Source organism: Pinus tabuliformis, chromosome 8 (assembly GCF_031772625.1).
Source record: "Pinus tabuliformis cultivar Carrire ecotype Pingquan chromosome 8, CPIR1, whole genome shotgun sequence".
Classification (NCBI taxonomy): Eukaryota; Viridiplantae; Streptophyta; class Pinopsida; order Pinales; family Pinaceae; genus Pinus; species Pinus tabuliformis.
In genome coordinates, this window is record NC_142294.1 from 137,034,062 (window position 1) to 137,106,150 (window position 72,089).

Below are 72,089 nucleotides of genomic sequence, written 5' to 3' on the forward strand. Positions count from 1 at the left end.
GGCCGGGTGTATCTGCCCCTTCTTTCTTATATGTTTTTGCATGTATCTGTATATGGTACAGTCTCGTCAAGTATTGACATGTCTCTGTCGAGCTTTTTTTGAACATCTGGTCTTGTAGATGTATAGTATATGTCACTTCTCTCTTTTCTGTGTGTTTAGATCTGGTCTATCTGACATCTATTTTTTGCTAAGGATGATAGGCATATATTGCCTCTATGGATTATCTATATGCTTTTTATGAAAGGGAGACTGGGCATTTCTATGCCTCATCAGTATCTCGAATTATGTATTTATGATCTTTATATACTCTTAATATAAAACTATGTTGATTTTTTTTCTCTGAAAAAAATAGATTTACATAAAAGCTCTTTTTCTAGTAAAATATCCAGGGGTATCACTACGTTTTTCGCCTATCAATTTGAAGTATTCATATGATGAAGCGCCATTAGCACTAACAACACTAATTATTGGCATACCTCTACATATTTTTGTTTCAAGGATCCCAAAACTAACCCAACTAATAAATCCTAAATTTTGAAAGCCATAGGTTTTTATAAATGTCCCTTAATCTCTTAACTTTTATTACAACCGCTATTTCATCTTATAACATAGTTTCATTCGTAGTTTGGATGTTATATGGGTAAAAAAATTTCCCTTCAATCACTAGACTTTTATTATTTTATCGTATAATATAATTTAATTAGTAGTTTGAACATATTACTCTTCTTTTCAAAATGTTTATGAATTAATTCATTGTAATTAAATATTTTAATGTATTCTTTCTTATCAAAGTGCGTAAAATATTGTGAATTTATTAATATGAAAAGTCATATTTTTATATAACTCGAGTGTTAGGTTTTAGAGAGGGCGCTTTACCGACAAAATACCTAGGTATTCAGTTAGATAGTAATTCTCGGCGTATAAACAATTGGCAAAATTTGATTGAGAGGATACAGCAAAGATTACATAACTGGTCGTTTAGATTGTTGAATCTAGCAAGTAGAGTGGTTCTCTTAAAATCAGTGCTACTATCCATTCCTATATACCCATTGTCAATCATGCCTGCCCCTAAGGGAGTGTTCTGTAAATTACGACAAATCCTTGGTAAATTTCTCTGGGGGGGGCCAACACAGCAAAGAAAATGGACTTTAGTTTCATGGCAGCAGGTAATCCGGCGGAAAGAGGAAGGAGGCCTGGGTGTTCGAGATTTGGAAATAGTGAATAAGGCTTTAGGGGCGAAGCTATGGTGGAGATGGGTGCAAGGGGGTGAGGATATATGGAAACGTATCTGGAATCAAAAATACAACATGCCAGGCTCGGTGGAAGGCCGCGTCCGGGTACAAGAAACTCCAAGAGGATCCCAAATCTGGGAGCTCGCAAGAAGCAACAAAGATATAGTTCGGGAGTATGCGTTCTGGGAAATTCGGGAAGGTAATCTAGCAAGGTTTTGGACGGATGGATGGCAACAACGTGAGAAGCTGCAAAGTAATCCACATTTACAGGACCTTCAAGTAGGTGCGCAACGGGCGGGACTTGAATATGTTCAGGATTACTGGAGAATGGCTAATCCGAATGAGCTGTGGAGGATATGGAAACACCCGACGGAATGGCAGCAGAGAATCAGTCCTGAGACTCAAATATTATTCATCAGAGAATTGGACTCCAGGAAAATCAAGATCCGCCCAGGTGGTGATATTCTTCGTTGGGGTAAGGCCATGCAAGGTATGTTCACAGTTAAAGAAGCTTATTATTGGCTCACAAGAGAGGATCGACAGGAGGACCAAGTGGAGTGGAACAAACTGTGGGAAGGTAAATGGTGGCCCAAAGTAACTATGTTTGCGTGGTTAGTGTGTAGAGAAAGGATATTGACGTGGGATCATTTGCAGAAACGCGGGATGATTGGTCCATCGCGGTGTTATCTTTGTAATAATGATATTGAGAACCAGGAGCACTTGCTAAATAGCTGTTTGTATACACAAAGTTTGTGGGAAGAGGTGCGGGTTCTCTTCGGGCAGGTCAATAGGGATCCTCATAGTCTAAGAAATACCATTTTACAATGGGGAACAGGTCATTTCCATAGCAAACTGGTGAGGAGGATATGGAGTTTGGCGCTGGGTTTCGTAATTTGGGAGGTGTGGAAGGAACGTAATCGACGCATTTTTAAAGACCGCAGCTGCCATGTAGCCAGCATATGGGACGTGGTTTGCCGTTCGATTAAAGAGACGATCTTGTCTGAACCATGGCGGGAGGAGGATTGGCAATTAAACTTGGATGAGCAACGAATTTTACGCCAATTGAGCCTAGACTATACAATGTTGTATCCTAATACTGATAAGCGTAGTCGAGTTACTATCCAGAGCCCAAATCGTTTTAGGTTCCCAATAGACAACTGTATTAAATTATCCTTTGACGGTGCATCAAAGGGCAATCCTGGGGATGCAGGATGGGGTGGTATTTTCCGAGATAGTGGCGGTATCTCGCGCTGGGTATATGCTGAATGGGGTGGTGAAATGTCCAATAATGAAGCGGAACTCTGGGGAATTTTTCATGGTATTCGAATTGCTGCGAGGAATGGTTATCGCAACCTGGATATTGAAGGTGACTCCCAAATTGTCATTGACATGTTGCGGAAATTACAGGGGGGCAAAGCCTGGGACCATGTAGCCAAGAGCTGGCGGACGGCTGCAATTATTCAGGATATTGCAGACCAAATGCGGAGGATTGACTATATTACAATCACCCATGTTCTGCGAAGAGGTAATAGAGCGGCTGATTATTTGGCAAATTGGGCATGTGGCGGTTCACATTGTGTATTGGATGGAAGCTGGGTGGCATTACAGGAGGACATGAGATGGCATGATCATGAGGCGAGAGGGGAGGATAGGACCGCCTAAAATGCCTTCTTCTGATGATTTCAAACGAATATGACAACTGTATTTATGGTGACATACGAAGCCCCATTAATAGATATATTGAAAATTTAAAAGGAATCATGAGGCGAGAGGGGAGGATAGGACCGCATAAATGCCTTCTCCTCATGCTTTCGAATGAATATGATAACTGCATTTATGGCGACATACGCAGCCTAAGGAATATCTGTATTGAAAATTTAAATGGGCGGCATCCATATATCCAGGCATGCGAAGGCCTGCTCATCCCAAGGCTGACGGCAGGGCAGGTACTGAGGTGGGAGCGCGGTGGCGTCAGGAGGGCAGGGAGCGCATCACATCAGGATTTGGGCTATGAAACGTGTAATAATGAGACGGTCTGGAGAATAATTATTCAGAACGTGGGAAGGTGGTCGAGCGAGGTTCTTATGCTGCATGATCTCTTTAGGCGATGGTATGATAATAGCTGCAGCGACGCAAATTTCTTTCCTGAAGCTAGGCGAGCGAAGGTAAGGGTTTTAGTTGTCCTGTTTACAAGCTCAGAGTGGGAATTGCTGTCACTGAGGAAGTCGTGGGAGACTTGTATACAAAGGATAATTGCCTGGTTGAGTTACATTGTTTTGTTTACGAGTCCAGAGTGTAAAGGTGGTTGTTTGGTGTGGAATCAGTGGGGGGATACTATGGACATTAATCTAAACCGACCTGAAGGTAGGCGAACTCGCAGTCAGGGAGCTACGATGGCAGAGAAAGGGAAGCAGGTGGTGGATGAATCCCTCCCTCCCATTTACTTAGATACCCCTGAAGATTCGGACGAGTTGGAAGTAGATATTCGGGAGTTTCTTGCAGAGGATACTCCACGCCCGTCTTCCGGTGGAAAAGTTGGTCGGTGGATAAGGCATTCAGTTCCAGAGGAGGCCAAGGAAGATACGGAGATAGATTCTGAGAATGATGACGAGGAGGATGAAGGAAGGAGCAGGCGAGGTCGCGGGAGAAGGGGCCGCGGAGGCGTTAGGGGCAGAGGGAGGTATGTAGCGCGAGAAGAGAATCGTGGTTCTGAGGAGGGCTCCGGACGTGGTGTCCGCGGTCGGGCCAAGAAGGATATGCGACAGAAGTTACAGGATGCTGAGGCCGCTTATACCAAGGACACTAATTACAAAATTCGCAGGATAATAGATAAGTTAGAAGAAGAAGCCCTGCAAGATCAATATGATCCAGAGATGGCTGATTGGGAGACCTTCTTACCTGACCCTGGACATACAAGAGGACGGATGTCCCTCTATAAGCAGTCCCTGCACGTATATTGGGGAATGAAGCGTTTACTTGCTAAGGCCCTGGAGCAAGTAGCAGTAGAAATGGTGGAGCTTGCACAGGGCATGCCAATGTTTAAAAGAGAATTGAAAAATATACAAATGACCCTTCTAATGCAGGACAGGAAAATGGATCAGCTCATAAAGCTGTTGAAAGAGAATGGAATAGCTGTGAAGACAGAAAATGCAGCAAATGCAGTAAGGAATGATGCCATGCATCCGTAGCCAAAGCAGTTGAAGACACTAACAGGTTTCTACATGGAGATTTTTGTGCCTTTTCCAGATAGTAGTAGTTTATAGTAGTCTAATGGTAGCAGTGCTGAACAGTATGGATCTATCTCTAGTGTTGAATAGTATGTTTTTGGATAGATTAGCGGGTTATTTAGGCTGGTTTGAGAAACTGAACTTCTATTTCTTTTGGATGGCGGTTATATATTTTTAGGAGTTCACCCGGTTTCCCTGTTGGGCGGGTGGCGATATGTATATGTACATAGTTTTCATTTTTATTAATAGAATTTTACCTTAGCTTACAAAAAAAAAAAGTTTATATATATGAAAGTTTAGTTTTTAAAACATATTTTAATTTTCTTTAGCAATGAAAACTTCTCATAGTTAAATATATATTTATAAAAATAAAAATATATGATTAGAAATTATTTTACAATTAAATGAATGATTTTTACATGGATTATTGTTTTATATGTTTGATAATTTAGTTAAGAGAATAAGTTTATTTTGAGTTTTGGAAAAAAATTATACATTTTAGTTTTTCAATTTTTTATAAATTAATATAGATTTATTTTAATTTTTCATCTATCAAGTGTAGAGATCAATTTTTTCTCAATATGTAAATCTTTTTCTGAATGCAAAACTTGTAAAAAGTTTGCACTTGATTGATTTGATTCTTATCAGAGTTGAAAGCAAAACTTGATAAAAAATTTGCACTTGATTGATTTGATTCCTATCAAAGCTTGGTATAAACATAGTCTGAAGATTCTTAGTAATATTATTTATATTTACATAAATTTCATCTTATTTTTAATTTTCTTAAAACCTTGATGATATAAATAGTTACACATATATGAGCTTGGAATTTTTTTTACATGTTTCATTATTATTAATATTATTTTTAATGTGATTTGCATAGTATTGATTTTATATATAAGGAGATATAGCTTAAATAAATAATGTATTATAAGTAGTAAATTTTTATATGTTTATTTATTAAATTTAAATATGAAATTCTAAAATATCATAGTTACAAATATGACTCATTATTTTAATTTAATGGTAAAATGGATCTATATCTATATCTATATCTATACACACACACACACACACACATATATGATTTCTAATTATACATTCATTAATTATATTTATTAATTTTTTATGGGTTTATTAATTATATGTTCTGAAATAGGTTCAGTCTTGTGGAAGGTCACCTTTCTATACCTTAGATTTTGGCTACTCTTCTAGCAGCAACAAGAAACCTATTGATATTGAAGCAAGTCAAAATGAAGGTTTTCTTTATGTTTATTTCACTTGAAACTACATACTCTCTCTTGTTTGGCACTCATTCTTCTGCCTCAATACTATTTATGGTCTTTTACATTGTTTTTGGCCTCAATGGCCTTGATTTAGTTTTAATTTCTGTATATAGATTCCATATGGAGAATATAAATGTTCTCATCCTTAAGAGTGTAAGAGCCTAGATTTGCCTCAGGCTGAAAAGACAAGGTTCTAGGTCCACATCGAACCATGCTTAGCCTCGTAGCTAGCCCTAGGAGGACAGGAGAGGGCTCTCTCCGGGTCAATCTCAGCGAAAGATAATCAATGGGGCTTGAGATGACTGCAATACAAACTAATTTTAAGCTAGGTATGAAGTGCAAAGATTTGATTTGAGTTTTTTGGGGGTTTTTGTTGGAAAAAGGGACAGGCAAATTTTGGGTCCAGGGATGAGGCCTAGTTTTTGCAGAGTTCTGATTGGGGCAAGGAAGGAAATCGTTTTGATGCTTTGGATTTGAATGAATGGATGGATTAGACCAATGAGGGGCTAAGGAGGGCAAGAATGTCTCAAGAGTCCTCCTCAAACAGGTGAAAACATGTAAAATTAAGCAAAATTTCAAGGCAGAGCAGAGCAATCCAATGAATTCTACCTCAATCACTCATTTGTTTAATTGCAGAAGAAAAGAGAAGGGAAAGTGATACACATAAACATCAATGAACTTACAAATACATAGAGATAAACACCATCAAAACATAGAGCCACATGGATCCCAACAAGTGCTGCAAAACCCTGGTCTTTCCTTTGCCAAAATTGCAGAAATGAAATGTACAATAGAGTGTTAAGCAATCCCAAGTATCCAACCCTGAAAATGACTGAGAAATTACATAATATAGACAAGCCTAACTCCTTCCCATGCCTCTAGGGGTCAAGCTCACCATTCTAGGAGCTTTTTGAACCAATTCTAAACAAGGAACTAAAATCTAGGTAGTCAAACAACTTACCCCTATATGCTAGGAAACTGATTCATTCATTTAATTTTCACTTTTTAGTGAATGAATCCTCTAGAACAAGTAAAAATGTGCCAATATTACATCATGGTTATCAAATTACATCATTAAAGGTCAAGAATAACATCAAGAAGCAAAACTAGTCAAAAATGGGTGAATATATGAGCTGAACAGTGAAAAATAGGCAAAAATCCTCTATGCACCACGCCTGATTCTATATGCATTGCGCCATTTTGGAGCTGATTTTGAGGCACTTCCTGAAGTCCAAATTGAGCCCAAGTGTGCTTGTTGGAAAGCCCTGCCTGTCTACTTTCCAACCCAAGTGTAATTTCTGAATTTGGATGTCATTTGCCCCTCCAAAACTTCAATCTCCCAAGACTGCTTCCTGTGTGTCAAAATAGGGGCAGTGAGTTCATTTTTTGAGTGTTTTTGGCATCCTGAGGACTCAAAATTTGCCCAAATTTCTTGGCCATGCACCAACAACCATGATTTTTCATGAAAAATCTAAAAATGCAAAGTTTTTGTAATTTGGAGCTCCCTAGCAAAAGCGCGCGCCACGTGGCGCAACGCATAGGGAGGAAAACCCTATTTTTTAGTGCAAAAAGTTTCAAAATGTCAAAAATTGCTCCAAATTTCTTGAAATTTGGGCTGGACCTTCTCCATTAAGTGTCATGCTGGGCTAAAGAGGCTCCGGCCAATATCCGAAGACGATCATGCTCCTTTTGCCTCTTTTTCTTCCTTATTGCATTCTTTAATTTTGCCTTTGGATTCCTTATTCCTGCCTTGCAAACCTTGTTCCATGCCATGTAGTGGAAAGCCATGTGTCTCAGCAATGCTTTGTCTCTGTCGGCCTTGTCTAGCAGTCCCTCTAAATGAATGTTGACTCTCTCGAGCCAAGAATCCCAATCATCATTAATCTCTTGCTCCAATGAAGAGAGTTCAATCCTCCTCCTTTGGGCAGCTTGACGATTCTCCCTGATGCTTTGTAATTCCATAATCGACTGCTGATATTCAAGCTGCTTATTCCTCTGCTCCAAGTATTTTATATTCCACTTAGCCCTCTCCAAGTCGAGGGACAAGGCTTTGATCTCTGTCTGCTGCTCCTTGATGATATCTCTAAGTTTGGAACTTTCCGGGCCCATATATGTATCATCATCATGAATGAGAATGAAGTCGGTCTCTCGTTCACCTGAAGGCCCCTCGTCCTGCATTGGCCTCTTGCCTTTGTCCTATACCTGTGGTACTGATGTCGGAGGCGAAGCCCCTTCCACACCGGGTGGAGATATCACTCGCTTTGTTGCTGTAAACAAATGTCTAGTTGCCCTCTGATATGTGATGAATACCGGCACATTAACGGTCTCATGGCGCTCATACTGATGAGAAGGTCCACCTGTCTCATGCCCAACCTCTGAAAGCCCCTGTCAAGCTTTGAAGAAATCACGGGAGATGAAATCATCCCAAGTGATGCCCTGTAATCCAAGCTGATGAACCACCAAAATCTTAATAAGAGCAAAATGATAAACAATGTTAAGTTGCTACTGAGGGGTTTTGTGTTGCACAAGGGTGGTCATCCTCTCTATGTTCTGCCAAATGAAATACGGAATGTTCATCATTCGTACTTGGGTTAAATGCATGAGCAACCTGATGTGATAAGCATATAAATGAGAGAACCGTCCCTCACAGCTGAAATACTTCATGATTAATTTCATTAGTAGAGCATATTCATATTTAAGATATCGGAATGGAAACACTCTCTTGAGCTGCCTCAAGAAATCGGTTTTAATATATGGCTCATAATGCTGCTGGTCAATCTTCTTCCTCTTGTTCCATGATTCTCCAATGTTGGGTATGCCAGTTTCCTGTGAGATAGATTTTGGTGTAAGTGTGAAGGTGACACCAGCCAAAGTAACCTGATCTCCATGTAAATGCAGTACAAATAGACGAGCCAACTGATGATGAAATTGAACATTAGCCACCTTCTCACAAAACTCATAACATGACTGATGCTGAAAACAGAAAATGGCTAGAGGGCAGGCCTGTAATTCAGTGAGGGTGATTGGTTCTTCTCTGATATGTCTGCCTCCTCTATGAGGTCTTCAGGGTGTATCTTCTTCCATGGGTGAATCACTTTGAGTTTCCATTCCATAATTAGATGAATGACCGGATGACATGACTGTTGTAAAAAATGCCTTGGAGAAAATTGATTGCTGATGTATGAAAACTGTGTTGGATTGTTCTTTTAGTGATGTGCCTAAACTCTGCCACCAAGGGGAAAATAGTGAAACAGGGAGTGTTAGGAAGGGGAAAAAATAGTAAGGGATTAGGGACTATTGGGACAAATTTTGTTAGGGAAATGTAGGAGGGTTTGAGGGGTTTTATGTATAGGGTTAGGAGAGTTTTTGTAGGGTTAGGGTTTGGGGTTTGGAATTTGAGAATTTGGGACAGAGAATTTGGGATAGGGGTTTGATGATTTTAGGGAGTAGGGAAACTTAGGAATGATGAAAATAAGGGAGAGATGGGATGGGGGAATGAATTTGGTGACAAACAATAAATTTGAAACCCTAAACAACAATCTTCATGTGAGGATTTTGACATGGTAGGGTTTGAGTTTTTTTTTAGGCATTCACCACATCAAACCACATAATATACACCTTAAACTTGGATGGATGAACAGCAAAAGTGGAGCTCAACCTACTTGAAATCAAGAGAATGCATGCGGTTTTGGCAATTGGAGACTATTCTGGAACTTTTTGGGCCACTCAGCTGTATGCGCCGCGCAGCTCGCCCAACGCGCGATGCCTTCCCAGTGGGTCGCGCCCATTCAAAAATGCACTGCTCAATTTCTCCCAGTGCGCCGCCCCCACGGTGCGCCGCGCCTTCTACCCAGTGTGTCGCGCCTCCCTGGTGCGCCACACCTTCTACCCAGTGCGCCGCGCCGGCAAGTTGCAGTGATTTTTTGCCCAATTTCTCACTCGTTCACCAAAATGACTTTGAGTTGCCTCCTCTTTGTTCTTGGCATGCAAATGAATTTTCAAAACTTGGAGACATGCTTTATACATTGGCTTTTCAAATTAATTTTGTCAAAAACCCATTTTTGCAATGTTTTGCAGATGACCTTTATTTCAACCTCTGTTTTGGACTTTTTCACTACCTTTTCACTTTGTAATGAGCGAAATGGCCCGAGCTTGGCTTGTTTTTGCAGGTTAGGGAGCTTCTTAGGCTCAGGAAAAGAACTAGGGTGCAAGTGAAGAAATTTACAATGAAGAGAACAAGATTTACATGATTTTGTACAAATAAAGCTAAATACTCTGTTTTTTCCTCAAAAAAAAACAAATTTCGAACACTTTTTTAACAAAATTTATTGGCGATAGAACATCCTCATGGCCTGCTGGTGATTATTGGACACTCTGAAGCATTTATTGACAAAACCCTAATACCTACTTGACACTAAAACCCTAAGACAACTTTTGCAACTTTGATGAAAAGACTGTTAAATGAAGAGCCAGCAGGCAGATAACATGAGGGGAATGAGTGACAAGACCCTTCCGTCAGATTATGGCATGCCCCTAGCGAAATGCAGCTGAGTGAATCAAGCGAGACACCTAAAAATGAAATGCAATAAGAGAAATGATCTTTGACAGAGGAATGACTAGACCGACTCTAACAAAGAGACTATTCATTCTCAACCAAAATGCTCCCATCCTCAAGGGGCTATTCAACAATACTCAAAGCCATTACATTAAATTTTAATCCTTGATCTGTGAATACTACTACTAATATTTCAACATAATCCATAGAGGTTAAATCTCTACCATCTACTAATAATTACTAATAATTAAATTATAGCCTTTGAAAGCATATTCTGAAATAAACATACCTATCAACATAATACAAAAACATAAAAAAATAAATAAATTAAAAGATATATATAATTAAAATAATGTCTATAAAAACCTACCTCTCATGTAAATATAAAAGTCATAAATAAAAGTTTCTCCAATCCATCAGATAAAGTATAACACTTATGTAAATACCAAATTCATAAACAAAAATTTCTTCAATCCACTAGATAAGGTCATCTCTCCTTCCAGCATAAAACCACAAAAATTATAAAATTGATAATCAAAGATGTTAGAGTTATTCAACATTTGATATATTTAATTTCACAAAAAAAACTTAAAATAAATAAGATAAAAAGAAAACTTAATTGTAGACCCATGTAATTATACATAAAAATGAAAATCAGCAAAAAGATTATCTAAGATAATTTGTTTTTACTGTAACTAAAAGGGGTATTATGCTATCAATACAAGGATAAGTGTTCACAAGGTCTCAATAAAAGAACTTGTAGACATTATGTAGAAAATAATGTTTCATAAATTTAGACAAATTCAATGTTAAGGATTCTATGGTAGTTGACTTTATGACAATGTTAGTAGGTATATATATGCGTTTTTAGGTTATTCAAGAGATATGTAGATATTATTTCTAAATTATGAGTTAATAAACAAAGTATTTTTAGTTTAGCCTTGTAATTAATTATTTTATAAACATTCATCTTCATTAGCAATTCCTAGAAACTCAAAAGTGAAGGCTTAGATGTTTGGTGAAGTTAAAGAAATAGATATATGGAAACAATTTATACATCATTTTATACTTTATAAACCTGATCTATGATTGATTATTGTGCAATGCAAGGGCCTTGACACAACTTGTACATTAATGAGTTAACTAAAGTTTATAGTTTTGAATAAGCAATCTCATAAGTTTCAAGAGTGCTTTTAAGTGGCATCACTTAGTTTTGTCAAGGGCAATGATTACTAGACTGTAAGATGTTTCCTTTATGTGATAGGGTGGTGAAATGGGAAAAGGAATATTAAATGGGTTTTATAGTTGCTAGCTATTGTTTCAATCATCACTAGATAGACTAGAATGTTACCCTTTTCAAGGAATTCTACTCAAAATGGATCTACCTTTCTAAGGGTGCTCTCTCTGTGCAGGAAGAATCATTGGTGGTGCAAGTATTTAGGGGGAAGAGCTCTCTTTCCAATACTTAATCTTTTGATTGGGTATACAATGCTAACTCTAAAGCAATGAATTGTTGAGAATTATTCCATGTGTTAATATGGGTCTTTTTGTTCTAAAAAATTGAGACATGAGGTCCTACATATGTATCTACCTTATTTCCTGGGTGATTGTAATAAGTAGAAGTTAGGTAGGTTGTAGAATTTCTGAGGTTTAGACGATCTACGACATATTATACTAATGTATATTTTGATTTCTAATTTTAAATATAAAATTTAAAACTATTTGTTCATGGACAGAACAAAAAAAAATATAGAATGTTACCCCCTCACTATAAGCTAAATATTTTCAATAATTTTATCATAATATACAAAAAGTCATTTTTGAACTTTTGTTAAAGAAACTACATTGCACATCATTTTTTTTATAATATGTCATCCAGCTTTGAAAAGAGATTGAAATGGATGTGGTGATTTTAGACATTATAAATCTTTCCTATGTTATTTTGAATTATTTGGATAATGTCAAAAAACTCATTATGTTATTTCCACAATACTTATGTTAAGCATGTGTATGTCAACATGAATTGTAATATTCCAACCATTCAACACCTTGTTGTCAATTGCAAACTTGTCCCATATTGTCTATCATATAATATTTTATCGACTTGGGAGTAACATCTCATAAATGACTACAAATAGTTGAGGTAATGACTCTCTTTACACTTTGAACTATGAAACTTATCTGAAATATTAATTCCCAACCTTTGATTGAATTGCAGTAAAATTGCCCCAATACATAACAACAAGGGCCTTAATTTCCTTATACTCTAATAGTTCTTGGGATATTAAAAACACTAAATGAGTTTGATTTTGTGATGAATGGGCATGTCACTACCTTTAAAATCAAATCCTCCCATCATGTGTCGACCCATATTTACCCTTGCTAGAAAACCTTTTAAAGTATTCATCTTCCATTTAAAAACAATATCCTTGATATTTGAACAATATAATCATCCTAATTCACTTGGATATTCTCTTTTCCCACTTTAAGAATATGCTAGTTTTAATTTTGATAAGACAAGATGTATAATAATTGGATAATTAATTATTAATTCAAATCATTTCTAGAAAGCTACTTTTAGATACTATAATCATGATATTTTAAAAAAATCATACACGTAAATATCTTTAAAAACAATTAATTTTAGATGGTACTAAAAAAGAATTCTTAGTCTATATAAAATCTATTTAATAATGAAAAATACTTGAAATGCCACCAAGATATATGAAGCATTTATTCCCTCTACCTCCCTGTAAACAAAATTGTTCATGGTATAAGAGTATGCTTAAGTGGAGAGCACATCATGAAAAGCAAGATGAGCAGGCCGTTATATTGCCACCATTATAGATTTCCTTTTGATTGTGTAGAGCATCGCCAGTGCCACCAAATCAGAAAGTTGTTAAGGGGCAGTGAGTGGCTGCAGTTGCCATTTGCGGAGTTATAACGTTGGCAGCAATCGAGAACCGCATCAAGATTTTCTGTCGAGTCGTTAGTGAGAATCGCTTAATTGGCCAGTTGGTGTACGAATTTTTTGGTTGATTGGATCGGTGTCATCCTTATCAATAGTTTTTTTCCCTCGAAGGTTTGCAACTTCATAGAAGTAATTATTTTGAAGTGCTTAATAATAGAAAGCTATGAAGTAATTATTTTGAAGTGCTTAATAATAGAAAGCTAGAGCATATAATCCAATAAAACGGTTTTTTCAATAGGAGAGTTTTCTCTTTGGGATGCAACTTCATAGAAGTAATTATTTTGAAGTGCTTAATAATAGAAAGCTATAGCATATAATCCAATAAAACGGTTTTTTCAATAGGAGAGTTTTCTCTTTGGGATGGGGGAGCTCCTATTGAGAAGAGTATTTTAAAAAAGAAGAAGTTAAAAACCTTATATATTTAAAGTGATTTCTTTTTAATTTAGGATTAAAAAAAAAGGTCATTAATTATAAAAAAGGAGAGAGCGTTGAGTACTTAATTTTAAAAAAGGAAATGGTGAAGTGGAGATTAGAATTGGCCACCTCCTCCCTCAGTGTCCACGGAGATATGTTGTTAGGCATAAAAATAAGAATATATTGGAGAAAAAAGCTGGTGATTCAATTGCAAGTGAATATATGGAACATACTCTCAATGTTGACCCTATCAGGGGTTCTTTAAATCCTAAATCTCAGCTCTCTCCAAATAAATGTCCGTCCAAGGATAGATCTTCCGGCCACTTGCGTTCATGTTCGTTATCTGCAGGACCGCATGGGCGGGTTATTGGACCTAATGAATGATGTCCCCGGTCTGCTTTTACGCCCAATCATTCTCCTCGGCCTTTCATTGATCCGCCCTCACCTCTGTTGGGGTTCACATTACCTCCCCCTCCTCCCGGACCTTCCCCTGATGTTGTCATTCCCCTCCCCCAGCTGATCGACAAATCGTCCACGGCTGGTCCATCCCTTTCCATTCAATATATATCATCATCTCCTCAGTCCCCTGTTGTTAATCCCTCCCTCCCCATTGGGACTCCTTCTCCTGTCCGGACCCTGAGAGCTGATTCAAAAGGGAAGGCTGTGTGTGAGTCTCTCACCCCATATAACTCCCCGGGATCCTCTGATATAAATTCTTTTGACTGTGATATAGATCTGCTGCTAAAAAAGGCATCTTTAAATCTGAAACCCCTCACCATTCATAAACCTGACCGCTCCCCTTCCCCTGTTATTAGCCGAAATTCGACAGGAAACATTACAGTTCGCCACAAAGAAAAGCGAGGAAGTAGACACTTCCACGGGAGAAAGGGTAGAAAGGACATGTCTTCCAGGGATCTAAATCTGATTGATATTCCTATATCAGAAATTGCTTCGGATGATTTCTCTGCAAAAGGGCCTCTTAGAGCATGCCGACCATCTGATGTTCGCAATGAATAACATCTTGTCTATGAACATACGGGGCCTTGGAGCGGACCCAAAGTTTATGGCTCTGAAGGACCTCTTTCGATCCACAAAGTCCAGATTGCTCTTGATTCAGGAAACAATGCATGACTGTACACAAACCATCTCATATTTCAAAAGGACTTTCCCTACTTGGCACATGGTGGCTACCGATGTTGTAGGATTATCTGGAGGTTTAGCTGTATTATGGGACCCTAAATGGATTAAAGCGATGGCCTTTCAATGTTTTGCAGGCATTCTCATTTTAGCCTATTTTCGTGATTTTCCTGATCCTGTGCACATTTTAAATATATACGCCCCATATAGACATCATTATCCCTTTTGGGAAAAATTTCTATCATCTGAATTCCTTGATATTGATTCCTTAATGATTGGGGGCGATTTTAATAGCACATTGTGTAATGATGAGATTTGGGGCAATGGCAGGAAAATTGACCTGATTGGCTGCATGATCCGGAATGCCATCATCCAAAATAATTTCATAGACATATAGTCGGATTGTCGAGGGCCCACTTGGGACAATGGGCGGTCAAATGACTCATTCTTGGCCAAAAGACTAGACAGATATATCCTCCATGGAAAGCTGATCGATAGATTTGGTCTCCCTTTGATGAAAATTATTCCTGCGTATATATCATATCACCGCCCAATTTATATTCAATGGAATCAAATTGGATGCAAAGTCGGTTACCCTTTCAAATTCAACCGAACGTTGCTCTCTGATGAACATTTCAATTAGTTCATAAAGGAGACGTGGCAGTAATATACAGGTCTGGTTCAACATTAGACACAGGATTTTATTAACCGTATGGAATATCTAAGCAACAAAGTTAAAAAATGGCAGCGGGAGAAAACAAAATTCAATAGAAAAGAGCTGAAAGAAATAGACAAAGAATTTCCATTCTGATCCACACATTTCAAAAGTGATTCCATATCTTCATATATTCGGAAACAAATATGGGACCTTGAAAAAAAGAAGCAGAAGATTTTAACAGAGGAATCCACTTGGCATCTCAAGAGTCGTGTCATATGGCTCAAGCAAGGAGACAAAAACACCAAGTTTTTTCATAGATTTGCTAACAGGCAGAGGCAGTTAAACACGATTTGGGAAATAAAGGATGAAGTTGGTAAATCTTTTTTTACCCAAGAAGATATATCCCATGAAGTTGTTAAATTCTTCCAAAAGGCCTACAGTAGAGATATCGGTAGTCACATTGAAGATATCCTATGGGGCATTGATCTGTACCCTACTATGTTTGATGAAAATCAAAACACTGCCCTTTTCTCTGAAGTCACTGTGGATGAATTATTGGCGATGATGAAATCCTTCCAAAAAGACAAATGCCCGGGCCCGGATGGTTGGTCTATTGACTTCTTTGTCCATTTTTTTGACTTGTTCAAGGATGACATTCTAAATATGGTCAAGGAATCAAGATTAAATGGTTATATCAATCATTGAATAACCTCCACATATATTGCTCTAATTCCTAAAAAGAAACTTTCTACATCCTTTTCTGATTATCAACCAATTTCTTTATGCAATGTACTATACAAGACGATCTCAAAAATCATTGCTATTCAAGTGAGGAAAGTGTTATCTCTGCATCTTTCCCCTGAACAACATGGCTTTCTCAAGGATAGGAATATCATGGACATTGTGGCCCTCACTCAAGAATCTCTACATTCTATACATTCTAGGAAATTGGATGCTGCTTTATTAAAAATTGATCTAAAAAAGGCGTATGACAGTGTGGACTGGGGCTTTATCCGATGTCTTCTAGCCAGGATTGGTCTTAATTACAGGTGTTCCAGGTGGATCATGGCGTGTGTGGAGGAGGTAAATTATGTTGTATTGATCAACGGATATCCCACTCCTTTTTTTAAAGCAGCCAGGGGGCTTAGGCAAGGATGCTCCTTGTCTCCACTCCTATTCATTCTAGTAATGGATTCTCTCAGCCACCATATCAAGAGGGCGATTCAACAAAATTTCTGCTAGCCCCTTCCAATATGTAGAGGGATATACATATCCCACAACTTTTTCGTCGATGACATTCTCATAACTGCAATCTTGTGCAGAGCATCCTGGATTTGCTTATATGAGATATTGGGAAGATTCCAATGTGCTACAGGCATGATTGTTAATGAAGGGAAATCATCCTTTCATGTTGAAGACATAAATGGGAATCTGATCCAATTCCTTACTCAGCTATTCAACATCCAAGCTATTCCACTCCGGAATGGGCTCAAATATTTGGGATTTAATCTGAAATCAGTAGGTTATCAGGTGGCAGATTGGACTTGGATTACAGATCGCTTTTACAAGAAAATTACAGCATGGGAGTATTTGTGCTTATCTAAAGGAAGACGCATGATCCTGACTCAAGTTGTTCTTGTTCAAACAATGATCTATTGGGCGCACCTGTTCTATATCCCATCTACTATAATTAAAAATTTGAATAGGATGATTGCCAATTTTATCTCGGGATGCGACAAAGACCAATATAAATTCCACCTACCCAAACTATCTGTGCTGGCGTGCCCAAAACATATGGGAGGATGGGGCATATTAGATTTATCGCATTTCAGGAAAGCACTTTTGTGCAAATCTATGTACAAGGCAATTATGGGCGACTCGTTGTGGAGCTCAGTGATTCGCGCTAATGACATGGACAACATGGACTTGTCTTACTGGATCAGGGAAAATCACATTGGGTCCTCACTTGGATCTGCTATCTGGAGAGGCTTCAGGAAATTGGAACCATATTTCAGACAAAATCTTATTTGGAAATTTCAGACGGGAGCAAAGATTATGATAGGAAGGGACGAATTTGCTGGAGGGGCTGGGAAAATTCATGTATCCCCTCGGCTGATGAGAGCGCTCCACAACAGGGGGATCTTCTTCTGGGCCAGCGCCATTCGAAAATGGGAAGGAGCCATTCCCATATGGAAAACAACGACCGAATTGCAGCTCCGAGATGACATGGAGGTTCAATGGAATTCTATTTTATCCTCGTTGCGCGCCCACGGAATTTTTCGCTCTGCGGATAAAGACTTTCTCATATGGAAGGGTCTGGATGGCTCCTCGACAGTGAAGGTAAAACATATGTATATATATATATATATATATATATATATATATATATATATATATATATATATATATATATATATATAGATAGATAGATATAGATATGCAGTTTCTAATTTCTGAGGCAGGTAATTCTGGAGATATATTTCCTCCTACTTTTTGGAAATCAGGATGCCCCACAAAGATCATTATCTTCGCATGGCTGGTATTTCACAATAGGAATCTCACTTGGGAAAATTTACAAAAACGGAATTGGCACGGGCCTGCCATCTGTCCACTTTGCAGGAAAAACTCTGAATATAATTTACATCTATTCCTCACTTGCCCACAGGTGCAACCCATCTGGCAGAATCTTGCTGCACACTATGGTTTCACCCTTTGTTCCTTCCCATCCATTTCTGAAGCTTTCAAAAGATGGAGTTTCATGAACAAAGAATGGAGGGCCATCCCCTTATTGGCCATTTGGGCCATTTGGAAATGGAGAAATGGCAAGATCTTCAGTTCTAAAGCGGAAACAAGCTCTTATGTAGTTGCGTCTATAATATCTCTATACAGTGCCCTCGAATTGTCCGGGAAGAACAGGAATAGGTATGGAAGGAATCATATGACAACAATGAACAAGAATAGGAATGGAAGAAGACCCTCGGTATTGACGACCACGGTTTCTCCATGTGCTTATTTCGATGGAGCTACTCAACATGGTATATGTGCATGTGGTGTATACATCAGAACAACAAATGATCAGGCTATTGAGATCTATTGGAATGCTAGTCCGGGGTCCAACAATAGAGCTGAAGCAGTGGCTTTAGCGAGTCTTCTTTCCTTTTGTATCTTTCTTGACATTCTGAATTTGCAAATCTATGGAGACTTGAGGGTAATAACCGATAATGTTTTATCAAAGCACTACATAAAAAACATTCATCTTGCTGGATGGTTGGACAGGATTGCAGGTTTATGGAACAACAGGAGGGACTATTCTATTTCTCACATTGACAGGAACAAAAAAAAAAGCTGATGCATTATCTAAAATGGGTCTAACTTCTCCCCAAGGTATATGGAGGATGCAGATCAAAACGAACAGCAACAACTTCCAGATCCAGGACTTTTGTCTTTTGGATATATAAATCTTAAATTATGGTAAATATTCTAGTATGTTTTTCTTTACATTGCCCATACAATGGCATATCTCACAGTGAAGGTATGCACATACATATTTTGCAGTCAGGGAAATCCACTTGCCTTCTATAATTGTTGACCCCAGATTCAGAACCGCAAATGCTTCATATTTTGTATATTGTATATGCGGCTATGCTTTTTGGGCCATATTAGCTGAATGTTGGATTTATGATGTTTGATGTTTGGATGGGTATGAGTTTTTCACATGCCCTGTATATTGTTTGTACCTGATATGGAATTTTGTTAACACCTCATATGTATTTTGTCCCCATTATGAATATATATACCGTTTTTTTCTTGCTGAAAAAGAAGTGGAGGTTTAGATTAACAGGCCTTTGGTTATATTGAAGAATTTCTTTTAAAATATAAGCGATTACTTTAAATAAAAATAGCTACGAAGATTTAAAGAGATAGTTTTTGTTTAGTATATGAGATTTTTTAATCGTTTTTGTAAGTAATTTTCTGTAGATTTAGGAATCAATTTTTATTTTTTTTAAGAATTATGAGTTTTGGTTCATAAGAATGAAGAGCTTTTTGCAATTACAAGAATTTTGGGAAGCAGTTGTGAATGACTTTACAAAGACAAAACAAGCAACTCTGCATGGCATGTCCAATAATCAGAAAAATAAAATTGAAGAAGTGTAGAAAAAAAAAGAACATGGTCAAGTTTCTTCAATCCAAAGTATAATAGATGACTCAATTTTTCCCAAGATATTGGGAGTATCCTATGCAAATTAATCTTGAGATATCTTGACATTAGCACATCATGGTAATGACAAAGTGAAAATTGTGAAGCTTCAAACCCTTAAGAGAGAGTTTGAAACATTGCAAATGAAGGAGACAAAGAATATTGAACATTGCATGACCAAAGTGATGGGATTTGTGAACTAGCTCAAGACTCATGGAAAGATGACTAAGAATAAAAAATTGTGGAGAAATTTCTTAGGAGGCTACCTAAAAAGTTTGAGATAGATGTTATTTCTATAAAGGAGTCCAAAGATCTGTTCAAACTGACAGTAGATGAATCGATGTGATCTCTCTTGTCCCATGAATTAAGAATCAACATGGAAGAGGAGTCCTTAGAACATGCATCAAGTCTCAGACATCCATTGATAGAGGCAAAGGAAGAGGAAGCAGAGGTATAGGTCAAGGAGGTCAAGATAATAATCAATTAGAAAGAATATCTACACTAGAGAAGTTAGGAAAACAAATTAACCCATACACTCTCAGAATCAAATGGGGAGAGGCAAAACATGGACACACAAGTTCAAGGTACAATGTTATTACTACAAGAAATATGGTCATTATGAAAGTGAATATAGAAAGAAGTAATCGAATATAAACAAAGGGTAGAGCAGATGTCTCCCACACTAAAAAGGGGACATCTGAATCAATTTTTATCTAATGTCAAATAATTGAAGAAGACCAAAATTAGGATCTTTGGTTGCTAGATAGTGACTATAGTAATCACATGACAGTAGCAAAAAGTTATTTTCTGGTATTGATAATTATGTTCAATCCAAAATTACTCTAGGAGATGATCATCATGTGAAGGTCGTAGGAAAATGTGTTATGTTTTTCCTAACTAAGAGAAATGAGAGGAAAGATATTCGTGATTTTTTTATGTACCAAATCTCAAATATAACTTGTTAAGTATTAACCAATTGAGTCAACATGGTTATGATGTCATATTTAAAGTCTTTGTGTGCCCAATATTATCACCTAATGTTGAAAATAGAAACAAAAAAGGTTAAAAATAGAATCCAAAAATTCCAATTTAATTTGTCCTTGAATTAATTTGTGGATTAAAATTGTAATTCTTTTCTCATAACAACTTTTAAATAGTTAATTAAGTTTAATTAACTTAATTAGCTTAGATATTTCGAGTTTGAAGTCTTTATGTAGTCATGTAACAACTCTCCCTAAATTTTAGGTGTCCAGTATGAGTTTAAATTGAGTTGTAATTAGATTAACTCAGTTTATTGAGTTATGGTGAGTTAAATTAGTTCTAATTGTTTGTGGAACTAATAGAGGACTAATAGTCAGTTGGTGCACTAGTGCATCCACAAGTTTTACTCCAGTTAACTAAAGATTCCCTCATGAGAAACTCATGCATGTCAGTTCAAAGAAAGACCCAGTTGAGACTAGAGTGCAACAACAATGTACTATTAGTTGTACAATTTATTGAGTTGTAAATATCATGCATGAAATCAGAGAAGGACCTATGTTTGGATTGCGCAGTTTTGGAATCATGAATTCCCTTTAAATACAAGCTATTCATCCTAAGGTTTGTGCAAGGAAATAGGAGCTTGACAAGCAGTGGAAATTGGCTAAGTGTTGGCTAAGAGTGGGCTTATGACATAGAGAGTTGAGCATACTTGTGTAGAATTGTTCTAGTGAGAACAAGCTTTGTATCTTCGCTCATATTTCTGATTAATGAAAATACAGATAGGCAGGGTTTTGAGTAGTGGATTTCCCCATGAAAACTTATTGTGTTATGTGCCACTGATTTGTCTTCTTCTTGTTCATATTGTTTTCATCTATCTATTGCCTTTCACCGGTTGAAAGTAGAAGTAGATTCTTGTCCTGTGCTTTAGTACATTGCATGAGCTTGTGAATCTACAGGAAAATCTACATGGTATTAGAGCTAGATTTGCAGAAATTCTACATGGTATCAGAGCTAAAGACAATATAGAAGAGAATAATTTGAATTAGCCTTTGTAGATTGTTGGAGCTCTAGTTCAGGGCAGATCCAGAAGACCCTATGTGTAGCGTTCCTAATGGAGCTAAAAGGTTGCTAGTGGGCAGATTGAGGAGCATGAATTTTTTTGGGTGGTGAGTTTGCAGAGAAGATCTGAAAATTTTTGTTGAAAATTTTTAAAAACAAATTGGAGATCTGGATTCCTTGCGAAAAATAACCAAATTCAAAAAAACAAATCGTTTGAATCGAAGTTCAAATGAGGGAGATATTGCCAATCTAAAATCAGCTCTTTTTCAGAAAATTTCGTGATGGTGGGACAAATGAAACATATTGGTGTGCGAGCCAAGAACCTGTATGAACTTAAGGTACAAGATGCATTGAAAGCCTTGAGGAGCAAGACAAAGGTTAGAAACTTGGTGGTTGAGAGGGGGAGTGCATTAGCACTCAACATGTAGCCCCAGAAGAAGCCTCAGAAGCAGCTTCGGGAAGTTGTGGAGAAACCACAACTAGAGAAGCTAAGAGGAGACCGAGTGGATAGATCCACTCAAGCAGAGAAGAAGCAGTCTCAGAAGTAGTCTCAAACAATTGTGGAGCAGCCACAATTGGAAAAGCAGAGAGGAGACCGAGTGGAGGAATCCAATCATGCAGAGACCTCCAGTAGGGGGAAATTTCGAGCCAAGTGGGCAGAGAGAGCACATGCAACCATACCTCCAGGTGTGAGGTGGGGTGATGTGAAGTGATAGTCCCAAGATGGCTGAAACTGGGCAGGGTCCATTGAAAGGTTTGTCTCATGGATCTTACCTTGCTACGAGAGCCCAAAGTACATAGTAGTGGGAGGAGTCAGTAGTGATTGATGCAGTCAGATATCAGAGTGACAGAACCTAGAGCAGTCAAATACTGAAGAGCACAAAGAAGGGTTAACAACAATGAAAAAAGGAAGAGACAGCAGAAACACATTTTTTTCAGTTGACAGGGACAGTACCAGTTAAAGATTTTGATGATAGATGCATCACACAAATTGAGGTTGGATGTTTTTCTTAGTTTCAGGAGTTGTTGTAGCAACAACACCAGAGATAAGTGTTGCATCCAAAACATTCCAAAGGTCATGACTGGGATTGAGTTAAATTCCTTTCTTGTTGAGAGGGAGTGTTGAAAATAACAACAAGAAATGTTAAAAATAGAATCCATAAATTTCAATTTAATTTGTCCTTGAATTAAATTATGGATTAAAATTGTAATTCTTTTCTCATAGCAGCTTGTAAATAGTTAATTAAGTTTAATAAACTTAGTTAGCTTAGGAATTTTAAGTTAGAATTGTTTCTGTAGTCATGTAAGGGTTCTCCCTAAATTTGAGGAGTCCAGTATGACTTTAAATTGAGTTGTAATTAGATTAACTCAGTTTACTGAGTTATGGTGAGTTAAATTAGTTCTAATTGTTTGTGGAACTAATAGAGGACTAATAGTCGGTTGATGTATTGGTGCATCCATAAGTGTTACTCCAGATAACTGAAGATTCCCTCATGAGAAACTCATGCATGTTAGCTCATAGAAAGACCCACTTGAGACTAGAATGCAAGGACAATGTACTATCAGTTGTATGATTTACTGAGTTGTAAATATCATGTACAAAATTAGAGAAGGACCTATGTTTGGATCGCATGGTTTTGGAAGATGAATTCCCTTTAAATACGGGTTATTCGTCCTAGGAATTGTGCAAGGAAATAGGGGCATAGCAGGCAATGGAAATTGGCTAAGTGTTGGCTAAGAGTGGGCTTGTGAGGTAGAGAGTTGAGCATACTTGTGCGGAATTGTTCTAGTGAGAACAATATTTGTATCTTCAATCATATTTCTGATTAATGCAATATAGATAGGCGAGGTTTGAGCAGCAGCTTTCCTCAGGAAAAATTATTTTGTTATGTGCCATTGATTTGTCTTCTTCTTGTTCATATTGTTTTCATCGATCTATTGGCTTCCGCTGGTTGAAAGTATATGTAGATTCTTGTCTCGTGGTTTAGTATGTTGCGTGAGCTTGTGAGTCTATAGGAAAATATACACCTAATATAAGACTTGTTGCAATGGTACAAATGACCAAGAATAGAATGTTCTCATTTAATTTGATAAGTGTAAACATGTCTAAACCATATGCACAAAATGTATCAATAATATATGAGACTTGGTTGTGGCATCTTAGGTATGGTCACATACCTTTCATGAGTCTTATTCTTTTGCAAAAAAAATCAATGGTTGAGGGATTACCGATATTGGATGAGTAAAGTAGCACTTGCGAAAGTTATATTCTTGGGAATGATCAAAGAGACAACTTTCTAGAAACTTCATATAGAGCCAAGGAGCCTATATAATTTATTCACATAGATCTATGTGAACCCATGCAAACTCAATCTATTGGTGGAAGCTTTTATTTAATAACATTTATTGATGATTTTAGCAAGAAAGTTTGGCTATATTGTCTCAAAAAGAAAAAAAAGATTGTTCAAGAAGTTCAAAGAGTTTAAAGAATTTTCCAAAAAGAAAAGTGGAAAATATGTCAAAGTATTCATATCATATGAAGAAGGAGAGTATGACTCAAAGAAGTTTGCAAATTTTTGCAGACAACAGGGATTTAAAATGCTTTTCATTACCAAATATACTCCATAGGAGAATATAGTTGTTGAACGAAACTATCGAACCATTATGAACATGGCAAGGAGCACACACAAATCTAGAAATTTGCCTAACGATTTTTGGGCTGAAGCTATTGCTTGTTCAATATACATATTGAATAAATCCCCAACAAATAACATGAAAAATAAAGTACCTCAAGCAACATGGAGTGGCACAAAGTGAAGTGTTTCTCATTTTAGATTTTTTGGTTATATTTCTTATGCACGTGTTCCAAAAGAACTAAGGAGAAATCTTGACAATAAGAGTGAAAAATGCATTTTAATTGGACATAGTGAACAGTCCAAAGCCTATAGTCTATATAATCTAGTCACTAAGAAAATTTTGGTGAGTAAAGATGTATAATTCTTGGAGGATAAATATTCGAGAGATTAAGAGAATGAAGTAGTGGATAGAGGATATCCATTTTCCTAATAGTTGAAGAAGTGGAAAGTTTAAGATAACAAGTCCCTCCAACAGGAAAAATTTTAGGGGCTAATATTTTCAAGTGGGCTAATTTTCCATGTTTTTTTCTAAAAAAAGATTCGCCAATCATTTTCTCTAAAAATGATTCGACCACATTTTATAGCATACATTTTTTTACCCAAAAAAAGGCCAAAATTTTATATAGACTAATATAAAATCATTAGAACTATAAATATTTTCACAAAAATATTGCCAAAAATTTTACAATTTGCATATGAGGGACTAGTAAGATCTGCAAAGGTTTCTAAAATAGATTTGACAATTAAATTAAAATATATTTACCTTTTCACTAATTTAAATCATTAATAATTATCCCCACATTAGATTTGACAATTAAATTAAAATATATTTACTTTCTCATTATTTAATATATATATATATATATATATATATATATATATATATATATATATATAAAATTAAAAAATATATAATTATGGAAATAATATTCCCAATAAATTATTGATTTTTTCATAATACTATTTACATTAAATTAAAATTAAATTTTAATTTTGTTATAAAATTTAATATTATTTTAATTAATTAAAAACTCTTTTTCTTTAAAGGTTGAGAAATAAATTAATAGTTTAAACCCTAAAACATTTTTAAAAGTACAACTTTGTCCTATTACAAACCTTACGAAACATCCACCAATAAATTATTTCACATAATACATAAAATAACGCGTGATTATATTCGAATAATAATGATTATTGATAGTAACGATTTTACAAAGCTGAAAAACCATCGATCAAAAAATTATTTGAAATAATACGTAAAATAACGCGTGATTATATTTGAATAACCATAATTAGTGATGATAACGATTTTAAAATATAAAGTAATCTTAATTAACAAATTATTTAGTTTTAGAAACCATTGACCAGCACAAAGGAAAGAGATTCCTTTGTGCTGGTATTTACTTAATGTAAATAGTATTATGCAAAAATCAATAATTTATTGGGAACATTATCCATAATTATATATTTTTTAATTATATATATATATATATATATATATATATATATATATATATATATATAATGAGAAAGTAAATATATTTTAATTTAATTATCAAATTTAATGTGGAATAATTATTAATGATTTAAATTAGTGAAAAAGTAAATATATTTTAATTTAATTGTCAAATCTATTGTGGGAATAATCATTAATAATTTAAATTAATAAATGTAATTGATTCAATCCATAAATCTTAGTATACGTTTAACTTATTTTTTTAAATCCTAAAAAAATAAAATACTTAACTAAATATAAACAATTTTAAAAAATATTTATATTCATAAACATATATATATATAATTTTAATAAACAAAATTAAAATTTATTAAACTTCTTAAATAATCAAAGTCAAATAATTCTTAAATGATTTTGGAAACTTAAATATCCTATCACAACCACTCAAATCACATGTCACTAATACAATCCCGTCAAGAATCACATAAACTAAGCAACAAAAGAATTTACACAATTTAAAGCCTAAAATATTTTTTATAATTCATTTTAAAATAAGGATGCAGGGCCACGCCAACTTCGAATCAAACTCGAGATACACGCGCTTTGAAATTTATATCAAGGAAGCTGCGGTGAGTTTCATTTCTCTGCAAAAAAATCGTCTGAATTTCAATTTTATCAGTCGTGTGGATTAAGAATGAAGAGCAGACGATTAAAGCTGGTGAACTGTTCCAATGACCCAGTTGCGAATGGCGGAAGTTTTAACATGATCGTCGCGGGAAACTCTGAGAATCTGAGTTTTTCTTCCCCATTTTCTGCTATGAGATTGGCTGATAACAGCAATAACTCTTCCGATAAAGAGCATGATCCATATAGCGGATTGAACGCTAGTGTCAGCCCAGCCGTGTCGAATATTCTCTACGTGATGTTGGGCGTGTTTTTATTACTGGGGTGTTTCGCTATCTGCTTCCGCAAACGCGACCGCGAGGACGAAAGCCGTAGACTTTCAAGACGAACAGTGTGGGTGGCCCGTGCACAGGTCTGGAGGGAGGATGAGGGCAACCGTGGTCTCGACAGAGCCGAGGTCTGGAGGGAGGACGAGGGCAACCGTGGTCTCGACAGAAACGTCATCGAAAGCTTCCCGGTGTTCACCTACGATCTCGTAAAGGGCCTCAAGACGCAGACCAAAGAAGCGCTCGAGTGCGCGGTCTGTCTCAACGAATTCGAAGACGATGAGCAGCTCCGGTTGCTGCCCAAGTGCAGCCACGCCTTTCATCCCGAGTGCATCGACATGTGGCTCTACTCGCACACAACGTGCCCTGTTTGCCGAACAAGTCTGGTGCCCACCGACGACGCGAATCCGACGGGCACTGGCTACGGAGTCATCGAGCCCCTCGAGGTTACGTCACCCTACGAGGTACCCGTTGTGGTCGATGAAACGACGAACGGGAGCGTTTGCAGGGACAACGATGTCAAGACGAACGGGAGCGTTTGCAGGGACAACGATGTCAAGACCCCCACGGCGCCGGAGGGCGCCGATTCCCAAGAATCATTGCCCGTGCTGGGCCTGGATCCGGGCAAGAAATTCCGTCGCTCATACTCGACGGGGAATTCTCTGGTGAGGCTGCGCAATGAGTCCCATCAGTTGGCCACGGAATGGTATATTTGCACGACAGAAGGGCTAAAACCAGGTGTGCAAAGGGATTGTAGCTTCACTGCGCGCTCTCAAGGCCCGTCTACCTCAGAAACCCGCCCCGGTCCCACAAAGCAGGCTTCAATGGGCTGTACTGCCTCGTGCAGCGGAGACACTGGTGGATCAGGGCGTCATTGGTATGAACGTGGTTTGAGATCAGGACCATTGACCATATCATCGAGATCAGGGCCATTGACCAGATCATCCATTTATCCCTCTTCCTCTCTAACGTCGTATTCTGATAAAAGGACGCCCGCTTATTCCAAGAATCAAGAATCCTCTTCCAGTTCTCAACGGGAGCTCAAGGTACATTTTGAATCTCTGAAGCACACACTGAAGAGGCTTAGTAGCAGAGACAAAGAATGCGCAGATATTTCGCAAAGCCGGCAGGGATCATTCAGGATGGGGGCTGCAGATAACTCGCAGAGCGGCGGGGGGTCTTTCAGGAGGGTTGTGGAGGAAAGCTGTTGTCCTGTTACCACATGAAAAACCAATAGGCCGCGGGGCTCAAGATAGCCAGACTTCTGTATTGGGTCCTACAGACACATGAGCTATGTTTTATACACGCCTAGGGTGCGTTTTATAATAATTTCGTCTAGGATTCGACAGTCTTCTTTATTTTTAGAAAAAACACATTGTGGGGTGGGTTTCCACTGTCTATTTTTAAAGAATAAAAAAGAATTCTTCCCATTCTAAGGTGGGTTTCCATAGTCATAGGATTAGGAAAAAATATTTGCAGTTCTTGATGACCAGCTGATATTGGCCTCCCTCAGGCCTTGTCTCTTTTTTGGGATAACTTTAAGATCGCACTTGTTCAAGGAGGCATGAAACGCGTTGAGACTGATGACATGTGGTGTGGTCTTTATCTCACTCTCATTCTAGAGCGATTGTAAATGATATCTACTCTGATCTCATATCCAAAAAAATTATGCCTGCTAGACAGATTTTTCCGGTGTTCTGGTGGAAACTTGGCTGCCCCCTCAAAGTGATTATCTTCTCTTGGTTAGTCTTTTACAATAAGAATTTAACTTGGGAAAACTTGAGGAAGCGGTCTTGGCACGGTCCCAGCAGATGCGTGTTATGCAAAGCGGAGGAGGAAAGAAACTATCATTTGTTCTTCAAATGCACGGTCTCCCAACAAATCTGGTATGCATTAGCTTCTTATTTTTCTTTTCCTCACCTCAATTTCATTTCTGTTAATGCTGCTTTTGCCTGGTGGGGAAGACAAGAAGCTTCCAAGCACCCAATCCTTCCCATCACAATATGGTGTCTTTGGAAGTGGAGGAATTCAAAAATCTTTGAAGATGCAAACAGTTCCTTCAAATATGTTCTGTTTACTTTCTCAGCACTCTATCTTTCCATCCGAAGATAGGTCGAAGGCTGCGGTATGTCTGGCGCTCAAGTTTTGTTTTTGTGCCCTGGATAGATCTCTGCCTGCTTTAGGGGGCTTCCATCCGGATGCTATGGGATCCCCTCTTTGTACTTGTGGTTTCTTTTTGTCTTTTGCCATATCTGTAGTACATTATGGCAATGTTGGTGCTAATGGTTTTCATCTTTTGATCCTATGTGGTGCTCCATGTTTTTATTTTGTATGCCTCTCAGCTATTTGTCTTCTTATATCTGTTCTCAGATGTGGTCTCTTTTCATGAGATCCATTCCTCTTTCTGTTCTCACAGAACATGTTGTATATATTGCCTCAATATAATATATTGCTTTTCTTTCTTAAAAAAAAAAAAAAAAAACTATCGTGCAATGTCATCATTCAATGAACCGTTTGCAGCACTCATCATTACTCTTGCAGCTAATGCGCGTTTATCAGCATCTAACGTATCAACTGCTGTGAGTGCCACAAAGTGAGCACAAAGCTTCCTTATCCAGGAAAGCTATATTTACCTCGATAAATATGCTTTATGAACAAGTATGCGTCATGGTTATCAATTAAATCTTGTCCGATATTGACATCCATAGGTATTTTCTATTGGAGTAGTCTACCTAGGCGGTAGAATGGCCCGTTTTCCGTCATCGACCGGAAAATCGTCCGGCTCCGGCCACCGGGAATGTCTCCGCCCTCCGCCACCCTCCCCTAGCTCCGCCACCCTCCTTCTCCGCTTCTCCGCCACCCTTCCCTGGCAATCATGACATTCCCTGCCAGGGCCTGACAAAAAATCGGATTCGGATTGCAGGCCTGACATCCCCTAACAGACTACTCCGATTGGGGATGAGCTATTGCAGCCGCGGTGTATTGTTCCGGGGAGCTCCTTATTCCGGTTCCAATTCGAATTGTCACCCGCGCGCTGCAATGCATAATTTTCAATCGACACAGATAATTCGCATTGCGTTATATGAGAACTCTCCAAAAAAACACAGAGAGTTCTCCAATCCCATATGAATGGCAACTCATATAACTACCATCTTTTTGAGTTGGGATTGGAATTCTTTTTTCACATTGGTTGAACTCACACTTGGTACAACAATCATGAAAATGACTTGCTTGATCGCAGATTCATTATGTGTTTCCATAATCCAATAACCAAGTCCAACTAAAAGTTCCTTTTTTTAATATAATATTATTTGGGAAACCTTTAATACTAAGATCAATCTCAACATATCCTTGCACTCATTGCCTCTATGGATATTGTGGGTCTCACTTGATGTCCTTCATAGGTTAACTTGCCAATATTGCAACCAATGAGTTTATCATAGGTACCATTCTCAAAATGAGAGGAAATACCAAGGATTTTTGGATATCTTTAAAAACTAAGAGATGACATAAATGTAATGGAAAATTTAATAAGTGTATAAAAACTAGTATTTTTGTGACGGTGAAAGTGGATGGGTGACATGAAAACCTGCTCAAACCCAAAACAAAGGACCTCCTTTAAAAATTTATGAATCTTCATGATATGTACCCTAAACATAAAAATTCTTTAGAACATAGATATACCCCATGGTTCATTGTCCAATTCAAGTGAACCTACGTAACATATATATTAGGAAAGAGTGGCCTAGTTGAAAAAGAAGGATTCCTTTTGATGGCAAAACTCATGAATGAAAATCTTGAAGGTTAAAGACACTCCATGGCCCGCTATTCCACACAAACACGACACCAAGAAAAAGGTTGAATCATTGATTATGGTTGTATTTAAGAAAAAAGCCAACAGTTGGTCCTAATTTGTTACCCTCATATATATTGGATGTTGTTAATCCACATGGATCCTTGGTGAGAACTCCAACTTTTATTTTCACTCTGCCACATAATCAAGGGGGTTTGTGCCGGAGTGATGTTCTCTCAATAAGTGATATAATCATGATTTGAAAGGCATTTCTTTAAACATTAAGCAAACAAACACTTGGCATGCACCCTTTGGTACTATGATCACCAAATCTGAGTACTGACAAAGCCTTACGGATAAACAAATTCAATATGATTTAATCCCCTCAATAGATACTAATGACCCCTCATCACAAGCATTTTCACGTGGGAATAAAATCACATTCCCTAGTGTGGGCATCCACCATTCAATTTTGTGGATACCTTATCATAATGAAAATTTTCTGGTTAATATTAGCAAATGAAGAAAAATTATTCAATGTCGAAGAGTTAAGCGAGAAAAAATTAAATAAAAAATTTAGGTTCATGTATCTTCTCCAAACACACTTAGTCTATCATTTACAAACACACTTAGTCTATCATTTACCTATTCAATTTTACAAACACGCTTAGTCTATCATTCACCTATTCAATGGTATTTCCCTCTTACAAGGTGTCTTAGTTTTTCTTCATTCGATTTTACAAACACACTTAGTCTATCATTCACCTATTCTATAGTATTTCCCTCTTACAAAGTGTCTTAGTTTTTCTTCATTAACATAATGACTAAAATTCCTCATTGCATCTCTGAAAGGTCTACTGTATCCTAACAATTATATATAAAAAAAATATCTCAACCTTATTGTTACAGGGAAAAGTGTCTATTTAGAACTGCTCTATCCCACTAAGGTGTGACAGCTGCCTTAGAAACAAACAGAGAAAAGCTACTTTTGTATTTCCTTTATGAATTATAGATAGAGAGGAATAGAAAGAACCAACCTCTGTCTTGCGCTAATCCTTTGATTCAATCCCTCTCTTCTTTGATAGTCTCCAACTATCTGCTCCCTTGCACGCCCAGCTTCACAAAGTACCTGTAAGATCACAGAAGCATAGCACTATACAAAGACATGGATCTATATTCATAAACAACTTAGGATCAGATTTAAATTGACCATACAAATGTAACAAGCATCAATGATACAAAAGCATGGAGGAAAACTCAAATAGCTTTTATTGATAAACAAGAAAAGATCCAGGAGGAGTTACAACTAGTGGTTCCGACCCAACATCAACCTCCCAGCAAAGAAGCCCCTCTTCACCTCAAACAAAGCTTAGATCACCCAACAATCTGATGTTTGTCTCTAGAAACCAACAGCAATTCCTTACAATATGCAAAATTCTAGCCTCTGGATCTCTGGGATGAGGGATCCATATATAGATATTTGTAAGGAGGATGAGTCAGCTTGTGATTTGATTAGTGTCTTCTCTCTGTCAGTTCTTGCTTCCACTTGGAGACTGAAGGCCTCTTACTCATCCTTGGTCGAATTCAGTGAGGCAAGTGTCACAGGAGAAGATTCTGGAAGCTTCCAGTGCCTCTCCACCTCGCGGAATGACACTGCCATTTGTCATTTCTCACCCATCGCACCCCACATAAGGGACTTTTGCAATGCAACACACCCTCACAGTGTATTTGGGTGAGATGCAACGCACCTAGCCAGTGGAGCAGCTACAATGATCCTGTTTTGACCAATTTTGAGTAGTTTTTCATGGAGAACTTCTGGGAGAAGCTGTAATCTGTCGACCTTGTTCCTTTAGGGGTTAGAACAACACTTTTAGGGACTTAGGAGCCCTTGGTTTATGGACATTTCATGCTTGGTGTTGCAGGGCACAAAAATGTCTATAACAGTTGCCCCCTAAAGTATGAGGCCGTTAACCTTTTGGTGTCGGGTGAAATGCTTTATTATGAGGATCCAAAGTTCTTTCAATGCTGGGAGGAGACCTGTAATAAGATACAATACAATACATTATCTTCATAATATTTTCATGATCTAGCTGAGGCGGGCATTCCCATGCTCAGCTTTATAAATTCATTTTCATGTACATAGGACAGATAATCGTCTAAGTGTAGACTGATGATTCTGGTAGAGCCATCATCCTTTTGATAGGATGATTATCTGTGATGCAATGATGTACATTTAATGTCTTTATTTCCCTGAATATATATCGCAGCCCGAATGGATGAAACTAGATCCGGGGTCTTCAATCTCGTCCGATCTTCACTCGAAGTACAAGTCGATCCATGTGAGAAATGTTCTGAAGTCGAACATGGAAAGACGTCGCTTGATTACCAGTCAATGATGTAAACTGTTAACAAGTGCGAGAGGAATCACCGATAATGATAATGACCCTCAAGGTACTGCAGTACAATTCACATGGTGTGAATAAAGGACTTGGTGTCAAACACCACGCAAAATCTTTCGGTCGAAGGCCATTGATGTAAACCTGTCGCCGGAAGTGAGAAACTTGCCATTGAGGCATGCAAGCTTCAAAGTACTGAATGGGGTGTTCCTAGATCAACTTCTTGGATAATGAGCTGATGTCGACAAGAAGTGATCCGTCACAGGAGGGCCTTAATGAATCCCACATCAATGACACGGAACGGAGAAAATGATTTTGATGGAAGTGAAAACGATCTGGTGATATAAGGTTCAGGGTGGCGGTCATGAAAGAATGGAGTATAATGTATGGTGGTGGGTGAGACACAGGTGACTTCTCTGGATGACTTCTCTTGAACATATCGGTGACACTGATGTGATGGATTGGTAGCATTAACCCCAAATGTGGATGGTATGGCATGACCATGGTGATGTGACCGGTGAATGAAACAACCCAACCCGACTCGGACACGGAGCGGAAGTTTCATGTTCAAGAGCGACTTGCTACCAAGAAAGTTTCTTTGAGTTTTCTTCCCAATTTTTCCCCAGTCATTGTTGACCAATACCTCTTTATTTTTGTCAAGCTTGAGGAGGATAACATATGCTTGTTCTATAGTTTGCCCTTCGGGCAAACCCATCGCTATGTTTTAACGAGCCTAGCGATAGTGAAACTCGTTCTCGTCTAAAGACAAGTTTGTCGCTATTAATCTTTTTAACGAGTTTAACGACAAAGATAACTCGGTCCTTTTCAATTTTAGAGAGTCTGAAAAGGAACGTAAAGGTAACTCCAAAATTCCTTTTTCGTCATCTAATCCCTTAAGTCTGAAAAAGTATAAAACAATACAGAAGGGATGAATTTTCGATAGTTTTAACGAGCCGAACAAAACAAGTGCTCAATCTTTTTGTGTAATAATCCCTCAGGTCCAAAAAGATTAAAATCTAGATGAGGGATAGCACTTCCTGTCCCTTTAACGAGCTGGAGAGGCCAATGGCTCGGCAATCTTTTCATATTTTACGAGTCAGTTGAAAATAGCTTAAAGGAGACTCGTCTTTTGAGGAACGAGTGATAAAACGGGTAGCAGCTGATTCCAGGTAAGGTTTGGAATTTTCCAATCACGGTAGCGTCACAAGGATGGCTAGTGAAATCACTCTTCGCAGCTGTTCCTCAAAATGGGTAAACAATCAAATGGAGGTGAATGATCGGCCAATGAAAAAGTGGAGGTGATGGTGCAAACACGACCAAGGCTTTAACGGCTGAAGTACTACATTCACGATGGTTATTTACCGGGGAATAGTTCATTTTTTAACGAGCTTAAACGCGGGTGGAAACATTTGTTCATGTCTTATGTTTATTTTTTAACGAGCTTGAACTATGTGCTAAAACTGCTCGATTAATCCAGTCGTGTGATAAGAATGTCTCATATGAAACGGAAACTTTTAGAGTTTTGCCCCACATCCTTTCTTTATGCAAGTTAGGAGACGACCAATCCTACGAGTTTAAAGGGTTAGAGGTCCTAAAAATTAAAAAAAATAAATAGTCGCTCTTCGCTTGCACTCCAAAAGGTTTGCATGCCCCCAGGTATAAAACAGAGTTTCAAGGTTACCCCTTCTTTAGTCCGTTAAAACATTTGTTTTACCGAGAGAGGCCTACCTCTTACAAGTTACCCAAAGATTGTTCTATTCACAGCGCAAACAAAACACTTCTTCGGTGATGTCTACCGAGATAAACAAAGGTGAGCGGCGATGCCCGCCAACTCACATAACTTTGACAAGAGAATCTTGTTCCAGTCCAACTCCCCTTTCCAATCACGGACAGGAGTACGGAGGTCATATTCTCTCGTGGAAACCTACCCTATACCTGAAGTTTTCCTGCCGAAGCAGACCAGGGTGCATGCCCCCTGGGTTTCAGTCATGTTCTCCCGAATCACTCTTGCTCATCAGGAGGACAGACTGGAGATTGAGACATTTCTTGCGTGAAAAGACCATTCAGGGATGGTATATGACTATTTGCTATGCGTGATCCGGGAAATGAAAGCTGGTCTACGAGCTTGACCACTCTTCCTTCGTGCGGAAAACACATCACTCTAAAGAGTGATGAGACAATGGCTCTCATGCAATAAATATAGTCTCGTCCAAGGAGTAGATTGTAATCTAGGGGTCCTTGAACTACCATTACGTTCATGTGAACGGTTTTCCCTCTCAATGTTATGGGCACATTGGGAAGGATCCCTAATGGTCCACTGGTTCCTTTATCAAAGCCTCTTAGATTTCTCATCTCAGGCAAAAGCGATGGCGAGCCAAGCGCTTTCCAAGCAGTTGAGGAAATGATACTCACAGAAGCCCCTTCATCTATGATGGTACCAGCCATAACCATTCTATATATTTGAACAGTAATCCGGAATGGTATACTGGCCGGTAAACGGGGTCTGCCTAGTTGATTCCAGTCAAAGGAGACAACTAGGTTGCTTGGAGGTGGGACCGAATAGACGGTCGGGTACGACTCTGATGAACTTCCTTCCTACGGTAAAGGAACGGGTAAATTTCCCCCATGTTCGTTGGAGTCTGTGCTTATGAAAAGAATTTGGACGGTGTCATCCTTGTTCTCTTCAATGACTGTATCATCTGAAGATGGAACCTCTGAAGGCAAGACCGGGTCAACTGCCGCCTCAACCTTTTGACTTTCGTCTGGTATGGATTCAGATGGTTTATCTTCAATGACAGATGCTTCGGCCGACCACTTGAGCGGGCCAGCCGGATTCTCAACTAGTGACGGACTCGGCAAGAGTTTTTTATATCCAAGAGGAAGTCGTAACGGTGAAACCGAACGATCATCCAAAACTCTTTTAATTCGTCTAAGAAGGGACAACGGTGGACGGCATGATCACCTTCGCACAGTTTACAAGGAAATCTATATTTTCCTTTTTGTCCTGGGGCTTCACTTTCACTAGTTGACGGTGTGTTTTCAACATGATCATCAGAGGTTGACGACACCGGGTTGTGAAAACGAGGAGACTAGTCCCTTAAGATCCGAGGGATGCAAGGACAATCTCTGTGATAGTGGTCTACCTTGCAAATGACACATGGCAATTTAGGCCTGGTCGGTGCAGTGTGTGGATTTTCGTTAGACGACACTCGTTTGCCCCCATTCGCTTTTAGCTCCTTTTTCTTCTTCTCTTTCTTCTTCTTTTCCTTCTTCTCCTTAGGTACTTGACTTTTGGCTTTACCAGCCCCATCAAGCGAAGAGGAAGGAGGAGAGGAAGAATTAGAGGAAGTAGAAGGTTGGTGGGTAACTCTGGACTCGTCTAATTGCTGATTCGATTGTTCAGGAATTGTGGTGTTCTGAACGACAGAGGTTGAGAAGAGCCATACAGGCAAACCAACTGTCATTCCTGGAAGCAACAATGTGGCCATATGGGGTGCACCAACATCTCCCCAAGAGGAGAAGGGACTAGGATTTCCTCCAAGGGGAATTCCTTGGTTGGTGGATTCCATTTTCTCAACCCAAGATCAACGTAGGAAAGGGGTAATGAATATTCCGTTTAAAATAAATTTTAGACGCTTTGACACAACTTGTTTTTTCAGTTTTTAAGAGTCAAGAAAAAACAAAAGATGACTCTAGTCGCCTTCGATTTTTAATGAGCCTGAAGTGACAAGTGCTCAGATGGACCTTTTCCGTTAAGGAGTCTGAAAAGGAACGAAAGGGACTACTCTAGAAGTCTAGGTAGAGGGAGTACCAAACCAATCGCAAAACTGCAGAATACTTTTTACGGTACGGTAGTCAATCTTCCTGAATGCTGTGTTCAGTGCATTGTGATCGATAGGGCGGCAGACACGGCTTCCTATGGATAAAGGATTTAAGCCTATAGGGGTCTCCCAAAATATACTCGACGGTACGTGGAAGTAGAAGTCCGTACTAGCACTTATCGTCTCAAAGTGGAGGAATCACCCAACCATCAGTGAGGACAACAGTTACCAGGCTTTACGACGCCGGAATACGTCTCTAGCCTAGACCTCTAAATGTTGTGCTTTAAGTTCCAAAGCGTTGTTAGATTCATTGAATTTATTTTAAGTTGATCTTGCTTATGAAGTTTTCCTTTCGGGTTCACCACGAGATGTAGATGTAATTCCTAAAATGCAATCTAAAGATGATATACAAACTTTTTATCTCTTTTGTGCAATGAAAATCCTAGCTACTAGGGAAAAGAAAGACAAAATCTTTTCACAAAGAGCAAAGAGCACACTCTAAATGCACTTTCCTAAATCAAGCCAAACAGACTGTCTATATGCAAATGCACATGCATGTATTTGTTTTTTTGACTTTCTTAATATATAGATGCTAAAAAGAAAGTTGATGTACAAATCCGAATTTCTTTTCAAGCGACAAATATAAACAAGCTTTTTTTCGAAATCAAAAATAGAGACAATTGCGACACCTTACGATTTTGAAATGACTGCTTGTTTTTGACACCAGAAAATTACAAATTTAGACCAAAAGCAATAGTAACAGGATAATCGACTATCAACAACAATCAAACTTTCTCCTACGATTGAAATCGACACTTGCGACAGATTCAAATCAAAGGACGACAGTACGACTACGCTACTTTTGCAAAGGAAAACTGTAAATGACTCAACAAACACACAAAAACATCTACAGTTCTTTTGTACAAAGGAGGCGGAATAACACAAGGAAAAGGAGTTTCAAACAGACATATACTGATCACAGGCAGCAAAATTCAGGAATAGAACTGGAAAGGATGATCCACAAAAGCCACAACTGCACAGAGCTAGTCTGATCAGCGCACCTGTAACATAGAGAATCTGAAATGCAGCGCAGGTTGTCCCTTCGGGAAGTGCGCTGAAATTCAGAGTCTCTGAACAGTACCTGCGCCGGGCCAGAAACGTGACTCTGCTCGAGTTCCGGGTCAGAGTTTGCAGTTCAGTTCTTGGTTTTTGGCCGAGTAAAAAGCAGTCAGTAATGCAACAATCAGGGGTAGATCTAAGGAGGATCTAAGAGCTATCACAAGGGCAATCAGATAGTTTGTGAATCAGTTGTTTAAATCATAAACAGATCCAGTGGATGGATTGAAGCAACAGTTATCTACTTTGCATTTGTTATGGCAAATGCAGTTCGAATGCTACTTATAAGTTTATGAAACAAACAACAAAGAATGATAAACAAACAAACTAATTATCTCCCCAGCGGAGTCGCCATTTTGTTACAGGGAAAAGTGTTATGAAACCAGCTCAAGAAAAGATAGAAAAGAAAGATCAACGCCTTAGAATTCAGCCTCTTCGAGGGGGCAACCTCCTTTACATCACATAAATGAACAATTCTTGGATGATACAAATGACAAAACCTCCTTTCTATATATAGGAGTCTAAGGAGTCACAATATAATCCAGCCGACCTAACAATAATAATATAAATCCACAAAAATAACAATAGAGGGATTCTATGGGGCACAGAAATAACAATATGGGGGTAATAGGGGCACAACAATATAAATAAGGGGTATAACTACAATAGTAATGGGTAATCACTAGTATTATAGGGACCCAACATGCCCCTCTCCTTCAAAAAAAGTGTTGTCCTCAACGCTTGAGCAGTTCTGGATACTTCTGCATAAAATTCTCATCCTCCCATGTGGAATCTTCAGCGGATAAGTTCTTCCACTTGATAAGATACTCTGAAATTGATCGATTTCGTAGCTGTCGAGTTCTTGTTTCTGTGACTGCTTCCGGTTCCAACATAATTTTTCCTTCCTCGTCAAGTTCTGGCAATATTGTTTGAACTAGGAGCTTGTCGCCTATAACCTTCTTTAAACATGAAACATGGAAAACTGGGTGCAATCAAGAAGCTGCAGGAAGCTCCAATTTGTATGTCATAGTACCAATCTTTTCAACACCTTGTACGGACCATAATACTTTGGTGATAATTTATTATCCTTCTTAGCTTGCTTTAGGGACATTTGCTTATATGGTTGTAGCCGTAGGAATACCCAATCACCTACATCAAAACTTCTTTCACTGCGATGTTGATCTGCCTGTTGTTTCATTCTATTTTGTGCCAACACGAGGTTATCCTTTAAGAGTTGGAGGACTTGTTGTTGATGTTCGATGTGATGTTCCATTGCCTGAACCTTAGAATTTTCTCTTAAATATGATGTGATTGATGGTGGTTGGTACCCATAAAGTGCCATAAATGGGGTCATTTTTGTTGTGTATGGAAGGAAGTGTTATACCACCATTCAGCCAGAGGCAACCATTTGACCCATTGTGTCTGTTTATCAGATACAAAGCAACGAAGATATCCTTCCAAACATTTGTTTACTATCTCAGTTTGCCCATCAGATTGAGGATGATAAGATGAGCTATGAGCTAACTGAGTACCAAGACAAGAAAATAATTCTGTCCAAAAATTTCTAGTGAAAATGGGATCTCTGTCACTTACAATAATCTTTGGATTTCCATGTAGCTTTTGAACTGTTTCCATAAATGCAGTAGAAACTGTACTGGCTTTAAATGGATGTGATAATGCACAAAAGTGTGCATACTTGGTAAGTCTGTCAACTACCACCATGATGACACTCTTTCCCTCAGACTTGGGTAAACCTGTGATAAAATCCATTGAAACCTCCTCCCAACGTTGGCTTGGAATGGATAAAGGTTGTAATAGACCCGGTGTCTTAATTGTTTCAACTTTATTCTTTTGGCAAACCAAACATTCCGCCACAAACTTTTGAATATCTGATTTAAGGCCATCCCAAAAAAATTCCTTCTTAACCCTGTGGTAAGTTTTTAAAAATCCTGGGTGCCCTCCTAAGGGAGAAGTGTGCAATTCCATAAGAATCTTTTGTTTTAGCTGGGAATTCTTACAGAGGTATAAGCGATCTTTGTACCATAACGAATCATTTTTCCAGCTAAATGTATCAGAAGTACTGGAATCTTGTTGTAGCTTTCGAATAAGTGCCCACACTTCTTCGTCATTCTTCCATTCCTCCTTTGCTTCGTTTATCCAATCTGGTTGGATAATAGAAATGGCACACAACAATGCTTCCATATCCTCATCCTTTCTTGAGAGTGCATCTGCCACCACATTTTGCTTCCCTTTTTTGTAGATGATTTCAAAGTCATAACCCAACATCTTTGTGACCCACTTTTGTTGCTCTTCAGAGGATAATCTTTGTTCTAAAAAGTATTTAAGGCTATCATGATCCGTTTTTACTTTGAAGTGTCTTCCCATTAGGTAGGGTTGCCATTTCTTAAGTGCATGGAGTATTGCCAACATTTCCTTCTCATAAATAGCTTTGCTTAAAAACTTTCCCTTGATTGGACGACTTTCAAAAGCAATGGGTCTTTCATCTTGCATTAGAACATCACCAATTCCATTTCTTGAAGCATCACATTCCACAATAAAGGTTTTTGTGAAGTCCGGTGTAGCTAAGACCGGTGCTTGGCACATTGCCTCTTTAAGATGTTTAAAGGCCTTTGTTGCTTCCGGAGTCCATGAAAATGAATCTTTCTTCAATAATGTTGTTAGAGGTGCTGCTATTCTCCCATAATTCTTAACGAACTTGCGATAATACCCTGTCAACCCAAGAAATCCTCGCAGATGCTTTATGGATGTGGGGATTTTCCATTCCTTAATGGCTTTAATTTTTCTAGGGTCTACCTTAACTCCTTCATGAGATACAATATGACCCAAATATTCCACCTCCTGGACTCCAAAGAAACATTTGGATCTTTTTGCATATAATTGTTTCTCCTCCAATAGTTGTAGCACCTTGTCAACATGTTCAACATGATCCTTCCAAGACTTGCTGTAGATTAGTATATCATCAAAAAATACCAACACAAATTTTCTAAGGAATGGTTTGAAAATTGAATTCATCAAACCTTGAAATGTTGAAGGTGCATTGGTAAGGCCAAAAGGCATGACCAAAAATTCATAATGACCCTCATGAGTTCTAAATGCCGTTTTCGGAATGTCTTCAATCTTCATTCTGATTTGATGATATCCCGAATGAAGATCCAACTTGGTGAAGTAAATTGATCCATGCAATTCATCCAGTAATTCATCAATGACAGGAATGGGGAACTTATCTTTAATAGTGAGCTTGTTGAGCTCCCTATAATCTGGACACATGCGCCATGATCCATCCTTCTTGTGCACCAATACTACTGGAGCTGAGAAAGAACTTTGACTCGGTTGAATTATACCAGCCTCTAGCATTTCTGCAACCATACGTTCAATTTCACTTTTTTGGACATATGGATATCTGTACGGCCTGATGTTTGGAGGAACACTTCCTGGAATCAGATGAATAGCATGATCATGATCATGCATAGGTGGGAGACCTTTGGGAGTCTCAAATACCTTGGAATGATTGTCCAGGACTTTTTGGAGATCTAGAGAAATAGATGATTCCAATGTGGAAACATCTAGCGAACATAATTGTGCAATTACACCTCTTTGCTCCTTTTTTAGAAGCTTTGTCATGCCATTAGAGCTGATTATCTTTCCTGGTTTCCCTGCAATACCCCTTAATTCAACTTCCTTTCCTTCCACAGAAAATTTCATGAAAAGTTCTTGAAAATTAAAAGCTATCGTACCCAAGGATTGTAGCCATTGGACTCCTAGTACAACATCAGCACCTCCCATTGGAATGGAAAGCATTGGGCTAGTCAATACATATTCTCCCATGGATAGCTTGATATTATGGCACTTTCCAGAACAATTTATTGTTCCTCCATTTGCAATCATCACTTGACACTCTGGTGCTGGATATAAGAAGCAATTCAATTCTTTTGCTACCCTACAATGAATAAAATTGTGGGTGCTTCCTGAATCAATCAACACTATTACCTTTTTCTTCTTGATTTGTCCTTCTATCTTGATGGTTTGAGGAGTGGTAATTCCCACCAATGCATTACAAGATATGGTCGGATTTATTTGTTCTTCATCTAGGCTTTGTTCCTGGAATATATCCTCTTCTTTTGACCTTTCTTGCTCCTTTTCTTCTTCCTCTTCACAATCTATGTAGAATAATTTCTTCTCAGCACACTTATGACCTTTTGTGTATTTGCTATCACAATTGTAACAAAGCCCTTTTGCTCTTTTTTCTTCCAATTGTTGTGGTGTCAACCTTGTAGGTTGTGGAAGACTATGGGCAACAACACTTCCGTCTTTATAGTTGTGAATTGTGTGGTATGCTTCCTAGTTGCCATAATTTTGATTTCCATTTTTCTTGCTAACCTGAATGCCTTCTCTAATGAATCAGGTTCCCAAAGGTGCACATCATGTTGGATATTATCCTTTAAAGACCCTATGAACACATCAATCCTATGCTCCTCTGGAATATCTTTTACCCTTATGTTCAATTTTTGGAACTCCTCAATGTGCTCCATTATTGAACCCTTTTGTTTGAGACTTATCAATTGGCTAAAAAAAGTGTTGCTTTTTGTATCCTCATAATGTGCTATCAATTCTTTCGTAAAAATTGCCCAAGTGATAAATTGTTTACGAGAACAAAGCCATTGATACCATACAAACTGATTTGGTTCCAAATATAAAGTTGCCATACGTACCTTTTGTGTGTTTTGCACATTATTGAGATCGAAGAATTGCTCCATCTGTAATATCCATGTGGCGGGATCCTTGCCATCAAACTTCCTCATATCGATTTTTGGAATATGGTGGGTCTTCGATCCAACATTAGAGTCTATGGAATCATGATTAACATTTCTTTTGTTCACATCATGAGTTTCCTTTACAACCTTTTCACCATTAGTAAGTATTTCTTGTAGAAAATTTGTCAAATCTGTCTTCAAATCTGCCATGTCTGTCTTCAAATCTGTCCTCAAATCTGTCTTCAGATCATCCATCTTAGCTTCCATGCCCTTTATCTTAGATTCCACGCCATTTATCTTAGATTCCACGCCATTTATCTTAGCATCTATTAGCTTTTGTGAGCGTGACATTTGTTGAACTTGTTCTTGTAATTTTGATATATCATGTAGCATTTCTTCCTCTTTTTCATGAGTCATGCTAGAGCTTTCAGGTTCCTTACTAGGTGTTTGCATTTTCTTTCCTCGGGGCATCAGTTACCGATAATAATGCTTTACTATGCCCTTTGAATTCCTTCAAAACAAGCTTATGCAAAATTAAAAAAAAAACTACACACCTTTTTTTTTACTTTGTAGAAGCCTGATATTGAATCTGATGTATCTCTGTAATTTCGAATCATCTAGTTTTGAAATTGTGACCTATAGTAGCCTTGTATGTCCTCTTTCCAATGCCACTAGTCTGATCCAAATTGGATTCTCCAAGAAAGAGTTATGCACAATCTCCCGCAGTGACCTGATTATAGACTATTTCAGTAGAGCGAACTTGTATGAAGTGCCACGTGTCACTACTTCAACCTTTGACTCTGAAAAATATATAAAAGAAAACTACAGTCCGTCCTCTTTCTGTACCTTCTTACAAAATTTCAATCCGATGCTCAGAAAGAAAGTTATGACGATTTTCCCCAGGTCACATGTTTTGAGTGTAATTCAGGAGTCTGCAAAAAGACCAACTTCCTCAGATCATATCTCCAAAATATCGCGCGAAAAGCTCTGAAATTCAGACCCAAGGTTCAGTGCGATTTCTTCTCAAATGGGTTTTTTTTGCGACTTCTGAAATGTCACAGAAAAAAAGTTATAGCGAAAATGCCACGATGACCTGTTTGGAGCAGCGAAACCCTAGAATCCAAAGCTTGATACCAAATGTTATGAAACCAGCTCAAGAAAAGATAGAAAAGAAAGATCAACGCCTTAGAATTCAGCCTCTTCGAGGGGCAACTTCCTTTACATTACATAAATGAACAATTCTTGGATGATACAAATGACAAAACCTCCTTTCTATATATAGGAGTCTAAAGAGTCACAATATAATCCAGCCGACCTAACAATAATAATATAAATCCACAAAAATAACAATAGAGGGATTCTATGGGGCACAGAAATAACAATATGGGGGTAATAGGGGCACAACAATATAAATAAGGGGTATAACTACAATAGTAATGGGGTAATCACTAGTATTATAGGGACCCAATCATGTATATTTTTATTAGATTTTTGACTAAATATTAATTCACTGAATCTAACTTAAGTTTATGAATACAAATTCTTTTAACACAAAACTTTGATTTATTATATCATCTATACATGAAAGTTGTATTCTTTTATTAAAGAATATAAAAATTATAATAAAAAAGACGTATCATGTATTTTTTATTAAAATATTAAAGAATATAGAAAACATCATGTATTTTTTATTAAAAAATATAGAAAAGATTAAAAACTTTTCAAAAATTAAAGACACTCTTGAACTTTAAATGAAGGTCAAAATACAAATTAATTGAATCTAACTTTCATAAGTTTATAAATATAAATTCATTTCACAGAAACTAAAACTTTCATTTATTGTATTGTTTATAACTAAAAAAACAGTATTATTTTATATTATATATCATTTTTTGGATTCAATTGGGTTAAGTAAGTCATTCATGTATGACCATTTTCATGAAAGGTAGTTGTAACTGACTAATTTCTCATGATTTTTGAATAGTCCACTTAGCACTCATTGCATCGGGTGGTGCTCAAAGAGATTGAGACTAGTGAAATGAATCACATAGCAGCGATTGAGACTAGTGAAATGAATCACATAGCATCAATCATCACTTCCGAGGCTTGCACCCGGTAACTAGGACTTCTCGGGAGGTCACCCATCCTAGATCGCCTCTAGCGAGAGCGCGCTTAACTGTGGTGTTTTTCCCAAAATCAAGCCCACTTAAGTTGCTACCCCATTTGCAAAACCTTGGCAAGTATTGTGCCTCATGAACCATTCAAGTAGAGTTCCCTTCACTCTCTTGAATTTAAGTATTAAGGGGTTTTCGTAGTGCATTATATTAAATATCATTTTTAGGATTCAACTGCGTTAAGTAAGTCATTCATGTACGCAAGTCATTCATGTATGACCATTTCCATGAGAGGTAGACTGACTAATTTCTCATGATTTATAAAAGAAAATTTTTATTCTTTTATATTGTTTATAAATGAAAAATTTTATTCTGCCTTTTATAAATGAAAAAATTTATTCTTTTATTAAAGAATATAAAAGGCATTAAAAGACCTTTCAAAATTAAAGACTATTTTGACCTTTCAATACAAATTCATTGAATCCAAAAATCATTTAACACATACAAATTCATGTAACAAAAACTTTGATTTATTTTATTGTTTATCCTGGAAAAAATGCATTCTTTATTAAAGACCATTTGAAAAAAACCTTAATTTATTTTGTAATTTATACCTGAAAAAATGTATTTAACAAAAATTTTGATTTATTTTATTGTTTATCCTCGAAAAAATGCATTCTTTATTAAAACTATTTTGACAAAAACCTTGATTTATTTTATATTTATACCTTGAAAAAATGTATTTAACAAAACCTTTGATTTATTTTATTGTTTATCGTTGAAAAATGCATTCTTTATTAAAAACTATTTTGACCTTTGAATACACACTCAAAGAATCCAAAAATCATTTAACACCAATACAAATTCATTTAACAAAAGCTTTGATTTAACTTTGATTTATTTTATTGTTTATACCTGAAAAAATGTATACTTTTATATCGTTTATAAAAGAAAAGTTGTATTATTTGATGTTGTTTACCTAATAAAAGTTGTATTCTTTTATTAAAGAATATAAGAGGTATTAAAAGACCTTTCAAATTAAAGACTATTTTGACTTTTAAATACAAATTCACTGAATCCAAAATCATTTAACACATACAAATTCATTTAACAAAAGCTTTGATTTGTCGTATTGTCTATCAAAACCTTTGATTTGTTGTATTGCGTATTGTCTATAACAAAAGCTTTGATTTGTTGTATTGCCTATACATGAAGGCTGTAAAAACTCGTTAAATCCAACTTTGATTTATTGTCTCTTTCATTTGATATAAACAGCAACTCATTAAGCCCAAACTTTAATTTGTTGTCTATATGAAAGCAGTACAAACTCATTAAACCCAGCTTTGACCCAGCAAATCTTCATTGAATCCAACTTTGGTTCCCTGTCTATATATGAAAGCTGTAAGTCGTGCTTACATCTTGTCTTCTGTTGATAACCAACTTGGATTTATCCATACAAGTACAAACTCATTGAATCCAACTTTGATGTGTCTATATATGAAAGTTATTGCTTACATCTAATCTTCTATTCATAGCCAATTTGAAGGAGAAGGATGAGGCAAATACCTTTACAGGAGTAGCCATCTTCTCCACTTGTATTATTTACTTTTCACTTGGTAAACCTCCCAGTCTGTTTGAAATAGATTTTTGTATTGATGAATTTCCACTCCAGATATCCATCATTGCTATTTACTTTTCACTTGGTAAACCTCCCAACATGTTTAACATAGATGTTAGGATTGATGACTTTCAAGTCCAGGTATCCATCACGGTTCGTTAAAAAATGTTCCGTAATTTAGATAGCTTTGTCAAGGTTTCAAAAAGTGTTCAAATACGTTCACCAAGTTACAAACAGATCAATCGCTTCTTTAGTTTTGAACATCTTGCTTAGTTGATCATGGCTTCATGGCATTTGCTGTTTTTCTCTGTGTTTGCTGCATGTGGCAAATGACACTAATCTTGTAAACCACCACTCTGAAAATAAGCCAATGCCTTCAGACACTTTATACTCGTGTGCCTTAAGTAGCTCGTTAGGTGGAGCCCTTTGAAGTTCACAGCCAACAACATCTTGTTAAAAATATAAATTTAAACAATCGGGAACATGAAAATAGAAGCCAATGCTTAAAATAGTGCATAATGAAAGTATTAGTGAGGCAGCAATAATATACTGGGTCACTCCTTTCATGGTGGAGAAAAATCTCGAGTACACTAAAGCTTGTTGAATCATTATAAAGCACACATTAAACTTCTTAAAATGACAGCTTAAAAGCAACTACTGTGTGTCATCCTAAAATCAAATCAACTACCATGAGAACCGGTTATCACTTTTTCTTATTGTTCCGCTTCTTGTTTTCAGTTTTTCCTACGTTATTGTTTGTTCAATTTTCCTTCTTGTTTTTGTTTGTTGTTTTTTTCCTTATTGTTTCGTTGGTTGTTTTTTGTTTTGTTACGAATCAGGGAATTAACTCTTTTAACTTTTTATCCTATACTACTTACAACATAGACTGCAATAAAAATTATCTATCCAACTATCCAACCAGTAGAAACTATTTCCCCCACATCTCTTACACAACTCATCCTGTAATAAGCCCTCACAGCTCATTCTGTAATAAGCCCCTTGTTAATCTTAGTTGGCTCTAACTTAACCGAGAGGTTGCGTCATTTCAGAATGCAAACCTATTCGAGTTTGCTGCAGACTTGGATATATTCTGTGAGCTGATGTGATGTTTTGCCTGTGGCTACAGCTTCCTAACCGAGAGGTTGGGTCATTTCAGAATGCAAAGCTATAGTTCATTGCAGCCTTGGATATATTCTGTGAGCTGATGTGATGTTCTTGTTATAGTTCACTGCAGCCTATTCTGTGAGCTGATGTGATGTTCTTGTTATAATTCACTGCAGCCTATTCTGTGAGCTGATGTGATGTTCTTGTTATAGTTCACTGCAGCCTATTCTGTGAGCTGATGTGATGTTCTTGTTATAGTTCACTGCAACCTTAGATATATTCTGTGAGCTGATGTGATGTTTTGTCTGCGGCTACAGCTTAGATTTGGTTGTCACTTAGTTATAACGATTCAAAGCTCATCATCTCAGTTCATTGCAGCCTTGGATATATCATCTCAGTTCATTGCAGCCTTGGATACATCCTGTGAGCTGATCTGATGTTTCGTTTGTCACAATGATTCAAAACTCAATTATTATTTCTAGTTTTAATTTTCCCGCTGTCAGTTCTGTATATGAGCCCTTGAAGCATTTGATTTTACAACAAAATGGAATATTTCCCAGTACATATATGTTTACGTTCCTGAATCTGAAAATCATCTACATTCCTGAATTTGAAAATCATCTAGGGTTCCGTTAACCTGAAAATAATCTAAGAGAATAGATTTATTTTTGTAAAAACCTCCCAGTTTTTAAATCGCACATTTCTTTTTTAACAAAAGCCACACAATTATTGGGGTTTTTCAAGAAAACTGAAGCAGGATTGAAACACCCTTTGAGGATTCGTGGTATAATATCAGCAATCAACACATGTTCTGATTTTTATTTTAGATTTACCCATAATACACCAATGAAACACTGACACTTTGCGACATTGACAACATAACATATAAAAAATCATACAGCCTCCAAATATCTCATATTTGGGCCCTGGTCTAAAGCCAGCGGGCAACTTAACATCGATAGTGAATGAGTCATCGGTTCTTTGTCCCTAGGCCTACCTCTTGTAACAGAGCAATCTATGAAAGTAATTTAACAATGGGCCAGAATTCGGTCCTGGCCCAAAATTAAGTTAAACCCCAGCCCATAGAAATCCACAAAAGAATGGTAAGCCAAGACATATTTCTTGCCAGATAACACAATAATTACAATTTATAAAACGCATCGGCAGACAAATAGAAACACGAACCCTATTTTTATTTCTCCGAAGGTGGCAAAACCTATCAAACTCAGGTGTCAAACCAACAGTGAGGACAACCATCTCTGGCTGCTATCCGCGAATGTCGATTTGACTCATCACCGTTATCAAGGAAAACCACGCCACCTGTAATAACCCGCTGGTCGACTCGAACCCTATTTTTATTTACATCAAAGATGCTTTGAGATAATCGACCGAAGCAGAAGTGACGGCAGCGGTGAATTCTGCAAAGCTTATTCTTCCATCCCCATCCGTATCAGCCTCGGCAATCATCTCAGTGAGCTCTCGGAAAGACAGGGCATGGCCCATCTTGACCATGGACCGCGCGAGCTCCGCCGCCGTAATGTAGCCATTACCGTCCCTGTCAAAGGAGCGGAACAGCTCCATCAGCTGCTCCTGGTTATTCGAGACCTCTGCCGTTACACCGGGGGCGATCAGGCTCACCAGTTCCGGGAACTCTATCAGCCCATTGTTGTTTGTATCCACGCGCTTGATTAGGGCATCTATCTGTTCGCCGCTGGGCTTCAGTCCTCAGAAAGCCCCCCAGCTCTAATTGCGTCAGGCTTCCGTCTGAGTCAAGATCGAACCTCGCAAAGATCTCCTTTAGCTCCTCTATTTGCTCCTCTGAGAGGCTCTTTTCGCAGCCCATGGGGATTTGGCCTCCGAAAATCTGCGGTTCCCCGACCTTTATAAAACAGAAAACTCCAGCACCAGCGACAATATTAGCAACTGTGTTGTATCAGCGCGTCCGTTCCTTCCCGCAACAGTCCATAACGCAATGCGAATTATCTGTGTCGATTGAAAATTATGCATTGCAGCGCGTGGGTGACAATTCGAATTGGAATCGGAATAAGGAGCTCCCCGGAATAATATACGGTGGCTGCAATAGCTCGTCTCCGATCGGAGTAGTCTGTCAGGGGATGTCAGGCCTGCGATCCGAGTCCGATTTTTTGTCAGGCCCTGCAGGGAATGTCAGGATTGCCAGGGGAGGGTGGTGGAGCTAGGGGAGGGTGATGGAGGGTGGAGACATTTCCGGTGGTCGGAGTCGGACGATTTTCCGGCCGGTGACGGAAAACGGGCCATTCTACCACTTAGATAGACTACTTTTTTTTATTAAAGAGTTGTAAATTACTCTATTTTTAATTAAAATTAAAATTTTATGGTAGCCATATATTCTTTTTTTTAATAGATCTCTATTATCTATTAATATCATTTTCAATATTAATTTTCTTATATTTATGTTTAATTTTTTACATTTATCTAATTTTATTATAAAATTAATTTAATTCTTTAACTTTAGACGGTTTTTATTGATTTATAGTTTTTTGTTTTTCTCCTGGTTTGATTTCAATAACTTCTATACCCACATTCAAATAGTGCGTCCAAATGAAAAAATAATTGAAAAGTAACCCTCAATGCTTCTACTATGGCATTCCGGTAAAGAGGGCTATTTCCATTTCTCTATATTATTTTTAATGGAAAATATGGTGACTAACTTATGGTTAATTGGGCCATTTCCATTTCTCTATATTATTTTTAATAGAAAATATGGTGACTAACCCTAGGAGTAGCTCTTTGTCCTTGTGATGGAGGGAACCAGCCCATTAAATACTACATTCCAAATCCAATTGATTAAAATATTGATTAAAATATGGTGAATAATTATAGGCGTAGCTCTTTGTCCTTGCGATGGAGGGAACTAACCCATTAAAGACTGCATTCCAAAACCAATTGATTCTACTCCTACGTATGTCAATGCCCTTCTAGGTTGACAAAAACATATTTACAACAACCCATCTTTGCTTCTACATGAGTCCATTACAGATGCAATTGTTATTGACATTGAAGATTAAATATTTGTTTATGTAATAAATATATAAGAGTATAAGTTTGTTTTGGGATATTATGCAGCTGATCAGTAATGGAAAATGCAACAACATATGCATCTCATACTTTTTAAAAAGGATGTGAATAGAATGATTGTCTTAATAAAACTTTGTCAATATGCAACCGAAAGTCCAAAAATTCGAAGCAAAATGTGAATCACATTTAGAGAGGGTTTCTCCATCTGTTCATCCAAGATTGATGAACATGAGCCATGTGAACGGAGTAATTTGTAGGCTAACATTTTTTCAGTGGGGGAGAGTCTCCCTCTGAAGAATCAACATATAACATATGTGGCCGAAGCCAGCAGATATACATATCGCCGAAGCGAGAAGAGCATCATCATCATACAACATATGTGGCCGAAGCCAACAGATAGACAAATCGCCGAAGCATGAAGAGCATCGCCGAAACAAATAGTAGCCTCAGCAGGAATCGAACGCAGCTGGGGGGTGTGAAAGCCAACCACCCCAGCCACCACATGGCGCACTCACGTTATATATATAGATGTAAGAGAAACATTCTATATTCACTGTTTTATATTCATTGTTTTAAATTATAAATTATATGTATAAATTAGATTTATAGTTATTGTAATAAATTATTGCAATATTATGTATTATTTGAGTTATTACAATTGTCATAAATTATTGCACTATTATATATTATTGGAGTTATTGTAATTGTAATAAATTCAATTTCTTTTATTTGTATTGGTTTTAGAAATATTTTACTTTGAAACCTATTAAATTATATGCATAAATTTATGGATAATATTTATTTAAATTCATAGATTGTATTTGTTTAAAACCATATAGGCATCATTTGTAATAAATAAATGATATTGGTTTAAATAAAAACTAAATATTTAATTTACATGTCAAGAGTTATTATTTTCTTTTAAAAGCATGTTAGCAAGGTTGTTATATTTGAGGAGTTATATAAGATTGCCTATAAATTTTTTTATTTTATATCTAAACAAATTATTCAAAATCATTTCTTTTATAATCAAAAGAAGATATTTAAGGTTTTATATGTGACAAGTTATAAGAAATTCATTACCAGATTTCTTATTCTTCTTAGTCTCATTAGGGAATATAGCATTTGTATCACAGTCAAATTGCATTGATAGTGCATTATTTTGTTGTTTTCTTGCAATTTTAACTAAAGTTTCATGAAAATGTTTAATTTTCCTATTTTCCATAAATTCAAAAATAATTTTCTAATTTCGTGGGAATATTATTCCTAATTTTCGATTGGTCTAGTAAATTTCAATGGGACATAATTCTTTAGGTGGAGAGAATTTTATTTTTGGTATTTGTCAGTGCCTCATAATTGATTTAAAAATAATAATAATAAAATCTGAATGGCTATTTCGTCGGTGAATGCTCTGACATGAAAACTGACACTAACATTGTTATGGTACTACTCTTTCCCATGATGGCATAACTGACATGGTTGCAAGTCCTTTGCATAGGTTTGGGGAGCTACACAATTCATTATGTAGAGATACTTTCACAAATTTCTAGATTTCTAGATTGTATATATTGGAAACTGAATAAGGTATTTTCAGGAGAACAAGGGGTGTTAAAATATTAATGTTATTATGTTGTTATTATTGTTATGTTTCATTGTGCGTAAAATTGGGTATTCTTGCCGATTTCCTGAATTTAATATTTAGTTGTGCATAAATATTTTTACAAATTTCCAAATCGGATATTGTATATCGTATGAATGTTTAGAGAGAACACCTACTATTATTATGTTTCATTGTGCAGAGCTTTTAATGTGCGAAGTACGAAGTATCTGCAAGAGAGCGGTTGTGTAGAGTGACATATATATTTGTATTATATTGGAAGCATATATGTTTTAATGAACACATATTTATGTGTGAGAGAGTGAGGGGTTTCATGAGTGCTTTGATAGTGTGTTATTGCTATGAATGGGGTATGTGTAGGATATTCATTGTGAAGAGCTTTTACTATGCTCAAATTTTATATTTGATACTTTATTCGGCATGGACAAAATTAGGGACTTAATTATTTTTCATTGTGTAGAGCTTTGGCTATGCATAATGTGAGATATGTATGTCGATTTGTGGAATACATGCATACATTATTTAGAAAGAAAAATCAGTAAGGATTTACTTGTATAGGCAACAAATTAAATATATAAATACAAATAAATGTCATGTATGAAAATTAATTGTTATTTTCGAATGCAACCAAAATTTCTTGTTCTAATGTTAAAAAAATCAAAGAAATGACATTGTTGACAATTGAGCTATAGAATCCATTCTAAACTAATCTTCTTGTTCTAATGTTAAAAAAATCAAAGAATTGACATTGTTGACAATTGAGCTATAGAATCCATTCTAAACTAATTTACTTTATGGAGGATGGGGCATGTGTAGGGCTTTTACTGTGTGGAGTATGAAGTATGTGTGAGAGAGTAGTTGTGTAGAGTTTTGCTTTTAGAGCTATGGATCTTTGCGAAGGACCAGGTATGTGAGGGAGAAAATAATGATTAATGTTGTTAATTCCCACATCGTTGACCATAGCACTAACATAAGTGTCTCGCAACCACCTTTCACATGGATTGAAAACATGGTTGATTTAATATTGCATAATAAGAGTAGCTTTTATAGTCCAACGATTACCTCCCGCGTCAGAGCACCACTGTTTATGCAAAAGACCCCAATTCACCACACATTGTGCAAAGTAAAAGTTCTGCACAACGAAATTGTACCAACCAATTACTGCATCGTTTATGGGTATTACAATAATCACTATGTAAAGCACTCAAGTTCCCTGCACATACTCTGTCCTCCGCACAAGGAAACATATTAACATTAATTTGACATTTGTTCATCCCCTCGCGGGGTGGTTTATAGGGTATTGTTAAACTACTAATGTTAATATGTGAGATTTTTTTTGCAAAATGGATTTGTTGTGAAAAGCGGTACATATGCATTTGTGTTATATTGGAAGCACATATGTTTTCTATTGATGATAAATAATCTGGAAAACGGGGCATGTGCGGGAGAACTACGGGTTTCGCTAGTGCTTTGACTGTATGTTATTTCTTTGAGCATTGATGTTAGAATTGAATCTTTATAGAGGACGGGGAATGTGTGGAGGATTTCACCATGCAGAGCTTTTACTGTAGTCAGCTTTTATATTGGAAACTGAAGGCGGTATTTTTGGGAGAACCGCGGGTGCATAGGGAAATTAATGTTAAACTATTAATGTTATGTTGTTGTTATTATTATTAAGTTTCATTGTCAGAGGTTGTGGAGAAGATGGAGTATGTTTGTTGATTTTCCAAATTTAATTTTTCATTGTGCGAAGATATTTTTACAAATTTCCAAATGGTATATTGTATATCGTATGAATGTTTATGGAGAATGGGGAATATTATTACGTTTCATTGTGGGGAGTAATAGGGAAAATTTGTATTTTTTTAAAACGTCATTAATTTATTTCTTAAATTTCAACGAGAAGGAACTTTTAATTAATTAAAATAATCTTAAATCTTATTGCAAAATTGAAAAATAACTTTTATCTAAATAACATTCATGAAAAATCAATAATCCTATTGATAACACCACTTCCACAATCATATACTTTTCAACTAATTACACATCCATATTAACAAAAATTATAAATAAAAGTGCCGATTCTTATTTTCATTATAATAAAAAAATTGAAGTTTATTAAAATTTATACAATTAGCTTTGGAGATAGAATAGATGGTGATATATATTTTTTTATTCTATGGTGACAAGTTTTCTGTTAAGACATTATATAGTGTAAAGGTCACTGGTTCCAAACTTTATGGGAAAAAATCTATCCATACTAAGGGTTTGTGTGACCTAGACAAGATAAAATCCTCAAATAATTTTAACAATTTAAATATCTACTACTCAAGCCACATATTAGTCATTCAATCATCTCATAAACTCACATCAACTAGCAAATAAATTTTTTTATACAACTTAATCTATAAAATATAAAACTATCTCTTTCCTTTGTGCTGGTCAATGGTTTCTAAAATTAAATAATGTATTAATTAAGATTATTTTATATTTTAAAATCGCTATTATCGCTCATTATGGTTATTCAAATATAGTCACGCGTTATTTTACGTATTATTTCAAATAATTTATTGATCGATGGTTTGCCAGCTTTCTAAAATCGTTATTATCGATAATCATTATTATTCGAATATAATCATGCGTTATTTGACGTATTATGTGAAATAGTTGGTTGGTGGATGTTTTGTAAGGTTTGTAATAGGACAAAGTTGTACTTTTAAAAATGTTTTAGGGTTAATTTTTTTATTTTTTATTTATTATTTTTATTATTTTTATTATTATTATTTTTTATTTTTAAAGAAAAAGAGTTTTTAATTAATTAAAATAATATTAAATTTTATTACAAAATTGAAAATTAATTTTAATGGAAATAGTATTATGAAAAATCAATAATTTTATTGATAATATTATTTCATAATTATATACTTTTTAATTATATATATATATATAAACAATGAGAAAGTAGATATATTATAATTTAAATGTCAAATTTACTATGGGATTAATCATTACTAATTTAAATTAGTGAATGCAATTGATTCATCATTGTTATTCAAGGAAAACTAAGCCATGTGGAATTACTTATTGGTGGTCCATAAAGAAGAGGCTTTCCATGATAAATGTTTATTGGGTCTTTAACTTATTTTTTTAAATGCTAAGAAGACAAAATTCTTAACCAAACCTAAACTGTTTTAGAGAATATTCAATATATATATATATATATATATATAGATATAGATATATAATAAACAAAATTTAAATTTATTAAAATTTCAAAATTTAATCTCGGATCAAAGTCAAATAAGATCTTTAAATGATTTTGAAAACTTAAATATCCTACCATAACCATTCAAATCACAAGTCACTGTCAAGAATCACATAAACTAACCAACAAAAAAATTTACAAAATTTAAACCCTAAAATATATTTTATAATTCATTTAAAAAAATAATTTATTGGTGGATGTTTTGGAAGGTTTGCAATAGGACAAAATTGTATTTTTAGTAATGTTTTAAGGTTTAAACTATTAATTTATTTGTTAATTTTCAAAGAAAAAGAGCTTTTAATTAATTAAAATAATATTAAATTTAATTACAAACCGCCCATAGAAAAACTTCAATCTCTTGGCCTCAACTACCCTGGTGTCTCTCCTAAGCCTCCTCCAAATTTGAGGAAATTCCGATAGTGGAGTTGTGAGATATCCCAAGCCCTAGCCTCGAGATTGGTTTTCACCCTAAGTTTCCCTAGGGTAGCTCCTCATAGGGATCATTTTGTACCTTCAACTAAAAATCAATTCTTTGATCCCTTTCTCCTCCTTGTTTAGTTCAATTTTATCATTGGTTGCTAAACTCCTTCCTCTTAACCTAACCCTGGTCCACTTGGTCCCATGTGGTCCCATACCTTTGAAAAGTCAACTCTTCAAAAGCCACTTGGAAAACCAAGTTCAACAAGCATTTTAGGGTTTTGGAAGCTCCTTTACAATTCACACTCCTCAAACCTAGCCCTTAAATCCTCATCCCCTTTTCCTAGAAAGCCTTGTACCTTGCTTAAAAGGCAAGCAAGTTCCATTCTTGAGCCCCCCTAGGAAAGGGTCCTCGAGTCCACTTCACACCCATTTTAGCTTATTTATCCTTTTGATATATTGGATCTCCTCCCATTGGTGAAAGTCCATAAAGATTAGGAATCTCTAGCCTTGGTGATAGTGGGATTTAGCTTCATTGTTGCTCTTAACCTGGCAAGTGCCCCTCTAGGACCCCCCTGCTAGTTTGAGTGGTAACAAAGAGCATAAGATTTATTCCAAGCTCAACAAGTGTATCTTATTTTAGTCTCAAATTCATTACTTAGGTAATATTGTTTCCAAGGAACAGATAATAATGGATCCAGAAAATATTAAGGCTATCATCAAGTGGCCAAATCCAAGAATGTGAATGAGGTGAGATCATTCATGGGACTAGTAGTTTATTACAAGAGGTTTATCGGGAACTTCTCCAAGATTGGCCATCCTATAATAATAGGATTCATAATTTTGAATTGACTATGGTCAGTATTGTAATATTGTACATACCTTTGCTTTCTGCAAATGTATTCCTAAATTAAAAAAATGTAAAGAGGGTATGTCCTAAAAGAACAATCAAAGGACAAAAAGAAACAAAGATCAAAAAAGTGAAAAATACGAACCCCACAAAAAGAGATAAAAATAGATCATGAAAGTGTGCAAATTCAAATGCCACTACTGTTTTACTTTTTCTGCAAATAATGATTATGTGTAGCTTGTTTAAAATACCATAATCCATGATAAGTCAAACAACTTATTCTTGATTTTTCATGCTTTAAATTTAATGTTGATAGATAGAGAATAAAGGTCTAGCCAAACAGTTTAATCTTGGCAGATAAATAGTTAAAATAGAGAATGATAGGGAGCTCAACAGTTTAACATGAGCTTTTGGATGAAATAAGGTTTGAATTAGTTAGTTTCCTATTTCAAAGAAAAATGAATAAGGGTTTGCAAGCTCAAATGCACCCATGTAAATAAGGAATAAAATATTAAAATAGCATATGGGTAGGTACAAGCAATTTTTACAATCACGGATAAACATCATTTGGCATATTACTAATTTCCCTCCCCACAATGTGCTCCAGTACTAAAATACTTTAGTCATAAAGGCTCAGAGCATTTCTCTGACTTTTGGTGGGACCAGACCCTCGGCTTAATGACTCATGGACATCAAGTATTGGATTCCACCTTATTGAAACCCTTATCATTCATGAAAACACCCTTTTCCTTTTACATCACTCATTTTACCCTACAAAATCCCCTTTTCCTAAGTTTAAAACACATTTTACCTAGGAAAGGTAAAACCCCCTTAACTAATTCCCCTCTCATTCAAAATACTCAAAAACCCACAAAAAATGCTTTTATCCTAAGTATAAGTGTTAAATGTTGATATTGAGTCACACAGTGAAGAAATTCAAGCCAAACATCATATTTTACATTATTCTTACTATATTTTACATTCCGCGCATTCATTTTATTAACGTACTAACCTAATGTATTAGCTCCCCTATATACCTTTTTCCTGTATTAAATAACTCCTTCATATATAATATCCAAACCATGATTTAATTATAAACTATATTTTCATCCCACGCATTGTTTAAATTAACTACCCGCTTCATATTTCCCTAACATAAACCTATTAACCCACGAACCCTTGGTGCCATTAAAGAAAACCCCGCAAATCTTCACCTTGATTTCCCTCCGTGTAGCTTCACCGCACGACAACCGTTAAATCTCTCCCCCCAGATCTGACGATGCAAATCCATATCCAGCTCACTCCCTCTCTGATCTTTATCAGCCCGAGAGCATGTGAGATTCGCAATTTTTTGAGGCCTGATTTTGCTACATGTCAGCCTCTGACATAGATTGCGTTCCCTCAAGGAAATACCGCCCGCCTGCCAAAAGCGATGTGATGGCCTCCAAAACCGCCTCCCCGCCCAATGTGAAAACCTTCCACTGTTCATAAAATACTTTCCCCGCCAAACTATAATCGTTGCCCTTTAAATGGCCAAGAAGCCCAATTTCATCCTTTTTCGCTTGTTTTTTCTGTAAGACCTCAACAATACGTTTGCGACAGCCTGAGCCTCTGCGACCAAAATTCACTGTCGTCTACTGCCCGAAGAAGCTTTGGACACCCAATTTGAGCATCCAGTTCATGTATGCAGCCACTGTACCCTCTGCAATCACCATTTAAACCAATTTGCAAGCCAATTCACCAATTTCCAGGTATTTTGAGAAAAAACCAGAACAACCCTCTCATTTGAAAATGTACAGTAAAAGTCAAAAGGTTACAGTGAAAGTAAAAAAAGCATAGTAAAAGGAAAAAGATAAATCAGCCAGATGAAAGAGTATCAGTAAAAGTGTATCAGATTGAAAAATCAAAGTGAATAAAAGCAGCCAGCGGGAAGACAAACAGCATGGAAGACAGTTACAAAGCATACAGATAAAATAAATTCATGTCAAAGTGAAGATAGATGAAAAAACAGAGCAATCAAGGTAAATAGTAAAAGTAAACATGGAGGAAGTAAGGGTTAAACAGAGATGAAGACACTTTCACCAGAAACAATTAATTTTATCCAAAGTAAAGGTAAAAACAGTTAAAATAAAATTAAGGTTAAAAGATCAAATCAGAGCAGGAGTGGTACATTTTCCAAAAATTTCCTGTTTAAGTCATAATGATCCAGGTGGATGTTGGTGGCCACCCACCTATCCCATTTGGACCCCCACAACTGTCTCTTTTAGTTTTTCACTTTCCTTAATTATAGTGCAGTTTACTACTTTTAGCAGTTTTTCGGGTCCTAAACTTCCGGAGCCGTTTTGAGGCCCTAAACGACGTTTTTTGGGAAATCCACGACCAACGATTTTTTTGATAAAAATCGTCTTTTCCGTCGTAGTCCTCGGAGAGATCTTTCCAACGGGCTATCATGCGCGTCAAACGGAGATAAGACGACCAATTCGCGACCCCGGAAAGTTGGCTGTCCAACTCACCCCAAAATGGGGCCCACAATTTGGCATTTCATCTTCTAGGGTTAGGTTTTGGAATGTGAAGGGTTTTCCATTGTTTCTCAATAATAAATAGGCCTTCGAGCCTCATTGTAAAGACAGTTCGAAACAGTTCATAGGCATGTAGCCGACACATCTCTTCTCAGAGATAAGCTACCATTGCCCTAGCTGGGTTATTTCTATTTGTAAGCATATTTCGGTATTCTCCATTAATGAAATGAAGTATTATTTCCGCTGCATCTCTGTTTTTATGGTTATCGCATCTCTGTATTTATGGTTATCTCTGTAATCTATTGCGTTCCTGCTTAAATCTGGATCAGTGGTATCAGAGCGGTCTGCTTTTTCTCTGTTTTTCTTTGCATGTCCCCAACAAGGTCAGGATATAAGGAGTTAGGGCTTGAACTGGTTGAACCTTTGCAAGACCAGCCTCGCAAATCCCGACGACCTCCCATGGCGGATGAGAAGAAAGATGAGGGGGCAGGAGATCCTATCAGAATCTTGCTCGAAGAAGCCCTCGAGCGGCAACGGAACGCGATGATGGATAGCTTTGCGCAGATCCTTCAGTGGCTACCCAGAGGCGACGCATCGGCTTCCAACAGCTACTCTGGAAATGCCACACCGTTTAAGGTACAAGTTAATTTTGAAATCCCCATCTTCGAGGGTCAAATAGACGCAGATGCTGTAGATAAATGGTTAAATCTGCTAGATGGTTATTTTTCTGTTCATGAATTTTCAAGTCGGGAAAAGATTATTTTCGATCTTCTCAAAGCAGCCCCCCACGTCAAGGACTGGTGGGAAACATACTGCGAGTAGAAGGATGAAAGTACAGGCTCACTGTTTTCAGCCGCCCCCACTTGGAATGACTTCCGGGATGCCATCAAGGAGCAGTACTACCCTGTCAAAAGCTATGAGGACAAATACATCAAATGGACCACACTGCGGCAGGGACGAGACCAAGATGTGCCAGAGTTCACAAATATTTTTCATACCCTTCGCACACAGTTGGGTATCAAAGATTCTGAGCTGCATTTGGTACTCAAATACCGTGGCTGCCTACACAGATACATCCAGGAAGAGATGGAGTTCTTGGACATCTCCTCACTCGGCACAGCATACCGATACGCTGTCAAAATCGAGCAAAAGTTCAAACAGAAGAAGCGAGACTTTGGATCTACAAATCCAAAGCCTAAAGGACAAAGCCAAGGCGGGGTGACCCAAGACAACCCCTCGAAGCCGCAAGAAAAGAACACCACCACGAAGCCGAAGAAGGACACAAGAAAGTGGTGTGAGTTCCACAAGAGTCCCACTCATAACACAAGTGAGTGTCGGACCAAGCAGTCGCTGGTGGCCGAGTTGAAGGCTTCCGAATCAGATGCATGTTCCGACTCTGAGCCAGAACCCGACAAGGGGAATGGCAAAGGGAAGCAGATCATTGATGCGGATCCTAGTGCCACTATTGCCACTGCCAAGATCTAGAAGAATGAGCCCGAAGAGCTAGAGGAGGGGGAACGTCTTTTCCACTCACAAATGTGGGTGAAGGGTTCGCCACTGCAATTCATTGTCGACAGTGGCAGCCAAAAGAACCTCATTTCAGCAGAGGTCGTGAAGCGGTTGGGCCTACCGACTACACCACACCCGCAGCCGTACAGTATCGGGTGGCTTCACGAAGGACGAGATCTCAAAGTTCGCCAGCAGTGTCGCCTTCCCTACAGCATCAAGCCCTTCACAGACGAGGTATTATGTGATGTTACACCTCTGGATGTTTGTGATGTACTATTAGGCCAACCATACTTGTGGAGGCGACATGCTGTGTATGAGTCAAGGCCTCGCGCTGTCATTATTTCTTTGGATAATTCATTATACAGGATACCGGAGGTAGCCCCACCTACTGCCACCTCTTTGATCACTGCTAAGAAAGGCAGCAAGCTCATCTCACAGACTAGGAAATTTATTTTCTGTCTGGTTCGCTCCCAAAGTAAGGGGAAGATCGTTGCTACATCCATGACCCCCACGAAGGGTTCCTCCACGCAGCAGCAGCAACAGAGGGATACAGTCAGAACAAAACACAAAAACAACTTCTTCTCACCCACGGGGGTACCACACAAGTTTCAGGTGGGGAACAAAGTTTGGTTGCATCGACAGAAAGAACGCCTTACCAGAACCCATCAGAAGCTTAGGCCACTCCGACATGGTCCTTACACCAGTACCAAGGCTACGGGCAACAATGCTTTGAAGCAAAGCATTCCTCCATTCCTTCGCTTGCACCGAGTGTTCAATGTGGACCATTGTCGACCATGCTTCCCACCATTTTTGGACACATTAGAGATTGCAGAATAGCTCACCAGAGACCCAGCTCAGCAGAAGCTTCCTCATCTCAGGGAGGAACTCAACGCAATGGGGACCATTGCTTCCTAAGGGGGGAGGAATGATCCAGGTGGATGTTGGTGGCCACCCACCTATCCCATTTGGACCCCCACAACTGTCTCTTTCAGTTTTTCACTTTCCTTAATTATAGTGCAGTTTACTATTTCTAGCAGTTTTTCGGGTCCTAAACTTCCGGAGCCGTTTTGAGGCCCTAAACGACGTTTTTTGGGAAATCCACCGCCAACGATTTTTTTGATAAAAATCGTCTTTTCCGTCGTAGTCCTCGAAGAGATCTTTCCAACGGGCTATCATGCGCGTCAAACGAAGATAAGACGACCAATTCGTGACCCCGGGAAGTTGGCTGTCCAACTCACCCCAAAACGGGGCCCACAATTTGGTGTTTCATCTTCTAGGGTTAGGTTTTGGAATGTGAAGGGTTTTCCATTGTTTCTCAGTAATAAATAGGCCTTCGAGCCTCATTGTAAAGACAATTCGAAACAGTTCAGAGGCATGTAGCCGACACATCTCTTCTCAGAGATAAGCTACCATCGCCCTAGCTGGGTTATTTCTATTTGTAAGCATATTTCAGTATTCTCCATTAATGAAATGAAGTATTATTTCCGCTGCATCTCTGTTTTTATGGTTATTGCATCTCTGTATTTATGGTTATCTCTGTAATCTATTGCGTTCCTGCTTAAATCCGGATCAGTCATAATTTTGAAGAAACTATTGTGTCAAATTAAATATGTATTTTGTGTCACATTTTACACAAGTATTACAAAAATGGAGATAAATGCATATCTTCACAGCCTATTTTTCAGACTCTAAAAAGTCTTGTGTTTGACATCTTTTTGCAAAGAATACTTTGAACAGTGGGAGCTGAATTTTGGGAAAATGAAAGAGGTTTATCTCAATAACATACTTATATACAATACCCTCTTTCATGTTTTACATATCTATCTTGGATTAATATATATATATATATATATATATATATATATATATATATATATATATATATATATATATATATATATATATATATATATATATATATATAGATAGATAGATAGATATATATATAAAGGTATCACTGGACCCTAATTTTGCAGAATTTCTAGGGCAGAATGCACAAAGGAAGGAGGTCATTAGTGACTTGGAAGCCTCACCATCAATTAAGATTTGCTATAAAATTCAAATTTTTCTTCTTTTTCACCATCAATCCATAAATATAGTCCCAAATAGATTCATTAATTTTGAGTCTCCTTTATTTAAGTTCTATTAATGTAAAATAGTTTGAGATATTTGTAAAACCAATCTTGATATTTTTTCAAGATATTTCAATTTAATTGGTATAAATACTTCTTCATTTGAAGTATTTTGTGTGGATTATTATACATTTGTAGAGTGATTTTGATCTTGAACCTAAGGGTGATTGTACCAATTTCAAGTCAACAGACTAGAGCAAGTAATAAAAGCATTGAAATTGCAGGATTCATGAAATGAGCTATTTGCAGTGAAGTATCTTCTTTATGTGATTTTTCACCTTCTTATGTCTTTTCATAATCTTAAATGTGTTCTAAATTTTAATGAATTAACTGGAGATGTCACTGAGAATTTGTTTAAGTACACTCTGTTTTTCACAATTAGTCATTTAAATGTTTTCCTATGATACCCAGATTTGAGAACCCTTAATTGCTCTCCCATCCCGGTTGACTTTCTTTCCTTCCTTCCAAAGTCTGGCCTAGGGAACCCTTAATTGCTCCTTGGATCCGATTTGAAACCATTCCACCATTTAGCCTTTGAAATCTGCAGTAACTCATTTATCTTGCCCTATAGACACTGTTTTTAAAACTAAATCTAGTCTTGTTTGTCTAACATCCGACTCCATAGCCCAATGGTAAAATACAAACCTCTGTTCATCTAAGTAAATTGATCCCACCACCCAATTTCAAAACAAAACCCAAGTGTAAGCAATAACTAGCCTAAAATCATCTTAACTAAAACAAAGTTAAATTATAAAGAGATAGCCCTCTATGAGCATCAGGAAGGCTAGGTCCCGATCTCCAAAAGTGGTTTGTGGTTACCTTTGACTTTTCTTTCTTCATTAACTTCAAAAGAAATATCAGAGTGATAACATCATTGGCGACCATACTGGGAAACGACTAACATTTTCTTGAAAAATATTTTACAGGTTCAGATCTGATCTATGATGGCGGATAATGATCAGACACACAAAGGTTAAAATCATCCACCTGGAAACTCCAAATCAATTTCACAATCAAGACTCCACTGGATGAATGAACCCGAAAGAACAATATGGGAAGATCAGGTTTCTAACTTGGATTGTTATCCAAGACATCATGTTTTTTCTCATCAAGAAGGTTTTTCAATGTATATTGTATTTTAGAGAAGATATTAGATTAGTTTTAAATTATTTTCCTTTGAAAATTGTAAATATAAAATATCCTTACACATCTGAGAAGAATTCTTCTGAATCTTATGATGATCATTTTCCAATCAAGAAATATTAAATAATCAAGAATGATCTTACAATCCTTGTACATATTCTTGTACCTTGGAAAGTTCTTGATAGGTATAAGCCACTCATCTTACCTCCTACACTCCATGTTTTCCCTAACAATTATTACAAGTATCTCCCTAGGTTTGATGGAGAAGACGGTAAAATCATTGCCCAAAAACATATTCAAGGTTTTGAGAATTATCTAGACTTATTTGAGATTGATGAAGATGATGTTAGAATCAGAATTTTTTCTCTCTCTTTGCAAATTAGAGTAAAGAGTTGGTTCAAGAATCTACCTATTGCAATCATCTCGAATTTCCAACAGTTTGTCAAAATTTTCCTTGATAGATGGATAATCAAAGTCAATCTTTTTGTGATCATAGAAGAATATAATCAGTTAAAAAGATAGCCAAATGAAACAATACAACAATTTTCTGACAGATTTAATCAAATCTATTATTTAATTCCATCAAATATAAGACCTCCTCCAGATTCAGCTCTCTTGCATTATCCAAAAGCATTTGATCCAGAGATAGAATTTAAGCTAAGAGAAAGAAATCCCTCAACACTGGAATAGATGCAGAACATTGCAGTAGATGTAGAAGTTAATCTACAAATTAGAAGAGAAAAGTTGGAAGCAGGAGGAGAGAAGAACAACATTGCAGAGGTAAAACTCGACATTTTCGTAAGAAAAATAGAGGAAAGGCTACAAAAGATCATCATGAAATATAAATTTTTTGTTCAAAATCACCATGACACATTTATTTCAAAAAAAGAAGATGTTGAGAGCAATGAACAAATTCCTGCTAATTCCAACTACTATAGATCAGAAGATAGATTTATAGAGCAATATGTGGAGAAGAAATTTGCTAATCTAATGTGTATGTTTGATGACATTAATTCTTTTAATGATTCACCTAAATATGATCAGTATGATGATAATTATGTTCTTCAAATCCAAACTAACTTTATAAAGCAATCAGAAACTAGTTTGGGAAATAAAGAAATTAATTTTCAACAGCTTGAAAAAAGTGATCATCTTATTCATATCAGCTATGAAAGTGAGGAAGAAAGTGCAGAAAATTTGGAAATAAGTGAAGCTTCTTTGTCTCTTTGTTTTGCTTCATTTCAGTTCATCGTAGAACACTTTAAAGCAATAAAAAATCAACAATCTTTAGGTATTGATATTGACAACAAAGAAGACAATGAAAATCTTAATCAGGATTCTTCAGTTTTACAAGTGTAGTTATCAAATTCTATTGAGACGTCTGACCAGATGACACAGGAAAGTTCTATACCACTATGTTTTGAATCATTTTAGTTTTTAAAGGAAATATGGTATAATATCTCCAAAGAAAAGGATGAACAACATGCATAAATCCATGAAGTCCCATTAAAACCCATATGTAATAGGTTGCAACAATCCTTCCACGTCTTTTATGATCCAATAGCTGATATGTTAGATGATGAATGCAATCAAAATTTTTCTCCATTTACTAACTATGAGATTCAAAATCAAGATGATAAAGGTTTCACCAAAAAGACATTTTAATCAGTAAAAATATCATCACAAATCTTATCTGAAAATCTACAGGGTGATAAAGATGAAAATGACATTTCACTTTCATGGCATGGAGGCCATCCAGAACAATTGTACAATTGCTTAGATCAGTTAAACATTAGTGTATATATCTTGGAAGATCCTTTTGTACAGTTTCTAGAGTCAACAAAGGAAATCAAGTATTTCCTTATCTTCTCATTTGTTGACAAGGTTATAATTGGTTTTAGAATTTTAGTTTTAATCACAAACAAGCAAATGCAGCAAAATACATCAAATTACATAATGCTTGAATGGTTGCATTGGTTGTTTCATTTTACCTAACCAGCAGTTGAATAGCTGATTAGAGTAAGTAGGTAGGAATTCAGTTTATTTTAGTTTTCAGTTTTCAGCAAGTTATGAAATAATTCATTAGAAGTTGAAGCTCAAAAAGAAGGTCCTAAAGAACTTAATGATCTATTAGTTTGGTTTAAGAATTGTAGTACCTTCTTTCAATTTCAGCTTAGATTTTAGTTTGCAGAAAAGGGTGTATTTTCAATTCAAAAGTTTCAGTCACAGAGATTATACAATGAATCATATACATGTTTGGGATTGGCCTAATGGATTAGGCTACTAGTCGATGGTGTCCTTGACATATCACAAGGAGATGCCATCCCCATGTGGAGCCACTGTTAAGGTCCTATAATAATAGGATTCATAATTTTGAATTGACTATGGTCAGTATTGTAATATTGTACATGCCTTTTCTTTCTGTAAATGTATTCCAAAATTAAAAAATGTAAAGAGGGTATGTCCTAAAAGAACAATAAAAGGACAAAAAGAAACAAAGATCAAAAAAGTAAAAAATATGAACCCCACAAAAAGAGATAAAAATAGATCATGAAAGTGTGCAAATTCAAATGCCACTACTATTTTACTTTTTCTACAAATAATGATTATGTGTAGCTTGTTTAAAATACCATAATCCATGATAAGTCAAACAACTTAATCTTGATTTTTCATGCTTTAAATTTAATGTTGATAGATAGAGAATAAAGATCTAGCCAAACAGTTTAATCTTGGCAGATAAATAGTTAAAATAGAGAATGATAGGGAGCTCAACAGTTTAACCTGATCTCTTGGATGAAATAAGGTTTGAATTAGTTAGTTTCCTGTTTCAAAGAAAAATGAATAAGGGTTTGCAAGCTCAAATGCACCCATGTAAATAAGGAATAAAATGTTAAAATAGCAGATGGGTAGGTACAAGCAATTTTTACAATCATGGATAAACATCATTTGGCATATTACTAATTTCCCTCCCCACAATGTGCTCTAGTACTAAAATACTTCAGTCATAAAGGCTCAGAGCATTTCTCTGACTTTTGGTGGGACCGGACCCTCGACTTAATGACTCATGGACATCAAGTATTGGATTCCACCTTATTGAAACCCTTCTCATTCATGAAAACACCCTTTTCCCTTTACATCACTCATTTTACCCTACAAAATCCCCTTTTCCTAAGTTTAAAACACATTTTACCTAGGAAAGGTAAAACCCCTTAGCTAATTCCCCTCTCATTCAAAACACTCAAAAACCCACAAAAAATGCTTTTATCCTAAGTATAAGTGTTAAATGTTGATATTGGGCCAACACAGTGAATAAATTCAAACCAAACATCATATTTTACATTATGCTTACTATATTTTACATTCCGCCCATTCATTTCATATTAACGTACTAACCTAATGTATTAGCTCCTCTACATACCTTTTTCCCATATTAAATAATTCCTTCATATATAATATCCAAACCCTGATTTAATTATAAATTATAGTTTTCATCCCCCGCATTGTTTAAATTAACTACCCGCTTCACATTTCCCTAACATAAACCTATTAACCCACAAATCCTTGGTGTCATTAAAGAAAGCCCCGCAAATATTCACCCTGATTTCCCTCCGTGCAACTTCACCGCGCGACAGCCGTTAGATCTCTCACCCCCAGATCTAACGATGTACATCCATATTGCGCTCACTCCCTCTCCGACCTTTATCAGCCCGAGAGCACGCGAGATTCGTGGTTTTGCTTGGCCTAATTTTTCGATGTGTTAGCCTCTGACATAGATCACGTTCCCTTGGGGAAATACTGCCCGCTTGCCAAAAGCAGTGCGATGACCTCCAAAACCACCTCCCCACCCAATGTGAAAACTTTCCACTATTCATAAAATACTTTCCCTGTCAAACTATAATTGTTTCCCTTTAAAAGGCTGAGAAGCCCCATTTCATCCTTTTTCACTCATTTTTCTGTAAGACCTTAGCAATACGTTTGCGACACCCTGAGCCTCTGCGACCAAAATTCATTGTCTTCTACTGCCTAAGAAGCTCTGGACACCCAATTTGAGCATCCAATTCATGTCTGCAGCCACCATACCCTCTGCAATCACCATTCAAACCAATTTTCAGGCCAATTCACCAATTTCCAGGTATTTTGAGAAAAAACCAGAATGGCACTCTCATTTGAAAATATACAGTAAAATTCAAAAGGTTACAGTGAAAGTCAAAAAGGCATAGTAAAAGGAAAAAGGTAATCAACCAGATGAAATAGTATCAGTAAAAGTGTATTAAATTGAAAAATCAAACTAAATAAAAGCAGCCAACGGGAAGATAAATAGCATGGAATATAGTTACAAAGCATACAGATAAAGTAAATTCATGTCAAAGTGAAGATAGATGAAAAAACAGAGCAATCAAGGTAAACAATAAAAGTAAACATGGAGGTAGTAAGGGTTAAGCAGAGATGAAGACACTTTTACCATAAATAATGAAGTTTATCCAAAGTAAAGGTAAAAAATAGTGAAAAGAAAATTAAGGTTAAAAGATGAAATTAGAGCGGGAATGGTACATTTTCCAAAAATTTCCTGTTTAAGTCATAAGTTTGCAGAAACTATTGTGGCCAATCCAAGATGCATTTTGAGAAATGGGAGGAGGTTTGTGTTCCTAAAAGGCCAATCTACAAAACCCTATCTCACATTTTACACAGGTATTACAAACATGGAGATAAATGCATATCTTCACAACCTATTTTTCGGACTATGAAAAGTCATGTTTTTGACATCTGTTTGCAGAGAATATTGTGAACAGCTAGAGCTAACGTTTATAAAACTGAAACAGGTTTATCTCAATAACATACGTATATGCAATAAATTCTTTCACTTTTTACATATCTATCTCGGATTGAGATATACAAAGGTATCACTGGACCCTAATTTTGCAAAATTTCTCGGGCAAAATGCACAAAGGAAGGAGGTATTAGTGACTTGGAAGCCTCATCATCAATTAAGAGTTGCTATCAAATTCAAATTTTTCTTCTTTGTCACCATCAATCCATAAATATAGTGAAAAATAGATTCATTAGTTTTGAGTGTCCTTTATTTAAGTTCTATTAATGTAAAACAATTTGAGATATTTGTAAAACCAATCTTGATATTTTTTCAAGATGTTTCAGTTTAATTGGTATAAATACTTCTTCATTTGAAGTATTTTGTGTGGATTATTATACATTTGTAGAGTGATTTTTATCTTGAACCTAAGGGTGATTGTACTAATTTCAAGTCAACAGACTAGAGCAAGTAATAAAAGCATTGAGACTATAGGATTCATGAGATGAGCTATTTGCAGTGAAGTATCTTTTTTATGTGATATTTTACCTTCTTATGTGTTTTCATAATCTTAAATGTGTTCTAAATTTGAATGAATTAACTGAAGGTATCACTCAGAATTTGTTTAAGTACACCCTATTTTGCACAGTTAAACATTTACATGTTTTCCTCTAATACCCAAATTTGAGAACCCTTAATTGCTCTCCCATCCCGATTGAATTTCTTTCATTCTTTCCAGAGTCTAGCCTAGGGAACCCTTAATTGCTCCTTGGATCCGATTTGAAACCATTCCACCATTTAGCCTTTGAAATCTGTAGTAACTCATCTATATTTCCTTGTAAACACTATTTTTAAAATTGAATCTAGTCTTGTTTGTCTAACATCCAACTCCATATCCCAATGGTAAAATCCAAACCTCTGTTCATCTAAGTAAAGTGATCCCACCACCCAATTTCAAAACAAAACCCAAGTGCAAGCAATAACTAGCCTAAAATCATCTTAACTAAAACAAAGTTAAATTATAAAGAGAGAGCCTTCTGTGAGCATTAGGAAGGCTAGGTCCTGATCACCAAAAGTGGTTTGTGGTTACCTTTGACTTTTCTTTCTTCATTAACTTCAAAAGAAATATCAGAGTGATAACACTAGAGATGTAGGTTATCAAAAAGAATTTTATGGAAAATCAAGATAGGCAGAAGATCTATGTGGATAAGAATATAGTATTCAAGGAGTTTTAGGTTGAATAGCATGTGTACGTGTGTATCAAGACTAAAGAGAGTTCCTTGAAGATTGGGTCATGTGCCAAGTTATCAACTCGTTATAGTGGACCCTTTGAAATCCTTGAAAGGATTCGACCAATGGCATATAGGCTTTCTTTTCCTCCATCAATGAAAATCCATGGTGTTTCATGTTTCTATGCTTAAAATATATGTATGGGATGTTAATCATGTGATTGATTGGTTGGTATTTCAAGTCAAACTAGAGGGAGAGTTCTAGTCAAAGCCTCAATGCATCTTGCAGCAGATGAATCTCATGCTTCGGAACCAAGCGATAGAGCAAGTTAAAATGAAATGGAAGCACTTTGGGCCTAATGAAGCCACATAGGAGATGGGTGATCAGATGTGAGCATTGTATCCTTCATTATTTGTTGGTTGAGGAAAATGTGCATATGCATATGTGTGTGTATATATATATCTATATCTATATATATATATATATATATATATATATATATATATATATATATATATATATATATATATATATCTATATATAGATATATATATATATATATCAAGTTGTGTTTATAAAGCTCCATATGTAAGTATGTTTGTCATGTTTTAGTTGTTTTGTCTTGTTATAGGAGTCATAGAACACCAAGGACAGTGTTCCCCTAAGGGGGAGGGGTTTGTGACAACCTCGAGTTAAATTTCCATGTAAATAAATATTGTATGGACATTATAAAAGAAAAAATCAAACCAAGGTCATGGGACACATATTCCAAGTTGAATGAAGGGAAAAATATTTCATTGGGATCCACTTGTGGTTAATTATTTATTGGCTATGGACATTGGCATTGGCAAGAGGCAAAAAGTAATAAATGGAAAAAATAATTATTATAGGCCAGCAAGGACATGAGGAAAAAGTGCAAAAGAAATAAAGGAAAATGAAATAAATTCCACTTCAGTGAGTGGGGAAGAGGAAGAGACAAGAAAAGGATAAAAATAATAAAATAATATGCATACAAGGAAAAATGAAGAAAATGAAAAAGAAAAGAAAATTGGAGAGAGAAAATTCTAGCATTCTTTTAGGAAAAGAGAGGAAAAGGAGAGAAGCTACAACACTTTGGCACAAACAATACAAGCAAGGAAAGGAAGTAGCTCAAGGGGAATTCAAAGGGAGACCGAGAAGAAGGCTTGAATAATAGTCTTTAGAGGAAACTTCTAGCTAGCAAAAGGCTTAAACAACAATAGTAAGAAGGTGTTAACAACACCAAGAAAGGGCAAGAAATAGCTGAGAATTTTTGTAGCTAATAGTGTGCATAGTTGTTTTATCTTGCTTGGATTTGAATGCATGGTTCATTCATCTATTGTTGGTCATTTTTTCTATCATTGGCATGGATATTTTCCTAGATTGATAGTTATGTACAACCATGCCTCATGCCATTTCCTAGATAACAAAGATGTAGTGGGTTCTTTGAAACTTGTTTGGTTGAGCTTTGGATTCTTATAGGTTTTGGATCCTAGGTGAGGTGGTCTCAGGAAAATACCAAAGGTTTAGGGTGGAGATGCTTTTCTCTAGGTGAGCCTTTGACAAGTGGGTGGAGGTAGTAAAAATCTTCTAGGTATGGTGAATAAATTATGAGGCATCCAAGCTTGTATTAGTTTTGGTGATTTCTGGACCTTGCCTTAGGTAAAATCACTATGGCTTGAGGGTGGAGTTTCTTTTCCTATGGATTCCTTGTATGGTTATGTTTTGGTTTATCCCATGTAATCCCAAATTCAAGCTTGGAATATGGCACGAGGGTGATTGGGTGCGAAGAAATAATTGATTTAGCCCAATCTATGGTTGGGGGGGACATGGAAGTCCCTGACTTTTTTGGCATTATGAATATGTTAATAAGTGTTATACTTTAATGAATATCAATGTGAATATTATGTTACTGGTTTGTCATGGATCCATTACTGTCTAAGTGCATGTTACATGCATGGTGTATTTCTTATTATATGAAGTGTTCTTGTTATTGAGCTTACTCATGGTTTTGACATGTTCAGGATATT

At 36.7% G+C, this 72,089-nt stretch overlaps 1 protein-coding gene and 1 pseudogene across 1 annotated transcript; one reads left to right on the plus strand and one right to left on the minus strand.

Annotated features, from left to right (window-relative positions):
• The first annotated feature begins 26,504 nt into the window (after window positions 1–26,504).
• LOC149234485 (uncharacterized) lies at window positions 26,505–27,986 on the plus strand. Its single transcript, XM_089368288.1, has 2 exons — window positions 26,505–26,838; window positions 26,887–27,986. The coding sequence occupies exons 1-2, from the start codon at window positions 26,505–26,507 to the stop codon at window positions 27,984–27,986; spliced, it is 1,434 nt and encodes a 477-aa protein (XP_089224414.1).
• Window positions 27,987–48,843: 20,857 nt separating this feature from the next.
• LOC149234486 (putative calcium-binding protein CML16) lies at window positions 48,844–49,493 on the minus strand (annotated as a pseudogene).
• Between the last annotated feature and the right edge of the window lie 22,596 nt (window positions 49,494–72,089).

Coding starts and splice junctions, on each gene's coding strand:
- LOC149234485 (XM_089368288.1), top strand. CDS start 26,505: ATGAAGAGCAGACGATTAAAGCTGGTGAACTGTTCCAATGACCCAGTT. Junction 26,839..26,886: donor ACGAACAGTGTGGGTGGCCC/GTGCACAGGTCT, acceptor GTCTCGACAGAG/CCGAGGTCTGGAGGGAGGAC.